Source organism: Peromyscus californicus, unplaced genomic scaffold (assembly GCF_007827085.1).
Source record: "Peromyscus californicus insignis strain IS unplaced genomic scaffold, ASM782708v3 Scaffold_11__1_contigs__length_118956290, whole genome shotgun sequence".
In the NCBI taxonomy this organism is placed as follows: Eukaryota; Metazoa; Chordata; class Mammalia; order Rodentia; family Cricetidae; genus Peromyscus; species Peromyscus californicus.
In genome coordinates, this window is record NW_026294402.1 from 26331442 (window position 1) to 26403530 (window position 72089).

At 46.2% G+C, this 72089-nt stretch overlaps 1 protein-coding gene across 1 annotated transcript; it reads left to right on the forward strand.

Moving 5' to 3' along the window:
* The first annotated feature begins 8300 nt into the window (after window positions 1-8300).
* Window positions 8301-30443, forward strand: Adamts8 (ADAM metallopeptidase with thrombospondin type 1 motif 8). Its single transcript, XM_052755619.1, has 9 exons — window positions 8301-11712; window positions 19050-19289; window positions 20294-20429; window positions 21072-21239; window positions 22150-22454; window positions 24358-24541; window positions 26746-26918; window positions 27091-27266; window positions 29252-30443. The coding sequence occupies exons 1-9, from the start codon at window positions 10945-10947 to the stop codon at window positions 29820-29822; spliced, it is 2721 nt and encodes a 906-aa protein (XP_052611579.1). The 5' UTR covers window positions 8301-10944; the 3' UTR covers window positions 29823-30443.
* Window positions 30444-72089: the final 41646 nt, after the last annotated feature.

Sequence of the window (72089 nt, forward strand, 5' to 3'; positions counted from 1 at the left end):
CCTCCACTCCTGTCCCCTCAGAGAATGCCTGCCTCCCCTCTGTACACACATTCCCTGACTGGCCCCTCCACCACTGTGCTTTCTGTGGCTCTCCCATACTTCCCACACATCTTCACTCCTTTTTCTCAAAATTGTGTTGCCAGCATTTCATTCACACTGATGTGAAAGTCATGATAACAGCTTGAAGATGGTTCCCGTTAGTGTACGTTTATTTACAGCTTAAAAGAATCCAATTGTTTTTCCAAGCCAAGTTCTGACAGTGGGACTTCAGACTGTACCCAGTAAGGACGGAGTCTTTAGGAGGGGAGGAAGAAGAAAGGCCCTCAGGAAGAGCTGCTGTCAGCAGATCCACAGACTGTACACAACGCTAGGGGGCACGATTCACATCAACAAAGGCCATCAGAAGCAAACGCAGCAGCTGAGCCCACTTGCTAAGCACGTTCCTTCCCTCCAGCATTTTCCTGAGACCAGCAGGGTTGTAATAGGGAGGCCTCCAGTAAGTAAGTTACTGCCCTCAAGTTGTTGTGGGTTTTTTTTTTAATGGTATAATTTTTTTCTATTAATTAATTTTTTTCATTTATTTTACATCCCTATCACAGTTTCCCCTCTCTCCTCTCCTCTAGTCCCCTCCCCCATCCTCCCCCCCACCTCCCCTCTATCCCACCCCCATCTACTCCTCCTCTGTTTGTCCATCTCCACCTCTGGTCTCTGTTCAGAAAGGGGCAGGCCTCCCATGGGCATCAAGAAAGCATGGCACACCAAGTTGAGGCAGGACCAAGCTCCTCCCCCTGCATCAAGGCGGGGTGAGGCAACTCAGCATGGGGAATAGGCTCCCAAAAGCCAGCTTAAGTGCGGGGGATAGGTCCTGATCCCACTGCTAGGAGCCCCACAAACAGATCAAGCTCCACAGCTGTCACACACATGCAGGCCCTCAAGTCTTTTGTCTGGCAGCTCATTTAGAACTGTGTGGTAGGATGCTTATCTCTCAGGCATCTCTTTTTGGTACTAACCTAATTGATGTATGTTGCTTTCCTCTAGGCTCCACACCTCTCCATTTCACTCAGGAAGTGGAAAAGTGAGTGAACCATGGGAACAAGCCTCATGCATGGCCAAGGTGAAATCATAGCCCAAAGTGGAGATAAAATTTACTACTGAGCACCCACAACTCAATATGGATGAGCCCTGTAGGTATCAATTCTCTCATCTTCAAAGACACTGGAAATCAAGGGGCTGAAAACTGGGACTGAGAGATGGGTCGGCAGTTAAGAGCACTGGCTGCCCTTCCAGAGAACCCAGATTTGATTTTCAGCATCCACACAGCTCACAACCATCTGTAACTCCAGTTCCAAGAGATCAGATGCCCTCTTCTGGCCTCCACAAGCACCGGGTATACAAACTGGGCACAGACATACATGCAGGCAAACATCCATGCTGACCTCCCTCTCCATGCTGGGATTTGGTCTGGCTTGAGCTTGTATGGGACTTGTACATTGTTTTACAATTGCCAAGGGTTCGTGTGTTCATATTGTACTGTGTTGAGGACACTTTTCTTGCAGTCACCCAGAACCTCTGATTCTTACAGTCTTTCCATCCATTTTTCCACCACAATTATGGAGCCTCGGGAGGAGGTGATGGGATACAGATGCCTCGTTTAGGGCTGAGAATTCTGTCGTCTCCTATTCTCTGTGCCTTGGCCAGTTGAGGTCTTCCTGTTAGTCACCAGCTCCTGCAATGTCATCATGGCCTTTCTCTGCTCAGAAGCCCCTAGTACATCTATGTTGCCATCTGGAAGAGAGTACACAGTACCCAGAGCAAGAAATACATCTTTTCCCACACTGCCCCCGCCCCCACCAGCTCCTCCAGCAGTGTTCCTCAGCAGTCCCTGTCCTGCAGGCCTGTGAGGCTGCTTTCTTTTTCTAGTGCTGAAGGTTTAACTAGGGGCTTTGAGCGCGACAGGCAAGTGCCTAACACAATACTACATTTCTAGCCCTTAGTTTATAATCGGGATCTTCCTACGCAGTTCAGCCTAACCTCAAACTTGCAACCCTCCTGCCTCTGACTCCTCAGCACTGGGATTACAGGCTTGCTATACTACATTCAGCTAGTTCCTTATTTTATCAGACACACCAGACACTTTAATGTCCTTGGTGTGAGAGAGCATGTACATGCATGCATGCATCTACACCTTCCTAAGAGAGGTTTCTCCTGCTAGTGCCCAGTAAACTCCTATTGGTTCACTGAAGTTAAGAAGAAGGAAAAAACCATTCGGATGAATCTTTCACAACCTTCTCTCTGCCTACCAAAGCACAGCTATCTCTGTGATCAAATAACTTATTGATTAAGTCTACCTGCAAGTGTTTCCTGGCCTCCCATTCTCTGCACCGGGCCTTTCATTCGGCTTTCGTATTGCACCTGTAATATCATGACAGTTACTTGACTATTTCAAGTCTCAATGAAATAGATATTCAGAACACCAGAAATGTCGTTTGCATTTCTTTGTCCCAGTGTCTAGGACCAGTTCTGGCACACAGTCGATTTGTGAAAGTACTGAAAGTAAAAATGATGAGCAGCTGGGTGAGGAAAGGCAGAGAGGAAGAAAACTTAGAAAGAAGGAAAAAAGTGAGCCAAGTTAAGGAGAAGAGAGAAGATTAGGGTAGATGCCAGGGGTGGAGCAAGAGAAGAAAAGCAAGAAAGGAGGAATAGAAGAGTGAGCTTTGTCTCCTATCACCACTCAAATGTGTGTGTGTGTCCACCTGTGCATGTGCGTGCAAGTGTGTGCACATGTGTGTGTAGATGGGTGCCTATGTGGGTTGAGTGTAAGTGAGCATCTATACACCCACATAATGTAATATTCCAAGAAAAACCTTCAACATTTGAAGCTTCAATACTATTTAAATATTTGTATTGATTACACCAGAAGCCACATCTGTCCCTACCTCCCCTGCTTCACCGAGACGGTAAACCCTCTTCTCTTCCTGTGTCTTCAGGCCTGGCTTCTTTCCCAATCACCTTTAAGGCAAGCAAAAGGTAGTTTCACAGTCTCGATGAGTTCATGCAAACTGAAGCACTGCTTGTAGGTCACGAAACATGACTAAAATCAGAAGATCTCAGATTGTTCCATTTGGAAGATTCTTTTAATGAGACAAACACAAAGGCCTAGAGAGATGGCTCCGCAGTTAAAAACACAGCTCTCATAGAAGAGCCAGGTTCGTTTACCAGCACAGTATCAAAAGGTTCACAGCTACCCACAACTCCAGTTCCAGGGGATCCAACACCCTATGACCTCCACAAGAACCTACATGCATGTGATGCACATAAATGCATGGAGGCACACACACATACAAGCAAAATTAGAAAATAAGTCTCTCCTTTAAAAGAAGGCCATCATAAAAGAAAGAGGTCAGAATGAAGGCGTGCAATCACTGTGACAGGGAGGATGCAGAAATACATCAGATGTGGAAATACTGCACTCTGATGAGCCAGTTCTGCTAGTGGCCCCATTGACAGACAGACATGGGCTCTGGGTTACACTATGCCCAGATGTGACATGGAAACAACCTGCATTGAGAACCCGAGGTTCAGCCCTTAATCTCCTGTCAATCACCGTGTGATTCTGTTCAGATAAATGCCTCATAAGTCTCATTCCCTATCTGTCAGAAAAGGGATCTCTTAGGTCCTGTCTCCCTAGACTGACTATGCCTCTCTTTGAAATTCTTTAATGACAACAAACAGGATGAGACCCAAACAGACTAAGCTCTCTGGAAGAACATTTGGGGGAAAAATAATCCTTGTAATGTAAGGAAGTAAGACTGGTGGACAAGTGAAGAATTTCCCATAAACACAGATGTCTTAAGACACAACAAACAATAGAAACTAGATTTTCTTATCCAGAATCAAAGAATGTTGCACTATTCAATAATACTTGACAATTCCAACAGGTGCGTCTTACAATATTGTCTCCCATCCTCTTCCGAAGTCCTGTTTTTTTGAAAACTCTTACATGTGTCTCTTGTGATTGCTTGACTACTTCCACTGACCTATTAAAATGACAGTTCCGCCTAGATGCAGGCTGCAGTAGGCCACACAGCTGCTGGGGACACGGCATGTGGCCCCGGCCTCTCCCAAGCTGCGGGGACGGTGCCTGCAAGCCTGTCGGATGTTTGTTTCTCTTGGCTCTCTTTCCTCGGCTCTCTCACAATGTGAATATTCCTGGTAGTGGTTACTCTTGAGCCGAAGTGTTCCCAACTTACTGGATTCTCTGCTGGTCCTCAAAGCAGAAGGTCAGATGAGAGCTCCAGGCAACTCTGGAGTTGACAGCTGGGTGGAAAGATGGTGAGAGCTATTCCAGATGTTTTACAGCTGCTCCCCCAGGCCAGATGGGAGAACAGATGATGACCATGGTGATGACGGTGGTGGTGGTAATGGTGGTGGGGGTGTGATGACGGTAGTGATGGTGGTGGTGGTGGTGGTAGGGATGTTGCTGGTAATTTATACATGCTTACATGTGCCATGGCACTTCACATTCTAACTTACTGTAAATATATTCACTTATGAATATATATATATATATATATATATTCATAATCTTGACTAAGCACCTTGCCATACCTGAAAAAAATTATTCTCTATCCTGAAGTGCCTAGCTCCTTTCACTCATCTCCCTTTTCCTTTTAAAACAAAGCTAAATGGGTGCAAAGTGTGTGTGTGTGTGTGTGTGTGTGTGTGTGTGTGTGTGTGTGTGTGTGTGTCTGTGTCTGTGTCTGTGTCTGTGTGTGTGTGTCTGTGTCTGTGTGTGTGTGTAAAAATGGTTACATGGAGATGAGACCATTGTTGAAGGAGGTTTCAGACCCTCTTACAGCAGCTACAAAAGGTAAATGTAACAAGACTCCCATCTGGTGGTTGTAATAAATAGTGACAATTTGGGGAAATGTTTTGCTTGCATTAGTGACTAACTGGGTATACAGGAGCCACGGCATTCTTGAGATCCAGGTGGTCTCTGACCCTGAGAACACCTCAGCTTTTTCTGCCCTCCTAGACTCTCTTTTGAATTGAGAGACACTGGTCTTAATGATGACCATAGATGGAGGTGAAGAAAGACTAATAAGAAAGAGAGCACATCGGTTACATTAACTGAGACAGACAACTTACCTCCCTCAATGAATGACTGTAAGGAATCCGGTGAGCACTCAGCTCCCCTTCTGTAGAAGTGGAAAGGACTGCTCCTTCTACTCATTTGCGACATGATAATTACTTCTAGAAACACCAAATTCCAGCACTGCCACCTTCTGGCCATATGCAGTCCCAAGACTATTCTCATTGTGGCCATAGTTATTACCTATATTGCTCAAATGTCCAAGTTACTCTTTTAAGTCATTTACATAGTAATCACAGATTGTAACCATGGATGTATTCTTTCTGGAATCCTGGGTATCTTTTGTGTGTGTATGTTGCCCAAACACTCCTTCATTCGGCTAACTTGGAGGGCAGGGGCCACCTCTTAAGCAATTTGATGCACACATTAGCAGACACTGAGAACATAAATAGCAAAGTTATTGGTCTTTGTTTCTTGGTGTATTTAAATCAATAAAACTCTTGTTAGGAAGAGAATGTCAATACCACCATAAGGTTGTTTATGCTAGTCTGCTTCTCGCGATGCTGATAACACGGTTGGCTGCATGCCCATGGACACTGTCTGAGAGTACCACAGCAGCCAGCTGAAAGCAGAAATTGATTGGAATAACTGCTTCTTTGCCAGGGTAGCCTTGAGAATATGAATGACTGGTTTTGTAAATACTGAACTCTATTCCAGAGGTTTCACTTAGCCACGAAGAAAGAAGTGAGCAGAAAGAGGTTTGCATGGAGCCCCTCTTACACATGAGTGACAGCACCAAAGCCTGTGTGATGAAGAAAACAGGTGTGAATCAACATAAAATTGGTGTCGGAAATGGAATATGGCATGCCTGGGATGTGTGTTCAATGGCAGGACCGAGAGGGACTGGGAAGTCCTTTCTCTGGTAACTGTTAGGTGACATTGTGGCCATCATCTGATAGCTAAAATGACAGAAAATGGACGTAACTTGCAGCACAGAAAGGTTTGGAAGGAATGAACTTTGCTTATGTTTAAGAGCTATAGCTGGACTTTGAGAGAAGCCATTTTATTTCTTTCTTTGAAACCTTGAAGGAACCAGGGTCCAGAAAGAGAGACTAAGCATCCTCCCAAAGAAGGACACTGGCCCAACACTCCTCTCTAGCCCCCTAATACCCTGGTTAACACTGTGTGAGATGTTCTTCCCCCAAAATTTTCTATTTCATTAGTGTTTGACTTTGGTGAGGAAGCCTGTGTCTATCACCTGCCAGCCAAGTAACCCCAGGCACATCACTTAAGTGCTCCAAACCTGCTTCTTCTCCTGTGTGATTCCCTCTTCAGCGGAGTGCTTAGCACAAAGCAAGCATTCACAGGACAACAGCCATCACTACTGTGGAGCAAACGTGACCAAGGCAAGGAAAATGAGCAAAAAGACAATGCCTCACCCACGTTTTGCAGGCAGTGTTGATGAAACAATACAAATTGCAAATGAAACTCTGGAGCAAAGCAGCCTTTACCTCCCTGCAGAAGGCGCCAGAGCACTTACGGTGGCAAAGCCGTCATCATTGACACAACTCTGAGTCCATCACCGAAACCTGCATTTGCCCTCCTCCGCAAAATGCTAACAGAAGTGGATTAGTTGACCACTAATGTTTCTTCCAGTTCTGAAAGAATCTGGAAGCCTAGAGACTACCAGAATTCAGCAGTACACACTACAAAGTTATGAGGCAATCAGTGTATAAAACTCTAGTGATTAACTGAGAAATAGTATGAATTAATCGAAAACCTAAAGGTCAGGACTACAAAGATGGCTCCCTTACTAAGCGAGCTTGCTGCATAGTCATGAGCACCCACACAAGCCTAACATCCCTCACAACCAGTCCCAAGGGAAATGGAGACAGGGAAATCTCGGGGGCGTGCTGGCTTCCAACCTAGCCAAGGAAAGATAAGTCCCAGGCCGAGGAAGGGACCCTGCCTCAAAAGAGTAGGCAGAGAGTGGTAAGGTAGGATACCCAGTGGCCTCTTCTGGACTCCACACACGTGCAGAATATGCACACCTGCACATACACTCACGCAAACGTACACATAAATAAATGAATATTTTTTGAAAACTAAAGAGGCCAGAGAGAGAGATGTGGATCTCTAGCTGCTCTTCCAGAGAACCTCAGTGTGGTTCCTAGCACCCACACGGCAGCTGTAACTCCAGTCCCAGGGGATTTGATGCCTTCTTCTTACTTCCATGGGCACACATGTGGTCCATATACATATAAGTGGGCAGAACATTCACACATATAAAATAAATAAATCTAAGCAGATCTTAAGAAAACCAAAAACAACTTAAAATTTACAATGGGTCTATAATATGTGCCAGTATAAACTAATTAATTATGTAAATGCTAATTAAATACTGAATGACTGCTGAATATAGATTTAAAGACAAAACAAAGACATCTTAACTTTTCATAGTTCCCATTCATATTCAGAGCAAAAAATTATTTTGAGTCTTCTTATTTTCTAAGAATCACATATATGGCACCTACATTTCACACTTCAAATTTAATGAATTCATACTAACACCTTTTTACATTCAGTCAATGACCTTTTGTAGAAAGAGACAGATAACACACACACACACACACACACACACACACACACACATTGGTATTTTGAGAAAGGATTTCTCTGTGTAGTCCTGACTGTCCTGGAACTCACTCTGTAAACCAGACTGGCCTCGAACTCACAGAGATCAGCCAGCCTCCGCCTCCCTAGTGCTGGGACTAAAGGCATGTGGCACCACTGCCCGGCTCAAGTAGTAAATATTTCAAGGTCATCCATACCCTTTACAGCTCAAATGCAGCCAAAGTATCCATGAATGTCTGTTACCAGTAAACTTTCTTACAAATACTGAAATTTGAATTTCATGGCATTTTCAAGTGTTGTGAAATATTAAGTCAATTTTTTAAATTTACCACTGAAGATATGTAAAACATTTTTATTTAGCTTGTGGGATGTACAAAAACAGTCTTAGGGTTGGAGAGATGGCCCAGGTGTTAAGAGCACTAGGTGCTCTTCCAGAGGTCCTGAGTTCAATTCCCAGAAACCACAGGGTGACTCGCAATCCTCTGTAATGAGATCTGGCGCCCTCTTCTGGCCCAAAGGCATATATGCAGGCAGGACACTATACATAATAAATAAATAAATCTAAAAAAAAAGCCTTAGCACATGCACCACAGTTTGCCGACCCTTTCAGTAGTTATGTTCTTTGAGGGGACAAAAATTATCATATAGGAACTCATAATTGGCCCATTTGGGATTTTCGGTGGTGGGATGTGATAGTGTTTGTTTTTGTTGTGCGGATTTCTTCCACCTTGCTTTAAAGGCTTCCTCCCCAGTCATCCACCATCCCTGCAAGCTGTGGATTAAGCATAGCTAAGGTTCGGGTGACACCTTGTGGTCGCACTGCAAACGGCAGTCACTTCCCTGGAAGTTCCCATGAAAGTACAAGCAACCTCCTAGAAGGATGAACCAAGCAGCCCGGCTGGCTCCTGGGATAGTTTGCCAGCCCACAATTGTCGTGTAATTATAGTTATAGTTGTTGATGAAATGGGGCGAGATAAAGCCCAAAGTTCAGCAGCTGTCTCCCAAGGGGACATCCAAAGGTGGTTCTTCTCCCTATTTTAAAACAGTAGCAGCTGCAGTTTCCAAAGCCTTCCCGATTGAAAGCGCCAGCAACATTTAGTTCCCCTAGCTTGGTTATAGCCATTAATGTCTAAGGAGAAAAGGGGAGCTGGGTACTCTTCTCATATAGTCACAAAGGAGAAAGAAGGCATGGGTGAAGAAGGACCTAACTATTATTGAAAGCCAAAAGTTGAAAGCCAGGCATGAGGACCCAGCACATCCCTGTGACTTCAGGGCTGAGGAGGCTAAGGCAGGAGACTAAGAAGTCTGAGGCCAGCCTGGGCTATGTAGTTGAGACCTTGTCTCAGGAAGGGAGGGAGAAGGAGCTCCACACTGGAAAATGGCGAACAAGGGACTTAATGGCAAAGCCCAGTAATTGAAATGTCACCATAGCCCTGAGGCAAATGGAATTACTCATTTATCCGTACAGGTCACACTGTCCCAGGGGTATTAAACAGTTGTGGGATAAGTATTTTGTTCATCTTTGGTAAAGGGTTGAAGCCATGATGCTTTCTGTTCCCCTGCCTCTAGGAATGTTTCACCCAAACTTCCAATTCTCTGTGCAGGAAACGAAGGAGATTCTGTACCTTGAAGGTTCTCAACCACCTGTTTGAATTGCTGTAAAAGCACAGAGAACTTAAGGTGGGCACCCTCAGCATGAGCAAAAAGCTGCATCTGTTGGGGGTAGGTGAGCTGGCAAATGGTATGTCCTCCATGCTGGCCGTTCAGGAAGGATGTGGGGCTAAGTCTTGGACTGGTACTGAGAGAACAGGATTCCGAATGCAATCGCGACCTGAACCCTTAAGACTGGAGCAGATACAAAGGTTGGGTTTTGTGGTCTTAATACTGTCATCACTCTTCCCGGGTCCCACTCTTCTACGGGAAGATGGGGTGTATGGCAGGGTGAATTAGCTTCCCACATATTTATATGTATTTGGAGCTGTGGACGATGCAGCAAAAAGGGACCTGACCACCTTCCCTCGTGTCACCAAGGCAACTGGCAGAACTGTACGACAGAAAACAGACTAGAGAAGTGCTTCCTCCCAGGTGAAGTGGGGACTTCATGGTATTGAATCCGCGTTGCCTGGCTGACGGTTACCTCTTACTGACCCCACTGTCCTCCAAGCAATTAAGAGTCCTTGCTAGTGCTGGGCGGTGGTGGCGCACGCCTTTAATCCCAGCACTTGGGAGGCAGAGCCAGGCGGATCTCTCTGAGTTTGAGGCAGGTCTGGTCTACAGAGAGAGAGCAAAAAAAAAATCAAGAACCAAAGAGTCCCTGCTAGCCTTGACCGGGTGGTGGTGGTGGTTGTTGTTGTTGTTGTTGTTTTAAGTTCTGCAATGGTCTTCACGATCAGCGTGATTTCAGTGTGACTTTCTACCTCTCGTGTGTTTTACCATTAAAGGCTCTGGAATCGTCTCCAAAAACCTCTTTTAACACTGCCAGGTCTGTTCAGGAATCTGAATACTGTCACTGAGACGGATGCAGGGGCCTCTTCCAGAAAGTGTGTCTGTCCCCAGCACCTGACTCTAGCACAGGAAGAGGCTAGCGTCTCCTCCCTCCCGCCGCCCCCCTCCACCTCGAGGACTTGTCTTCAGGGGCTGTCCAGCATTAGAGGAATTGACTTGGGTCTTCACGTAGAAACCAAGAAAAAACGCTGAAGTGGACACGACACTTAAATACTTAACTATGGGGAGGGGCTCACTGACTCCTGATTGGTTTTACATTTCAACCTTTTTTTTTTCCCCTCCTCTCCCTCTTTTCTGTTTCTGTCTCTGACCCCAGGGGAGGGGAAACGGGAATAGTGAGAGATCAAAAATAAACCTCTTATGTCAAAGCCGGGAAGGAAGTATAAATACGAAAGGCTCGGCAGCCCACTCGGTGCTTCCCGAGGAAGGAGGCGGCTGCCCGGGAGAGCGCGGAGGAGAGCGCTCGCTCGCAGTCCGGGGCGCCAGCTGCTCGAGCTCTGCTAAAGTTGGCTGGCGGGCGCAGGAGGAGCGGGCTGCGCGAACCAGAGGGGCCGCCAGGGGACCGCCGCGCCTGCTGCCGCTCACCGAGTCGGCCTCCCCATCCGACTGATCACTTTTCCTGGAGAGAGCGGCCCGGCCGCCTTGGGCCACCAGCACCTGCCTGCGCGCGGCGGCCTTCTTCCCTCTCCCGCGCTCCGCAGCCCTCTGCCCCCATGCTCCGCGACCCCACCGCCGCCCGGTGGCCGCCCCTCCTGCTGCTGCTCTTGCAGCTGCCGCCGCCGCCGCTCGTCCGCGGCGCCCCGGCAGAGCCGAGAACCACCGGGTCGCAGGCCTCGGAGCTCCTGGTGCCCACGCGGTTGCCGGGCAGCACGAGCGAGCTCGCCTTCCACCTGTCCGCCTTCGGCCAGGGCTTCGTGCTGCGCCTGGCGCCCGACGCCAGCTTTCTGGCGCCCGAGTTCAAGATCGAGCGTCTCGGGGGCTCGAGCGCTGCGGCCGGGGGCGAGCCGGGGCTGCGCGGTTGCTTCTTCTCGGGCACGGTGAATGGGGAGCGAGAGTCGCTGGCGGCGGTGAGCCTGTGTCGCGGGCTGAGCGGCTCATTCTTGCTGGCAGGCGAGGAGTTCACCATCCAGCCGCAAGGCGCTGGGGACTCCCTGGACCAGCCTCACCGCCTGCAGCGCTGGGGGCCCGGGCAGCGCCGGGAGGACCCCGGGCTCGCCGCCGCCGAAGTCTTCCCCGTCCCTCAAGGACTCGAGTGGGAGGTGGAGATGGGTGAGGGGCAGGGACCGGAGAGAAGTGACGACGAAGAGGGCAGGGAGCAGGACAAAGGGGGGCTGCGCAAAGAGACAGAAGACTCCAGAGAACTGCCACCACCCTTAAGATCCAAAACAAGGAGCAAACGGTTTGTGTCCGAGGCTCGCTTCGTGGAAACACTACTGGTGGCTGATGCGTCCATGGCTGCCTTCTATGGGACCGACCTGCAGGTAGGACTCAAGAGCCTTCCGCGGACCCTAACAATCCATAACATCCATCTCTTCCCAAATGACTTTCAATTCCCTTCCCACTGGGGGCGGTGGGGGGGGGGGATCTTGGAACTCCCAAGCCCAATCCCAAAGGAGACTTTCTCCTTTCTGAGAAAGAGTAATAATTCCATTAACTTCTGCTATCCTGGCTTCCTACTTCCCAGCCCCTAAGTCCCTTCCAATTGACAGTAGGCTTGCTGGCTCTGACTCTTCCAAGCCGGCATCCTGAGTCTCCCGCAGTCCCCAGGCACCTGCTTCTCCCAAAGGAGATGAAAACTGCACTTTTTTTTTTAAGAGCCCTGCTCCTCCTGGGCCTGCTTTCCGCAACTCTCTACTGTCGGTCACTCTCTGGGGCTCCCTAGGACAGGAAGCTGGGCTGGGACGAGGTGGCTGGGACTGTCTTTGGGTACAGAACTGAGGTTCCTGTAAGTAAAAGACGTTAGCGAAACCTGGAGGGAAGCTGTCCAACTTCTGTAAGCCCAGCTGGTTCTGATCAAGGGGCATGCACTACCTTGCCAACCTGGCGCTCAGCCCCGGCAGAACTTGGCAATGCCAGCATCCAGCACAAGAAGGGAGGAGAACAGAATTTCTGCCCTGGGGGCTCAGCCCGGAAAACTGAAGTTTCAGTGAAAGGGGAGCAAGCTGGGCTAAAGGATGAACTTTTTCAGTTACTGTGTCTAAAGGAACCAGAGCCAAGCTCAGCCCAGAATCAGCTTTCAAATGACCTGGGCAGAAAAACTGAGTCCAAGACATTGCTAGTAGCTGAGCATTCCTAACGACTTGCAGTTAGTGCTGACTCAGCAAGAAATGCCCCCCCCCCCCCCCAATACCTCCCTCTCGAGACAGGACAAAGATTTTACTAGAAGGAGAAGAGATAAGAGTCCTGTCTTGTGGAACATATAGAACCAGAAATGTTAGCTCAGCTACAGGAAACTGACCTGCCCAGAGGTCATAGTTCCCCGAGTCTGGGATCCCAGCACCAAAGCAGCCCTGTTAGCACTTTGGCAGTGGTGATGTCCTTGATTAGGGTCCCCGTCCTAGACTCAGCCTGTCCCTGACTGTTGTGGGTGCTAAGGACATAGGCATTACCTTTGTAGAATGGCCAGACAAGGACGCAGTCAGCCTTCTGCTTCTCATCTGGTCTTTCCCACCTTTCTGTGATGAAGATGTGCTTGGTAAGAAAGTTCCAGTGAAAACCAGGTAGAGAGGACAGAAAAGGCTGTGGGTGAGAAGTCTGCATGATTGCCGTTCTATTACTGCACAGACCGGTTAAACCTGGGGCAGCCTCCCTGCATGCTCTTGTGGTATTGGCTCTGCTCAGAGCACTGCAAGACAACTCTGAGTCATCGGACCCTTGAGGTTTAATCTGTACTGATGTCATATTTGATTCTCTGCCTCCCCTAAGAGGAGGTCCCAGCCACTTCTTCTGACTCCTTTCCCCCAGGAAGTATTGGAGATGTCGAAAAGGGTGAAGAGAGGCTCCCCAGTTCACTAAGACCACTACACCTGGCTCCAGGCTCCTCCAGGAACATTCCAGAGCTAAAACTTACATCCATCCCCAAATTAGACCAGTCTCTGACATCTGCTTGACAGCCAAAATATAGAAAGACTAAGAAGAACATGGAGAAACTGCAGGGAAGTCAGTTTTTCAGAACTCAGAGCCAACATGTCCTCCCTAGAACCTCTCTCAGCTCCTCGTTTAAACACTGAGATATTAAACATTTCCCTCAAGGATGTACTTGGCATCTCCAAAACTCATAGTTGCCTGGATTCTTGAGCTACTGAAACAGGACATCTGGTTCTGCCCCAGGTTATACTAACTTCTGCTTGAGGCCCAGGTATGTTGCTCATACAAGTTGACTTTCTCTGTGAAAACCACCAAGTCCTGCTATTTTAAGACCCGGCTTATTCAAACCGCCCCCCTCCATACAGAAACCAGTCCTTAACATGGGACCTGCAGGGAGGCTCTGAGCAATTCATTCACACAGATAGAAGGCACTTGGGGTGTCTTTGGGTAATGGGGTGGGCGATGGTGATGACCAGAGCCCCTGATCCTCTAAGGAACAAGATATTTGGACAAGGTAGTGGATTCTGGTCTATGCATCTGTGAGACTGCTTCACTATGAGCCCTTACCTCTGAAGCCAGATAAGAAGGTGGGAAGCAGGGGCCCTTCTTGTGAAGGGATCGAGTGAACTCACTTACAGAGTTCTGGCAAATGCCGTTGTTGCTGGCAGTGACACCAATCTGGATCATAGCCGATTCTTTCTTGCACCTTTGAAGACAAAGGTGGTTTCTTCTCAGAATGGGGCTTGGCGCTTTGGTGGGGCATCTTGAGACTGCTGGATTTAAGGAGCCATGCCACAAAGTAGACAACTGTGAGAGTGTGGATAGAACCACAGATCTTCCTCAGGAGAAGAGGTAGTATGGTACAACCACAAAGAATGCTAGACTTAGGTTCAGGCAATCTGGGGGGTGTGGCAAGCTAGATTTGTCACACTTACCAGTGTGACCTTAGGAAAGCCACACGTCCTCTTTGAGCTGTCTGGTCTTCCTCTGCCTCTCTCACAGCATTTCCGCTGAGGTCACACATGTAAAACCATTCTGGAAATGGAACATGTTCAGGGAATGGCTGAACCTCCCAGAAGTTGGGTCATCTTGAAGCAGTCTCACAGATGCATAGACCAGAATCCACTACCTTGTCCAAGTGTCTTGTTGTTCCTAGAGGATCAGGGGCTCTGGTCATCACCATCGCCCACCCCATTACCCAAAGACACCCCAAGTGCCTTCTATCTGTGTGAATGAATTGCTCAGAGCCTCCCTGCAGGTCCCATGTTAAGGACTGGCTTCTGTATGGAGGGGGTGGGTTTGAATAAGCCGGTCTTAAAGTATCAAGACTTGGTTTTCTCAGGAAAAGTCAACTTGTATGAGCAACACACCTGGGCCTCAAGCAGAAGTCAGCATAACCTGGGGCAGAACCAGATGTCCTGCTTCACTAGTTCAGGAATTCTGGAGTCTGGACAGCTGTGATTTCTGTCAGAGTTGGGACAAAGAGAACTTTCTGGAAAGAGGGACCACCTCAGGAGTGTCCATGAACTTTGTCTACATCTCAGATACTACTAAGTGTCCCCTGGGTGACCTTGGAGCAGAACAAAGTCTCAGCACTAAGCAGACCTCTTGAGCCTTCTTCTCAGCAGGGAGGGTCTAGGAGAGGTGCTCTTCTTCCCCAAAGCAGACTGGAGCATTCCCAGATGTTAGGATCCTGGGAGATGATTCCAGAAAGAGGCTGTCACAGCCATCTCATTTACATCTACGTTCTGGAGTGAGTGCTTCCTACAAGCCCTAGTACTATAGTTATTCTATACACTGGTTTGCCCAGAGGAATCTCTGCCTGGTAGCATAAATAAAAAATAGTGTCATCTCTTGACATCAGTCCTGTGATAGTTTGAGTGATACATGGGTATAGCTCCATCAGCTCTGTAGCTGTGCCAGTCTTCATGGGTGAAAGACTGTTATGTTACATTAATTATGTTCAGCCCACCTTCGCAACAAGGAGTCCTTTCCATCTCTTGCCTCTGCTGCAGTCAGAATGACCAAAGATACTATTTCCCGAAGAAAATGTCCAAATATGAAATGGGGGGGAGTGTAGATCACAGCAGGATAGCCTGCCTGGCTTATTTGCTTGCAAACTTCAGGTCTGGTTTCCCATGTGGCAGCCAAGATTGATGCGAGTGTGGTGGCCAGGTATATAGATTTAGGAGAACAGAAGCAACTGGGGGTTTCTAGGCAAGCATCTATCTCTCTGTACCTTGATTTCTTCACTAGGGAAATGGGAGCAGTCATACCCAAGCCCTCAGATTGTCTCAAGAATGTAACAAAGCATCTGAGCCAGGACCTGGTAGATAGTTGGTATTCACCAAGGCACAGCTATTCCTAGAGTTGCCTTTGGTAATAAAAAGCATTTGTCAGAGTCGGTCTAATGGTTTGGCTACACATCACTGGAACGCTCGCCATCGCTTTCCAGCTTTGCTGTCCCACATGACAGAGAGACCATATTTGCAGATGATTGCCCCAGCTGAGTGTTTAAGGTTGGTTTCAGGCAGTTCTGAATAAGGGTAACTTTTGCAACAACACCTTTTACAGTTTGGGGAACAAGGTGAGGTGAAGGATGGCTCTGTGAGGCTCACTCTTTCCTCCCCCTTTGCCTCTCCCTTTCCTCCTTACAACACTATCCTAGGGCCTAGAGTCACACGTGGACATTAGAGTAAGGATGCCACATGTGGGCATACATTGCCACTCTTCCTGCATCCCCAGACATGCCACACAGGATTTCGTTCAGTACCCACCATGTGAGAGCAAATAAACAAACTACCTCAGGTGACGTCGTAGCCAGGATGAGGAGCCGTTAGGAGTGCACTTTGCCGAGGCTCAGCCTCTACAAGGATCCCAAAGGCAGGCTTTGATTGCCATCGGAGCATCCAAGAACCTGGGGAAGGAATGTTCTTACTTGTAGCTCAAAGAATTCTGGGGGTACTGACAGAGAAGACCCCCACAAAAATGCCACCTTTACCTAAGGAAAATGAAGTTGTTTGACTCACCTTGACTGTGGTCATCATGGGTTTCCATCACTCTGGGATGGTTCTAGAGGTTGCCTGCCAAAGAGCAGGAGCCTCAGTCAGTAGGAGGAAGAATCTCATTCCCACCCCTTAGCTCACAGTTCATACTTGTGTGGTAAGCAGGGAGGTATAAATAGACACCAGGTGGCAGAGCTAGCAAGCCATTTGACCTTTGCCCGGACTGGCACCTGGGCCAGCTCCCCGTATCCGTAAGTCAGGTCTGTCCTTCAAGACCTGGAGAACGGGTGGAGAATCGGAAGCTTGCAGATGCCAGGTAACATGCCTAGCCTCAGCTACGTAGTCCTTGTCCCTGGAGTCACTATGACATGAACTATGATTCAAAGCTCCTGCCACTGTATCTAGAAGATCCAACTGGATGTGGGAGATAGTGGCGATGACCTGCTTCTCAGTGAGACAAGGCCTGAAGGTTCTCAAAGGAGCATTGGACCACGGAATCTTTGTGGCCCTCCACTATGCAGTTTATCTTCTGAGATAGTCAGGGACAAGGAAGAACTTCAGATGTCTTCATAGCCAGCTGTTGTCTGGAGGCAGTGATTCCCCAGCCATCTCAGGCTGACAGATGTTCAGTAACTGGAGAAAAGGATCTCATGAATGTCCTATACTATACTCCCTCCACATAGCCATTTGCCTTTTCCCTGAGGGACTAGTACATCGTCTGTCATTCTAAGTCTGGTTTGGTCCGGTCAGCTTTCATATACAGACCATTCTTGAACCCCCAAATCTTCCAATTCCTCATATTAGACCTCCTTGGTTGAATACCTAGAAACCAGCATCCTGGCCTCACACTGTTTTGAAGAAAAGACCTCACCCTCCCTAGCTTTTAGATTTGGAACTGGGATTCCACAGGAAGAGATCCTGGAAGGATAGTCGCAAACTGCTCTAGAAGAGATTCCCAGGGGTTGGTCCATTCAGATCCTAGCCTCGCTAGGCAGACCAGGAGACTGTCCTCTCTCAAGAAGCAGTGGAGATCTGGCCAGGAACTTGTCTCACAAGCTACCATTCCTCAGGAGTCACCCCCAGTTGCATAATGATGTGATTGCATTTTTCCCCTCAGCAATCCAACCTAGGGAACAAAGGCCAAGTTACAGCTTTGCTGATAAGATGTTTACATCAGCCTAAACAAGCCAGAGTGTGTGGCATGCCGAGTAACCTGAGCTCAGAAACCCGTCAACCTGTTGTGGGACTCATGAAACATCTGGTCTATTCCCTGCAGGATGAACAGACAGCTCCTATTCACAAATAATGGAATGCATCTGAAACTCCCACGCATGGCCTTCCTCGATGGAATGTCCCCTCCACAGCCCTTTCTCTCCTACTCCCACCTTTTAGACCACAGGAGAACAGAGAGAGGGGAGCTGAGGGAGGTGAAGCTCCAGGGAGCAAAAAAAGAAAAAGAAAAAAGGCAAAACACGCAAGCAACTGCTCAGCTGGTCACACCAGGGGTTCAAGGCATGCCAGCTTGTCACCCTTTGTCTCTGCCTCCGAAAAATAATCCACGAGGTCCCCTAGGCAGGACAATAAGCTCCCATCTGGCCTCCCCTCAAAGCCTCGGAATCCAACAAGGAAGCAGTTGGCAGCTCAAGGATAGGCCAGAGGCCAACTAATGACATAGGACCACAGGCCCTTCAGTTGGCCTGGGTGGGACTGAAAGCAGGTGGGATCCTCAGCATGTGGGTCTCATTAGGTCCTCTAGCTTCTTCTCTCAAGCCCCAAATAGAAATGAATAAATACTGAAGCCGGGCGGGGGAGGGGGGAGCTCTCCAGGCAGAAACCAGAAATCTGAACTCCAGGGACCTCTAGGGAGGAGTGTGGACCTCAGACACACACCCAGGCTGGTCTCTTGACTTTAAGAGTAGTGTGATCTGCAAGAACTTTTTGAACTAGAATGGCTCCCTCATTCACAAGCAGAATGGCAATGCCTGGTCTGTAGGCACTGTGAGAAGTTAAGGAGGTGGTGTGTCAGCCGTGGCCAGTGACTACGGCAGAGTAGATGTTGCTAAGGGTAACTGTTAGAGCAAAGTTTTCAGAGCTAACAGTTCCCATGCTAAAAAGTCGACGTTATCCCAGTGAACACCAGGAAAATGCTCAGACAGATGCTAAGAGGGAAATTCCACTGACAGTGAGTTTTTAGACTTTTGCTTCTGGAGTGAAGCCAGGGAAGATGGGGGTGCTTGGCAAGGAACGAGCTGGTGTCCCGGACAGTCAGAGTAAACCATCTAACCCAAGAGAACTTTTTATTTACAGTTCCAATGCAACATCCGTGCTCCATGTACAGCTGCGGATGTACTCGAAATGCTGCTGGTGCGATGGAAGAACTGGCTGCATTGAATTTTAATTAATTACTAGGAAGTAGGTCACCTCAGGAGCTGGTCTGGATGTTAAATGCTTAAGTCTTGTGATCAAACAGATCTGGGTTCGGATGATGGTTCATCAGCTTTGTGATCTTGGACTAGCCACTGAGGTTTGTTCTTCTTCTCTGGGGAGATAGCACCGAGTTCTGGAATGTCTTCCTAATCCTCAGGAGATGCTGCATGTCTAAGGCTCAGCCCAGAGTCTGACGGGGTGTGAGTGAGATAAGTGTCTCCCAATCAGAGGCGGTAGCACCGAGCAGTCAAGGACATGAAAGTGATTAGCGTTCTCCCACTCTTCCCCCTTCCTGGTAGAACCACATCCTCACAGTGATGGCAATGGCAGCCCGAATCTACAAGCACCCAAGCATCAGGAACTCCATCAACCTTGTGGTGGTCAAGGTGCTGATCGTGGAAGAGGAGGGCTGGGGCCCAGAGGTGTCGGACAATGGCGGGCTCACGCTGCGCAGCTTCTGCACCTGGCAGCGGCGCTTCAACAAGCCCAGCGACCGCCACCCAGAGCATTACGACACTGCCATTTTGTTCACCAGACAGGTGTGTGGGCGGGCTCTGAAAGCCCAGGAAGATGGGAGGTGGGCTGGGCAGATCAAAGGGAGAGCTTTGAGGCCTGCCCAAACATGGGAACTGCCTCCCTGCTGGCCCCAGCTGGACTTGGGAGGCCTCTTGCTGGAACGATGAGAAGGAGGTCATGAGGACAAGTGTGAGGCCATTGCAAGGGGAGAAGAATCTTAGAGGGGCTCTTTTCCAAAAGTTTATGACCAGCTGTCTGCTGAGGTCATACCAAGAGGAAACAGACTCAAGCTGCCCTGGGAGAGGTCTGGCAATGGAAATGGGAAAGGGGTTCTGTCTTCAGTCTGGTGAGGCGTTGGGATGATAACCTAGGGATCCCAGGGTTTTCATACAGGATGGCTGTGGTGACTTGATTAAACAGCTTTCCTGAAGGCCACAGTCATGTACGCCAGGCCTTCCTACTTCATCAGTCCTCACGAGAGTGACAGATAGAAGTGAAGCAGTGTTATACCCATTTTGCAACTGAAGTAACTGAGGCACCAAGAGGTCATACATCAGCAGTACCCAGAGTTAAGCCCAAGCAGTCTTACTGCGGGGGCAGACTCAGAGTAAGTGTGCAGCTCTACCTCCGAAAGCAAGTCTTTAAAGTCCCAGACAAGCCAGTTGTCACCCCCTCCTGCTGCTGCGTGTGTGTGTGTGTGTGTGTGTGTGTGTGTGTGTGTGTGTGTGTGTGTGTTGTTCGTATTGATGTTGGTGTTGTTTTAGCGATAATGTGTTTCTTAGGTCCCTCTTCAGGTTAGAAAAACAAGGGTAGGTGAACTAGCTGTCACAACCAAGACAGAAAAATCAAGAATGCAGGACAACTAGGTGGGATGTCCAGAAGCTGAGCTCTACAGATTATCCTGTTGTTTTTAAAGAGCTTTAGAAGGCTCAGTAATGTTTACACCATCAGGTGGTGTCTCTTGGAAAGCTGAGTGGGACACTGGGCACTTACCTCTGGTCTCCAAGCCTATCTCTTCACCAAACAGAACTTCTGTGGGAAGGGGGAGCAATGTGACACCCTGGGGATGGCGGACGTCGGCACCATCTGTGACCCCAACAAGAGCTGCTCGGTGATCAAGGATGAGGGCCTGCAGGCAGCCTACACTCTGGCCCACGAGCTAGGTAAGACTTGTCAGACCAGAGCTTGCTTTGCACATCCGAGGAAGCTGCCTCTTTCAGGTCCGCAGGGGCCTGGATTCGGAGAAGGAAGCAGCAGCCTCACATTGTAGCCATTGACAAAGTGGTTCTCTGTAGATAGATGTTGTGCTTGATATCAATGATTCCACTCCTACCCTGAGCATAAGACCAAAGCGCCGAAGTGGTGTCCTGGGCCATCAGCAGCATTATCCAGAGAAGGCCAGAACGTGGAAGAAGCGTTCGGTTACCGTGACGACCTAAGGAAGCTAAGTAGTTAGGCTTCACTGGGAGATGGGTTATGAAGAGAGAGCCGTGTAAGCCAACAGCAGAAGCGAACGTGAGATCCAGAGAGATCTGCCAAAAAAATAAAAGGGTCTCAATGGTTCTCCGTCATCTGAAAAGGCTTCTTGGAAGAAGGACCTGAGAGTAAGACCCAAAACAGAAGTGTTCAGGAAGTCCGGGTGGTCATGCCAGTGGGGAGAGGGTAACAAGAAAGGACTGTTGAGACCATCAACACTGCTGGCCACGTAGGGAACATCCAGGCAGGACAGGGCACCTGGAGGTGTGGGCAGCTGGAATGGACCACGGTTCTCTGCTCTTTGCCCGCCTCTCCCCCTCCCCAACCAGGACACGTTCTCAGCATGCCCCATGATGATTCTAAGCCCTGTGCCAGGCTGTTTGGGCCCATGGGCAAGTACCACATGATGGCGCCATTCTTCATCCACGTGAACAAGACGCTGCCCTGGTCCCCGTGCAGTGCTGTATACCTCACAGAGCTCCTGGATGACGGTCACGGTACGCCCCACTTGGCTCCCCTCGGCTTCTCCCCACCCATCTGCTGTAGAACCTTGCGTGACTGCTGGCACCTGCTCTTCCCTGGGGACTCCCTGCAGCTGTGCTTTCTCACAGAGCCCATCGGGTGGGGAGAGACTTCAGAGGCATGTCATTCTAGAAAGGCATGCTAAGCATCCTCTCAGAATGCTCTTCCTTGCCCCCATCTTCCCAGAGCCCGAGCTCTGGGCTAACTCAGCTTGATTCATTCCAAAGCAGAAGGAATTAGTCTGGGGAGGCTGTCTGGAAGCGGTGAGTTTAAGCAGAACGGAAAGGAATGGAAGACTGTTTGTAGTTTGAAAGAGCAGAGAAGACAATGTTCCAGGCTGGAGTGGTAGACTGTATGGCAGCTGAGGAATGGCAGAAAGACTGTGGGCGTGTCATCCGGGAGCAAGGGTCTAGGGCAGGGGCACCTAGTTAAAGAAGTTTGGGTTGTCGAGCAAAGCAGTGAAGCAAGCATTCTGGATTCTTCTGAAGGAGGTCGGGGATAGAGCTGATGTAAAAATAGTAGATTGAGCAAATACCAATACTCGGGCTTTATTTGCATGTCAGTGTCCTTAAGTGGATGTGGTTTAATAGTGCAAGTGGCTGGCAGTCAGTAGGCACATGAGCGTCACAGGGAATGTACCTGGAATTTCTGGACAGTAAAAGAAAACTCGTCCTACAGAAACCTTTGCTACAGTTGCCCAGGGTTAAATGAGCTCTATGTACATGGTTGGATGTTGGTGATGTTTAGATCAAGGATGAAGAACCTAGGATGCGTAGACACTGAAGAAGTACATCGTTCAGAATTGGAGCTTCGTGCAGGAGTGCATGGGGAGCTGAGAGCAAGGCCCTGCCCTTGTTCTGACTCATCTCTTTCCTCTGTTCTCAGGAGATTGTCTCCTGGATGCCCCCACCTCGGTCCTGCCCCTCCCCACAGGCCTCCCAGGCCACAGCACCCTCTATGAGCTGGACCAGCAGTGCAAGCAGATCTTCGGGCCTGATTTCCGCCACTGCCCCAACACCTCTGTAGAGGACATCTGTGTCCAGCTCTGGTGCCGCCATCAGGATAGTGACGAGCCCATTTGCCACACAAAGAACGGCAGCCTGCTCTGGGCTGATGGTACGCCCTGTGGCCCTGAGCACCTATGCCTGTACGGCAGCTGTGTGCTCAGAGAGGAAGTGGAGAATCCCAAGGTGAGGAAGGCGGAGAGATAAAGGGCAGAGAGGAAAGCCTGAGTAGGGGGGCGGGGGGGAGGCAAAGGCACCATATTTGAGAGTTAGTCTAAGACACTTCAGCCCAAGCTGCTTATCAGAAAAATCACTCATCTTGGAACAAAACAAACTGTAATTGTCCCCACGTGTGAGGAGCTTTGAAGCTTGCTCACAGTCAATGGGGTATTGCCATCACTACCCACGCTTTAGCATCTCCTCCTTGGTACTGTTTTATAGCTAATGTGAAAGCCTATAAAGATTGGTGATGGTGTGAAGACCAGAAAGTGGGCACTAAGCAAATGAGAGCCTGGAGGAATCCACTATAAATAGAGAGTGACATGGGATAGGAACATTTCATCAAGGTCTGAGTACTCAGAGCCTGCCATGTTTAAGCTGAGTTCCTTAGTAGAAATCAGAGAATAAATGTAATAGTAAGAATGTCATACTCGCAGAGGAGGAGAGAAGGGATCCGAGTGGCCTGTGTCCAGAAAGAGAAAACTTGGCCCAGTACAGAGGAAACTTGCATGAAAAACCAAGGCAATGCCAGTGAGGGTTTTAAGTGGTTCACTTCTTCGCCCTGCTCTTAATACATCCAAACAGCAAGGCTGATCACATTTCTCCTACTGCAAGTCATGGAGCCTTCATGATGAAATACCATCCGATGAGTTTCACAGCCTGGGCCCTGCCCAGCGCTGAATCGCCACGGTGGCCCCAGCACGTTCCAAGGGCTGTCCTCGGTGACATGCTCTTGTGCTGAGCTTGGGAGCCTTCCTGGGCTGTGGAAGCCACATACTCTCATCCAAAGCCTGGGCTGGCGCCACATTCATGGATTCCAACTCAGCCACCTCCCGTTCTCCCCATTCATTCTCTTCTCATGGTGTTGAGAGACGAGGAGGAGAGTCCAACCACCCATCTCAGAGGCAGGGTGACATTAAACAGTCACAGGATCGTCTATCCTGAAAGCGAAAAGGCAGGATTGGAAACTAACTTTTGTATGTAGTGTCATGTCTATCACATGAAAACTCCACGGCTGTAGGATTTTATATCTAGGGCATAAGAATGGGAGGATACTATGAAAGTCATGGTAGTGGTTTCTTTTGGGGGCAGTGGTGCATTGTGAAAGCTTGTTTGCTTTCTCTCTCTTCCTTTATTTGTTTATTTTTTAAGTCTTCTGTTTTCATTTTTATATGAGCAAAGCATTGATTTAGTAATAGAAAAAAAACTGATTTAAAACTCTCTATGGCGCTAAGTCAGTTGTAAACTTGGAAGTGATTCTCTGTGTTGCCCAGCACTGTCCCAGCCCTGGAACCAGTAGCTGATAGAATAATGGCAAGACCTCTCGGTGGTCCTTTCTTTACACCAAGGGTTCTCAGCCTTGCCACCAGTGACATGTGGAGCTGGGAAAGGCTTGGGGGGGATTGTGCACTGTTGGCTATATAGAAGAATCACTGTCTGAATCCACCAGGTGCTAGTGGCATATTACCCTCCCTAGGTGAGGCAACCACAGTGACTCCATACTCCTCCTATGAAGAACAGCACGGGCCCCAATGGAAACGTATCATACCAGACCCAAACTTATCCATAAAAGACTTTCCCTCATACTCATTCAGCAGCTACTGTGTTGAGCACTTGGCTAGCGTAAGGTGCTAGATTTATGTACACTGGGCAGTCACAGCAAACAAACCCAGCCCAGCTTCTGTGCTCACTAAGTTACATCCAATCCAGCCACACTATCATTAAATAAGCAATTGAGATCATTTACAGAACTCCATACACTCAGATGAAAGTAACTAGATGAGGAGGTCAGGTCCACAGCCACCAAGTGACCTAGATGATTGAAGTCAGCTCCCCTTTGGTCCTGATTCAGTGGCATTGTGTGTTGCAGGCTGTGGTAGATGGAGACTGGGGTCCATGGGGACCCTGGGGAGAATGTTCTCGCACCTGTGGAGGAGGAATACAGTTTTCCAACCGTGAGTGTGATAATCCAGTGCCTCAGAATGGAGGAAGATTTTGCCTGGGTGAGAGAGTCAAGTACCAATCATGCAACACAGAGGAATGTCCGCCAAATGGTAATTACCTGCCAGAATAGCCAATGGTGTAAGTGTAACAGATCCCGAGAGGAGGGGAAGGGAAGTCTTCCCGGGTGTAGAGTTGAGTCCTGATCCACATTTACATGGACTCTGCAAGACACCAAGCTTGGGACCAGTCCTCAAGCACCCAGGGTAGCTCTAACTTTAGGGAAAGGCTGGGAATGTTGAAGAAGGGAGGTTACTCTTGGCCTGGTCTCTGAGCTGTAGAGAGACAAAGCATGTCACTCCCAACCAAATCTGCCTGGAAGGGACCTTTGAAGAGAGGTTGTGTGGAGGAGAATAATCATCTTGGAGGCATCTGAGCCCTTCTCTATGTGCAGATGGAAGCCTTTTCCAAAGCTAATGTCTGAGCCAAACCTCTAAGGTCTCTCCAGCCAACTTTCAGCTCAGGCAGGAGAGAGGATCTCTGAGTGTGATGCCTGGGCACATTCCTTCTGAGAAGAGCTGCCCATCTTCCCTTGGGGCCATGGCAACCACCTGACAGAGCCTTCCCAACAAGGAGCACCACCTCTGCCTCCCCTTGCCCATTCCTACCCCCTAGGTCATGCTAGAAAGCACATACATGAACTCAGAGGTGGAAAGGGGCAGTCGGCAACTCAGCAAAGGGAGTCAGATATTGTTTCTCCACCAACCCTTCCAGCACCAGTTTGGGCAGCTCCAGGAAGTGTTGACAGTGTGAAAAGACAAGGGGTACTTTAGGATACATTCTCCCAAGTGCCAGGATGCTCTGGCATTGCGCTGGGTGTCTAATAGGGAAATGGTGTAAGCTCTGTAGTTTTGCTAAACAAGGAGGATCAGCAATGACATGAGGCTTCAGAAGTTTCTCTCCGGTATTGAGACTTTGCAAGGTAGGCATGGATGATAGGTGACAGTACCACTGTGATTTCACAGGCACTGAGATCAGCCAGTGCCTCTGTGTCCACAATTATAATAGATAGAGAAGCCAGACATATACAGGGCATGGTCTCTGCCCTCAAGGACTTTGCAATGTGATTAGTGGTAAAATCTTTTACAGAGTAATTATGGTTTCCTCTGTGAGGCAGCAACCCTGGGCTTATGAGGAATTCAGGGAAAGAAGCTCAGAGAGTTTAGGCCAAGGAAGGCCCCGGAGATGATATATTGGTGAGACAGGAGGGATGTGCCAGGATGAGGCAGGTATGACATGCACTGTCATTTACTCACGTGGAGCCAAGCAGGAGGTAGCAGCATGGAGTCAGACCACAAAGGGCCTTAAAACCTGAAACAGCATATGTGGATTGTTCATGACAACTGTCCTATCAGGCCACTCTGAAAGTTTTGTGATTACAGCCAGGACCCCTTCAGCAGTATGGACTCACACACTCAGCACTGTGCATCTGTGTTTAGAAGTCTCCATGGGCCATTTGGATGCACAGCCAGGGTGGAGATGCATGGTAGGAAGAGCAGGCTTGTTTCAGGACTGAGCAAGGGAGTGCACATGAGTACCTCTGAAGGTAGTACACATATGTCTTCATGTATGAGTGCCGAGGAGGCTCGCTGGAGGCTGAGCACTGGGTCCCCAGAGAATGGCGGGAGGCCTAGGTCTGGTATTATCAAAGTCATATGCATGCATTTAAAATCACAAATTTTCCTGAATTTGGCAGAGGATGTCATGGTAGATTAGAAATAGCACAGAGAGATGCTTGCATGTTCAGAATGCTGGGGTGCCAGTCTCATCCTGGAGCATAATAGTGCCAAACCAAACCAATAATCAGAAGAATAAGACAATGGTGATTGGGGGGTAATTATAGTACCTGCAGATGGAGCTCTCCCATAGATATTCAGAATTATAGAAAATGAGATGTAGAGGCAAGACCAGAAATGTCAGTGAGCCTCTGCCACATATCCGTTGTTACTAGGGAAATCAACACAAAGTATAATTAGCAGAGTCCTGGAAATATAGCTCTGTACCAATCATACATGCCCAGATGGGAAGGATATTTGTACCAGGGAGCCCAGTGTGAGGCTGGATGGCTCCTCCCCTTGGATCTTTGAGGAAGGGTCACGCACCAGCACGCAGGTGTGTCTAGAAATAATAGGTTCTGCCTGTGTCCTTGGGTTGAGTCCAAAGCCTAGAGAAAGAAAGGGTCCCTGGATCCAGATCTTTCTCTGCCAGGGTCCTCCAGCAGGTATGCTACTTCCATGCCATTCCTTGCTCTTCTCAGGCAAAAGCTTCAGGGAGCAGCAGTGTGAGAAATACAATGCCTACAACCATACTGATCTGGATGGGAATCTCCTGCAGTGGGTCCCCAAGTATTCAGGAGTGTCCCCCCGAGACCGATGCAAGCTGTTCTGCAGAGCCCGGGGGAGGAGTGAGTTTAAAGTGTTTGAACCCAAGGTAAGAATCTCCTGGATTCAGACAGGGTGGGAGGACAGGCACCCCCACCACCCCTACCACCCCTGCTACCCCCGCCACCCCCACCACCTCCACCACCCCCGCCACCCCCATGACCCCCACCTACAGACTGCTTCTGTGTGCTCCATGTCCTCTCTTACCTTTCCTTTCCCAGGTGATCGATGGCACTCTGTGTGGGCCGGATACTCTGTCCATCTGCGTCCGGGGGCAATGTGTTAAGGCTGGCTGTGACCATGTGGTGAACTCACCTAAGAAGCTGGACAAATGTGGGGTGTGTGGGGGCAAAGGCACTACCTGTAGAAAGGTCTCCGGTTCTTTCACCCCCTTCAGGTAGGTCTCCTAGTGGTTGAACCTAGACAGAGTTCTTGCCTCTACATCCCATAAAGGGCTTTGGACACTGGTGGCCTCAAGTATAAATTACAGCTGCTAGTTAATAGTTGTGTAGATGGAGTGGGGGGCGGGGGGTCTTATAAGTACTTCAAATCTCCATTTCTCTACAGTGGTCATCTCTTTTTACAGTCACTGTCAGGACTTCCTGAGGTAGGAAGTGTAGAGCACATGGCATGGGATCTGGCTGTGGAGAGGATGGGACCAGGGCTGCCGTTATTTTATTAGTGCTGGAGACCACACGGACAGAAATGTGTCAGCTCTGAGTCAGTCAGCAGGAGAGCAACACTGAGTAACACAGGACTCAGGCGCAAAAGAGCTCCCCTGGGCCAGTTATGGAAAGGACATCTAACCCTCAGGCCGGTGAGCCCTGCCCTGCTATGACTAGATCTTCATCAGAGAAGAGAGCACAAACCAGTGCTCAGCATCCTTGGGAGTCTAAGCACTCAGAGGGCGTCTCACATCCAAGCACCCCACGTGCATTAGCGTTCCTGCCGTGTTCCAAAGTGCTTTCATTCTACTGGGCAAGGCCAACCCTGTCATTCCCTACCTTAGGGCTGAGGAACTGAAACATGAAAAGATCAGTTGACTTTTCTAAGGTCACACTGAGCTGGTGAGAGACAGAAAGAAAGGTTTCTTCTTTTCTTCCTCCTGCTGTGCTAGAGATTAAACCTAGGGCATCTCTGCATGCCAGGCCAGGTTCCTTAAGTAACTAGTGATTGTTGTCTGCTGTCCCTTGCACTTCCTGGAGAGTCCCGGAAAGTAGGGTCAAGGTCAAGTGTTTCCTTTGTCACTCTGGTATCAAGTACATTCATGACTTTGTAGCATTCAAGCCTCCGGTCCAGCCCCAGTACCTCGGAGTTTTTGTCTCTTTACTAACTAGTTTTCTGCCTAGTGAAGCCTGCTCCATCCTTCTCTATACCCACTTCTCTCCTTTCCCTCCTTTCTCCTCCACCCCTCCCTCCCTCCTCTTCTCTCTTCTCCTTCCTATGTACATATGTTATAGTAGTGCAGATCTCAAAAAATAGAACCAGTTCCCAGCAGCCAACTTGGAAGTATTTTCAAATTTAAGCTTAAAATAAGTAGGGGGGGAGCATGAGCTATTCAGATCGTGGATCGCTTTCGCCACTTCCTCCTAGGTCCTAGACATATGGCCTTGGACACTTTCCCTAGCCTTTGACTGGCCCCAGCTGGACATAAAGAAAGAATAGCAAAGAATCCACCGGATGGCCCTCCTCAATGGTTTATCTCAACCCTGTGTAACCCACATTCCTACAGGAGGACAAGGAACTAAGTTCTGACGTCCTACATAAAGTCCCATGTCTACAATGGACTGGAAGCATTTTTCCCAACAGTATCCCATCACCAAAAACCATGGTGCTCACAGTGTCTGGGCACACTCAAGAGGTGGTAAAGAAGCAAGCTTTATCCTCCATCCTTGCCAAGTCCAGAGTCATCAAATATTATATGAGGGCTGACTCAAAGAGGCAGTGTTAATCCTCTATCCTGGTTGGGTTCTGGCATGAGTGAAGGGCTCATATTTTTCCACATGAGTTTGAGCTCTGGATCTGGAGGTAGCCATGCCTACTTTTACTGCTGCAATGTAGCAAATGTATTTGAATTCTCACTTGAACCAAGGAGAGGCCAGGTTGCTGGCACTTTCCTGCTAGGCTCTCCCGTGCTGCGCGTCTAACTGCCTCAATAGCCACAGTAGATTTGCCAGATGAAGCAAAAACCCATGGAGAGCCCAATATCCAAGACAATTCTATCTGCCTTAGCAACTAATTTATTTAGAACTTTAAGGCAATCACTTTATGATTTGCGAACTGTTTGTTTTGTCTGTTCACCCCCAGGCACCTGGGGGAATCCACTTTAATTTCCAGGCTAGGGAGCCACCAGCCCTAACAGTTTTTCTATCTCTATCATAGTTATGGCTACAATGATATTGTCACCATACCAGCCGGTGCCACGAACATTGATGTGAAACAACGGAGCCACCCAGGTATCCGGAATGATGGCAGCTACCTGGCACTGAAGACAGCCAGTGGGCAGTACCTACTCAATGGCAACCTGGCCATCTCTGCCATAGAGCAGGACATCTTGATGAAGGGGACCGTCCTAAAGTACAGTGGTTCCATGGCTACCCTGGAGAGGCTGCAGAGCTTCCAGGCCCTACCTGAGCCTCTCACAGTACAGCTCCTGACTGTGTCTGGTGAGGTCTTTCCCCCAAAACTCAGGTACACCTTCTTTGTTCCCAATGACATGGACTTCAACATGCAGAATAGCAAAGAAAGAGCAACCACCAACATCATCCAGTCATTGCCCCATGCAGAGTGGGTGTTGGGGGACTGGTCTGAGTGTCCTAGCACTTGTGGAGGGAGCTGGCTTCGGCGGACTGTGGAATGCAGAGACCCCTCGGGTCAGGCCTCTGACACCTGTGATGAGGCTCTGAAACCGGAAGATGTCAAGCCCTGTGGAAGCCAACCATGTCCCCTATGATCCCCTTGGTGGAAATGTCTTAGGCTCATGGACGTGGGCTACTGGGGTATATAGACAAGGGTCCCCTCTGAGGTGATACTATCAAGATGGCTTGGCCCTTCCAGGCCTCCTGTTACTACAGCCCTTTGGGTACTGCCTAATTCATAAGGAAGAGGAGAAGAGGTTATGAGGGTAACAGATCCTGAAGTTGACTGTCCAGTGGACTGGACCTTGCTTAGGTTCAAGTAGAGGGTATAAGGTAAAAGGTAAAAGTGCACTTATCGATCCAAATGGGAGACTTCAGAGCCAGCCTTTTTGCAAAGGACTTGGCAAAGTTAAGTGAAAAAGAAGAATTTTTTTTTCTATTTGGTTTCCCCAATAATCAATCTACCTCACAGTGAGGGGGAGTCAGTATATGAGAGGTATGAGGCCAGGCGTTATTGGTGATGTCAAAGCAAGCTCCGAGTTATCTTCAGAAATGAATATCTTCAGTGTTAAAAGCCAGTGTCTAAAGGGTGGTGGTGTCCATACCGGGTTCTAGGGGGCCACTTGTTCTCAGGCTGCTGCCTGCTGAGGTGGACCCCATTTCAACTATTTATGCAAATATGTCTCTAAACTAAACTAAAGTGTGATCTTATGCCAGTGAAACTGTCTAGTCTGGTTCATTCCTTCTTTGGAAAGGGCAGCATCCAAAAACAAAGGCTAGAACAAGCTTACTCAGAGCACACATAGGGCAACTGCCATCTTCCCTGGGTATCTTTGGCTTTCGGTAAGAAGGCGACCGCCCTAGGGTCTCACAAGCCTACTAAGTCCAACTCAGGCAAGCACCTGCTCCTCTGTGTGAGCTCCACCAATGACTCTCAAACCCCAGTGCCTTTCGAGGGCTCAGCCCAGCATGCTAGCGTCTGCGGTTCTACAACCACCCAGGTAATATGAAGGCTGCTGTTTTAGAGAGCGCATTTCAAGAACCCTGCATTAGAGAAAATTCCTACCTATAGGTTATGGTAGTTTTCAGTACTTTGGGGATCTCTTTTTTTTTTTTTCATTGTTGTTCATTTTGGTTTTTATTTTGAGAAAAGGTCTCATGTAGTGCTGACTGACCTCAAACTCTCTATGTAGTCAAAGGTGGTCTTGAACTTCTGATCCGATCTTCACCTCCCCAGTGCTGAAATTGCAGGGGTGGGCCACTGTGCCTGTCTTTAAATTTTTTATTTATTTTGAGTCAGGGCCTTGTTATTCTTGAGAAGGGGTATCATTCTCCTCAGCAAGCTGCTCCATCAGCCTTCTTATGTGCTGGCCTGCCTCATTTAAACAACAACAACAACAACACAAGAGCCTCTCCCACCTTCTGCCTAGAGAACATCACTCCAGTGACAAGAGCACCTGCTCAGCACCTGACCCCACCACATTTCATCCATAGCTCACACTCTTTTAGTCCAACTCCCCGTAAGCACTATTAACCTGGAGTAACAGTCCCTATCTGTTACCCGCGGGAAACCCCGAGAACCCCTAAAATCCTGTCTGCAGAGCTCATCTCTCTCAAGGCTCAGAGGAGCTCTCTGGCTCAATCTTCCATATAAGGAACTCAGTCCTTGGTCATAAATGGGTGAGAAGAAATGGACATTTAAAAAATGGCATCCTACGCCGGGCGGTGGTGGCGCACGCCTTTAATCCCAGCACTCGGGAGGCAGAGCCAGGCGGATCTCTGTGAGTTCGAGGCCAGCCTGGGCTACCAAGTGAGTCCCAGGAAAGGTGCAAAGCTACACAGAGAAACCCTGTCTCGAAAAACCAAAAAAAAAAAAAAAATGGCATCCTAGGAGTCAAAGAGCTGGTCCAGTGGACAAAGTGCTTGATGTCCAGGCGTGAAGCCAGGGGTCCAGATCTCTTGTACCCATGAAACAAGCCAAGTGGCACTGGCAGCCACCTGTAATTCCAAAGCTTAGGAGGCAGTGACAGAGGAACTACAGGCCAATTGAGTAGAGTAAGTAGAGAGGCTAGATTACCTTAGATTAGTAGGAGATTAGCTAGAGTAAACCAACCATCAAGGTCCAGGTACAGCAAGACATCTTACCTCAATAAAGAAAGTGGAAGGCAATCAAGAAAGACAACTGATATCAACCTCTGACCTCCACATGCACCCACACACATGAACACACACACACACACACACACACACACACACACACACACACCACAAAGACATATACATGCAAAAAAAGGAACAAAGAAAGAAAGAGAGAAAAAAAGAAGAAATAAATGCATTCTAGCAATAGAGGGGATATACCTCAATTTACATCTTCCTGTTTTTCATTACCCTTTTTTCTTGCTTCCAAGTTTCTCTCAAGACATGAGACATGAGCAGACAGACACACTGCTAAATGGAGCCTTGGACCCCAGCCTTGGTGGTTGGGGGCCGGGGGTTAGTGGCACATGCCTTTAATCCCAGCACTTGGGAGGGATTAAATCTCTGTGAGTTTGAGGCCAGCCTGGGCTGCAGAGTAAGTTCCAGGACAGCCAGGGCTGCACAGAGAAACCCTGTCTTAAAAAACAAACAAGCATAGCTGGATGGTGGTGGCACATGCTTTTAATCCCAGCACTTGGGAGGCAGAGGCAGGTGGATCTCTGTGAGTTTGAGGCCAGCCTGGGCTACAGAGTAAGTTCCAGGAAAGGTGCCAAAGCTATACAGAGAAATCTTGTCTCGAAAAACCAACCAAACAAACAAACAAACAAAAGTGGATTCCTGGTATAAATAAGGACTTAGACCTTTTGGGGTACAAAGTAAGGCCAGTAGAATTGCAGCCACTACTGTCCTCCTTAACTGGTCTTTAGACGGTGGCAATTGACATCTACTTCATGTCTGTCTAGTTTTTCAGTGAGTAGGAGGCCGGGCTTACCTAAATATAAACAAGCGTACACACACAGGCATGTTGTTGATGGGTGATCAACACTGTTTCTCCCCACTTTGCTGTGCCCCACTTTGCTGAGACTGGTGTGTGTTTCTGCAAGTCTTCACGCCCTTCCGTTTCTCATTGTCCCCCAAATAATCAAAGCCGAGTGTGCCGTCCTCACCAGCTCCCCTGTGGGGCCAGCTGTGCCATCCCGACTGCCTGTGTCATTACCAGACGCAGCTTTTGCCCTGGAGTTCAGCTGGCAGCAGAGCTGCTGATGTGCAAAGCAGAATGGAATCCGGCTTGGCTCTCCCTTGCTGTGTGGGCTCAGCAAGGCTCACAGAATACATACTTGTTTGTGTCTGAAAATTCAACAGCTGCAGCTCAGTACTCAGCAAACAGAGCTGCAGAGGGGGACCACACCATGGTCAGCTCTGGCCAGCTGTGGCCACCCCTTTAGCTCAGAGAGGGAAAGATGGTATTTCCTCTGCTGAGAGTTTGCATTTTCTAGCCATTGCCCCTGGAAACGGGTACCAGTGCTTTCTCGTTGGAGGCCCTAAGGCCCTAACTCAGCAGGTAACTCGGCCAGTAATCTGGATAGTCCAAGCAGCTGCCCCAAATATCCCAAAGGTAATGCATTAGCATCAAGTTGGTTTTTTCCCCCAACTTTCATCCTTAAGATAAGTGAATCCAAAATTGGGCATAGTGGCACACCTATGCAATCCCAGCACTCAGGAAGCTGAGGCTAGAAGCTCTTAAGTTCAATGCCAGTCTAGGCTACTTAATGAGACCCTGTCCCAAAAATAAAAGATAAGTGAATCCTTGCCTAGGGTTTCTTCTCTGCCCTTTATTCCCAAATAGCCAACCAGAGACTGCAAATTTGGGGAGGGAATTCCCCAAGTGAGAAGGAGTGTGTCCCTGCCAGCCATCCACACCCCTAGCACCATCCTCATTCAGATCATTAGGCACCTCAAGGTCATTCAAAATGAGGGGACAAAAGGGAATGGAAGTAGGAACCAGCTTTGCTGTGATTGAGGAAGATAAACTGGGGTTTACTGTCCTTTGGTGGCCTATGGCAGGAGGACAACATGTCTTTATGAGGAAATCTCTGTGCACAGAACATAAAAGAGAAGAAGTCACCTATGGAAGCCGACATTTTTGCTAGCTCATTGTGGGCGTGCAGGGGGGGGGGGTATGTAGGCTGGATAAAACATTCTAAACAGTATCAGCTAACACACCGAGGGAACGAACAGTTGGATTTCCATGTAAGCTGTGAGTGAGCTGAGACTCCCAGTCTTCCTCGGGAGGATCGGGACCCCTCCCAGGCACCTGTCTGTTTTCTAGACCAACAAAAACAATAACGGCCTTGTCAGACTTAGCAAGATAGGTGTGCCCCGTTATAACCTGTGACATGTTTCCCTGGTTTGTTCTTCAAATGGCAAGGTTCTCTGACGCCTCACTAAAGAAGTAACCATATTTGCTTAACATTGCCGACCAACCCAGAAACCCCATGGAAAAGAGAAAGGGGTTCCTCTGGGAAAACTATTGGGAAGAGAGAGAAAATACCAATATGGGAATGCATTCTGAAACTCCAAGCTAAGGCAGAGACGGGGAAAGACACCTGTCCCGTTTGGAACATTTTCCTTCCGGGCTTGGGCTCAGTAAAGGGAGATCAAAACATTCTAGTATTCCCTGGCAGGTGATGTCCAATTGTCCCAGCAAAGAAGAAAGTAAAGAAGCCTTCCCCAGACCTCACCGTTCCTCATTCCAAACATCTTCTAAGTCTCAGGAGCACTGAAAAGAGTTGTCTCAGCCAAACACAACTTCCTGTTTCTAAGAAAGAGAAGGGAAAAAATAGTTGAAAGGGTATTTGGACACTAGAGATTTCAAGTTTCTGTAAACGCAAGTGAATCAGACACATGTGGAATGAATTTCCCCGGAAATAAGAAAAGATGCTGTGAGTTCCTCTTGCTGGACCAGAAAGAGGAGAAAGGGAAGTTGGGAAGGGACGTACATCAGATGCCGAAAGGAGCGAGAAAAGCCATGTGAGTGTCAGATCAAAGAGGTGGTCCCAGTGATGACAAGGGTCAGCAGTGCCCCTCCCAAGACCACTTCCTGACTTATGGATTACTCAGAGCTTCTCCACCTCTGAAGTCATAAATCCAAATATCCTGCTCCCTGACCACAACTTGCCATCTTTCCAGATCTTTCACTAGCCCCACCACACATCCTTCATCCTCAGGGTTCCCACGTCCTTGATCACTCCCATGTATGTACTTTCTTCATCTGCCTTTACTTCTGCGATGTTGCTGCATCCTTTCCTGGGTCATTTAAACTCCATGTTCGAGCACCTCAAGGACACTGACCATCTCGACATACTTGCCCCATTGACTTTCTTCCCAGTACCCCGGGCCCAAATTGGTGGATCCTGCCCCTCCCAAAGTTGCCAACTTCCTTTCCCTACACTCTTCTAATATGCAGGAGGCTTTTCACTTTGGAGACCTGCCACAGATAGGTGGACAACCCAGGGTGAGATCTATACCTACTCCAGATCATCAAACGCCAACAAGAGCATGCCAGATCTGACTGGAAGCCCAGTGCTTTCCAAGGTACAGGTCCCTCTCTCAGGGTACCTGCTTCATTGACTTTCCCTTGTCCTCCACAGCAGAGGCCCACTCTGGTCTCATCCAGTTCTCTTCTCACTCTCATTATAGAGTTTAGCAGAACTCACACAACTGAGGAATTACATGAAGGAGCACTTATGTGCCAATATAAAGCTACGGGGTCCACTGGAAACTGTCCAGCAACCCAAGCACATGGCTCTAGCTCTAGGTCTGCAGGGAAATCATTCAGGCCTTCTCTATCCTCCTGGAGTTCATGATGCTGCCACATTTCACTGTGAAAAGAAGCATTAGACTCCACTACTCAGGAGAACCCAAGAGTGCGTCTTTTTTCACAGTAGACAGGGAAGGAACAGCCACTGTCAACAGATCTGTCAGGGACAAATCTAGAAGAACATTACAATTCTACATTATTTTGGAATAAAGAAGCATATTACAATTTCTGTCGATCCTTGTAAACAAACGTCAGATCTGAAAATCTTGTCAGATCTAAAAATCTTTCTTTCTTTTTTTCTTTTTTTTTTTTTTTTTGCCTCTGTTCTTGTTATATAGAAGGTTAGCGTATATTTTCCTCCTGTCAAAACTTGTCCCATCTTGTCCCATCTGGATACCCAGCTCTCAACCTCCTCAAGGTCCTCAGCCCATCTACCCATCCTTCCCTCCCCCGATCACTCCAGCCATCTCTTCCCACCCTGCTCCCCACATTGCTCTGTAGCACATACTCAGTCTCCTTCCGGACATTTACATGTGTTCTTCCCTCTTCCAGAAGGCTGCTTTTCTACACTCCTGTGCATTCCTGCTCATTATCCAAGTCCCAAAATAAAGGTCCGTGCCACCCTCAGGGTGGACTGAACACTCCACAGCATGTGCACATGGCTTTCCAGATACCCAGCACACTGGATTCCTCCCTGCCCTTGGTGCTGGACCACGTACTCTGTGAGCCACCCAGTGCACTCCACATTCATCTGTATTACTAAATCTAGCTCCGTACCTGTCCCTTTTTCTTCCATCTGTCAAAATATGTGTCCACTTCCCTCACATGCCTCTGCCCCTCTTATACTTGAGAGGATGGCTTCCTCTCACGACCCCTAATGAGCTAATTCTCCCTACAACTGCCCACAGGGACTGTCTGGCCAAAGTCGTTAATGATCTTGGGCTACATCCAGCCGACATTCCTCAGTGAGATGCCTGAGTTCTGGCCCCCTTGTGTATGTTGTCTCCTGTTTATCCCTCGGTTGTGGAATTCCTCAGGCTTCTACCTCACCCTGCCTGGCTGACGTCATCTGTTCCTCTGGGTTTTGGTTTCTTCTGTGTTGTGATTCACTTGTAAATGTAAATCCTGAAGTTTTGTGTCAAGGGCCCCCCAGCTCTTGGAGGTTCTCCAGGACTCAGGCCCAGCCTGTAGCTGAACTCTGAGTAAGGTTTGCTACAGTAGTGCAGCAAGGATGCCCAGCTGGATCATAAGGGCAAGTCACACACATACAGGCAGACTCTGGAGAACTCCACATGCAGCCTAGGCCAATCCCCTTCCAAGAAGGCTAGATTTCATCCACTCTCCCCTGGCCTCAAAATCCCAGCAGCACAGGGGCGATGTTTCTAGCAGACAGTAGAGAGTCCGTTAGAGACTTGATGATATAGGGTTTGACTGAGGTTGACCATTCATGTTGGCCCCTTCTGCTTTATACTGTCAAAATTCTAGCGGACCTTCAGTGTAAAGGTCCTGTTGCTTGTACAGTCCAATCATCTTACCAGTTAACTACTTGGGAGCCACTCTGAGAGCCAAGTTCCCAAATGTTGGCCTAAGAACGCCCTTGCAGCCAGGTGATGCAGAGGACAGCAGGCAGGCCCGCTCCATTCAATGCCCTTCTGCAATGACTAGGCATGTCTCCTTGCCCAGACTCAACGCTCTCTTCTGGCCAGCTCTTGCACCTATGGCCTCTCTTCTATTTCCCCCTCCTTTCTCAGCCACCCAGTCCACTGGTCCTCAAGTACCAATACCTCTACATTTCTCATCACTGCCACCTTCTTGGAAGCTCTGGATCCCTCCCCCCATCATGACTGTCTTACCCTCTCCTGGTTCACGTGACCGCCCTCTAACCCTATCTTCGCTTTATTCACAGTGATTTTCTAGACATGAAGAGCAGGCCATTTCACATCTCTGCTGAAACCCTACAATCGCTTCCCAGTACACTAAGAATAAAATTCCAGCTCCTTGGCAGATACCGTGGACCTCTATGCCTGCTAGCTGCCAGTCTCAGTTTCCATCACTCTCCGCCTCTGGTGACAGTTTCACCTGTCTGCTTCTTTCCAAAACCTGTCTCACCTCAGAGCTTTATGCATGCTATTTGAAGCCTAAGAGCCTCTCTCAACCTGCTCAGGAACTATCTCACCTCAGATTACCAATTTGGTGTAAGGCTGATGGTTACGCCCTTGGGGGATGTCCTCGGAGGACTTCTCCCAAGCCCTATGAGGCACCTGTTAATCTCTTTCATAATTTATCACTTTACCTCTTGCCTCAACTGTTATTTAGTGCCCCCCTTCCTTCACAGACTACAAGCTCTGTGAGGGTGGACACTTAGTTCACCCCTGGATGGTTTAAAACCAACCTAATGATGGTCATATGACCATGCACTCTACTAGAGCTCTGGCTAATAAGCATGACAATCAGCCTAAACAACAGAAACTCATTTCTCACTGCTCTGAAGGCTGGAAGTTCAAGATCAAAATGCCTACAGGGGTTTTGTTGTTGTTGTTGTTGTTGATGTTTTCCTTTTCCTTTTCTTTTCTTTTTTTTTTTTTCGAGACAGGGTTTCTCTGTGTAGTTTTGGTGCCTGTCCTGGATCTCGCTCTGTAGACCAGGCTGGCCTTGAAGTCACAGAGATCCTCCTGGTTCTGCCTCCCGAGTGCTAGGATTAAAGGCATGTGCCACCACTGCCCAGCTGGTTTTCTTTTTCTCCTTCAACATTTTCACTCTCTTCATTTTAAAATTAAACCTTTCTTTTTTACTTTAGCATACTTTTATCTTATTATTTTGTTAGCATACAAAGTAGTAGTTTTCATTGTGATATTTTCATACATATCAATCCTTATACTTTGCTCTTATTTGCTTCCCCACACTCCTCTCCTTCATGCCTCCTCCCCATCTCTTACTGGGATAATTCCCCCTCTGCAGGGAACCATGGAGTTGGCCTGGTCTAGCTGCCTTGAGAGGCAGGCATCACAGGTTTTTCAGGTTAGAGTCCATGGCTCCTGGGGCATGATGTACCTTCCTGTTCCTGAGAGATCTACACACTCCCTCAGGCAGTGGCACATTCAGGCCATTTTGCATTTCTCTGTATATTCCCTCAGAAGTCAAGGAAATATGGAAGCATGACAGGACAATTGGTCTTAGACACTAATCTTGAGAACCCTGTAAAGTTTGCAAACATCGTTGTATCCTGGTGACTAGGACTGTACTGATCCTGGCAACTGACACTATATTCTATTTCTTTTTTTTTTTTTAAGATTTATTTATTTATTTATTATGTATACAGCAAGTGTTCAGCCTTCAGGCCAGAAGAGGGCACCAGATCTCATTGTAGATGGTTGTGAGCCACCATGTGGTTTCTGGGAATTGAACTCAGGACCTCTGGAAGAACAGCCAAGTGCTCTTAACCTCTGAGTCATCTCTCTAGCCCCTATATTGTATTTCTGATAAGAGTATGGAAAGTCTGGTTGTCCTCAATAAAATTTCCACAGCTTAGTTTTGCAGTGGACCCTCCAACCAGCCTGGTTTAACTCCTCTCAGCTGTATCGGGTGATCTTGGCCCGGTGAGAAAGCCCAGGCGCTTACACCCATCCCCTCAAACAATCCCTTCACTCCCTTCATGTCACACATATTCCATTAGGGCCACTGCCTCACCTGCTCAGACGGGACGGGAGAGAGAACGCTCTGGTGGCTTCTTATAATGGTACTGATCTAGTCATCACCAGCCCGACCTTACCATCTCACCAGTCCCAACCTGTGCCATGTTATGGGAGGAGTTTGAACATCAGATTTCACTCTCTGTGGGAGAAGGTAGAGGGGGTCCTGGAACCAACCACCTTGCGAATACCAAGGATCAAGTCTGCCATTCCACTGGGATCTAATGATTCACCATTGAACTGGGGCGGGGGCACAGTTCTGTTCTTCAGATGTGTTACCAGTGTTCAGAGAACACGTGTATTAACTACAGATAAGGGACAAGGGGGCTGGAGAGATGACATCAGTTAAGAGCACGGGCTGCCCTTGCAGAGGACCCAGGTTCAGTTCTTCATATGGTGACTCACAATTGTCTGTAACTCCAGTCCCAAGGGGATCAAACACCCTCTTCTGGCCTCCTCAGTCACCAGGCATAAAAGTGGTATACAGATATGCATGCAGGCAAAACATCCATACGCATAAAATAAAAAAACCTTGAAAACCCCACCAAATCCAATAAGTAAACAAAAGAGGAAATGATGCAAGATTTTGTCACGCCTTCCCTCAAAGTTCCCCCATCGATCCCACTTCCTCCTAAAGTCTTCGGCTCAGTTGTGAAGCCCATAATCACCAGCCACTGCCTCTTCTCTTCAGGGTCCCTCAGCAGTACCCCCTAAAAAAATGCAACTTTCTTCTGCAAGCACGTGCCCTCTGGTCTCCTGAGCAGCACATGCGGTGGAGCAGTGCTTCTGAGCATGCGCATCAAACACAAGTGGCAACGCTGCCGGAAACTTGTGCTCCAGTAGCTTTGAAGCTGCCTGAAGAGGAACCCCATCCTTAGGGAATGAAGAGTCACACACACCGAGCTTGGCTTAAGTCCTTGGAGAGACAGGGTCATTCTGAGATGAGCACGCTGTCCTGGCGCCGTCACTTTTGAGGCCTCTGCCTGCCTTTGGGATTTGCCCCACCTGTTGGGTAGAGCATCCCACGATCTGGTGTGAACTAGTTCTGCGAAAGTCCTTTCCAAGTTCTGCAAGTGTTGGCAAGCATGTGCAATGTGTGTCCTACACACATGCATGCTCTTTCCTTCTGTCCTTGTTCCCAACTTACAGGCCCACTTCCCGGCTCCCGCGTTAGACACAAGCTTCCAGTTAGAGGCTGGAATTGGGCCTCCTCTCCAGACAAACAGCATTGTCCACTGTCCTAGGAGATTAATGTGATTGATTAATAAATTGATCCATAATTCCTCTGTTTGAATACTTCACTCTAATTGTTGATGGAAGTAAATCTTGGGAAGAATTTGCTAACGTTTCAGTCTCTACCATATTCTAAATAATATGACTTTGATTTCCCAGACATGAAAAAAAAAGAGAAGGGGGAGAAAGATAAAATGAGTTGGCTAGTTTCAAGTTTTATCTCTGCCACTATCAAGTGGATGACTTTGGAAAAGCTACAAACTCAGACTCTAAGAACCTTAGTTTCTTCACCTAGATAATAACCCATTGATAAAAAAAAAGTGTAATAAACAAAATGATAGGTTGTGAAAGTGTTTTGCAAATCACAGCATGAGTGTCTCCAATTCAGCACTGCATGACCTTAGGTAACTTGTCGGAACAGCATTGCAGCTACGACAAAATCCCTTCATGCAGGCAGAAAGAGGAGAAATAATACATAGAGTTACTTAACCCAGGGAACAGCAGAATCTGTAGCATGAATGTGGAGTATCACAACCTGTTAGAGAAAAGACAGGAGGAAGAGGAAGATGATTATGAATAATGCCTACGATATACATGTGTGAAAATGTTATAATGAGATCCATTATTAATGATATCCACAATTAATATGTGTTAATAAGGTTTTTGGCAAAAGAAAGAAAAGTCTGGAAAAACAAAAAGTAAAGCTGCACATGTCTGACTATGTGGTGTGGCACTGTAATTCTAGTGCTGGGGTTGGCAGGGATGCGGTACCCTACCACTATCTTCCTTCCTAGGAGAGCTGGGCCTTTAGAGAATAAGCAGGAGTTAGGGGGATATTAGACCAATGATATTTGTTATAACATAGGCTAGAAACAACTTGATGTCCTTCTGAATATGACTAATGCCATTATAAACTTACAGACATACATTCAATGAAACACTACCCAATCATTTCAAAGAGTGAAAACAAGGTCATGATCAAAATAAACAGTTTGCCATGAACTCACAGTGGCTGGGACTGCCTGCACAAGGCCTGTACAATATCAAGCCGGACAAATCCCACCATGGTTAAGGAAGAGCTTATGAAGTCCCACCACTAGCCAAAGAGCTTCTGATAATTGATAGCTGCTGTGGTGATTTGAGTGAGAACAGCCCCCATAGGCTCATAGGTTTGAATGCTTGGTTCCCAGTTAGTGGAACTATTTGGGAAGCATTAGGTGGTGTGGCCTTGCTGGAGGAGGTATGTCACTGGGAGTGGGCTTTGGGGGTTCAAAAGCCCATGCTAGGCACAGCCTCATTCTCTCTCTGCCTCCTGTCTGAGGATCAGATGCGAGCTCTCTGTTATTGCTGTAGTGCCACGCCTGTGTGCCTGCCTGCCTCCCCACCATGATGGAAATGGACTAACCCTCTGAAACTATAAGTAATACTGATTAAATGCTTTTCTCTCTAAGTTGCCTTGATTATGGTGTCTTTTCATGGAATAGAACAGAAACTCAGATAGCTGCTGAGGGAGCGTTTCCATTTTCTTCAAGGTTTTGACACCTAAGAGGATGTTCACACTTCCAATGGATGACCCCATGCATCTACTGGCAGCCCTGAGAGGACTCGGTGGACATAAAAAGGAGCTCATTAAGTCGAGAGAGAAAAGTTGTCTTCGTTATGGTTTCTACCACTGAAATAAAACACCATAACCAAAAAGCAAGTTGGGGAGGAAAGGGTGTATTTGGCTTACATTTCCAGACCACAGTTCATCATTGAAGGAAACCAGGACAGGAACTCAAACAGAGCAGGAACCTGGAGACAGGAGCTAATGCAGAGACCATGGAGGGGTGAGGCTTATTGGCTTGCTCATCATGGCTTGTTCAGCCCCCTTTCTTATAGAACCCAGGACCACCAACAATGGGCTGGGCCCTCTCATATCAATCACTAATTAAGAAAATGCCCTACAGGCTTGTTCACAGCCAGATCATATAAAGGCATTTTTCTTAATTAATGTCCCCTCCTCTCAGATGACTTTAGCTTATGGCGAGTTGACATAAAACTATCCAACACAAAAGTGGTTGGGGGATAATGACAGAAGTTGGAGGGGAGGGATTGTAGTGTAAATTTGATCCAAACATACTGTATGCATGTATGAAATTCTCAAACAATGTTTTTAGAAGAAAAAAATTAATTGAAAAAAATAACACATTTGTTATTGTCTTAGTTAGGTTACTATTGTTGTGATGAAACACCAGGACCAAAAACAAGTGAGGGAGGAAAGGGTTATTTGGCTTATGGTGCCACATCACTGTTCTCTGTTAAAGGAACTAAGGACAGGAACTCAGGCAGGGCAGGAACCTGGAGACAGGAGCTGATGCAGAGGGCATGGAGGGGTGCTGCTTACAGCTTGCTCCCCATGGCTTTCTTAACCTACTTTTTTACAGAACCCGGGACCACCAACCCAGGGGTGGCACTACCCACAATGGGCTGGGCCCTCCCATATCAACCACTAATTAATAAAATGCTCTACAGGCTTGCCTCCAGCCCCATCTTATGGAGGCATTTTCTCAATCCAGGTTCCCTCCTCTCAGATGACTATAAATGTCAAGTTGACGTAAAGCTAGCCAGCGTAGTTACCTAAGACCATGTGGTCAAACGCCAGGTGCTCGGCCTTGAAATCATATACATACAAGTAAATCACATTGCATGGACTGAGCAGGTTGTATTTATACATTTGAGAATATGTACACACACATGTGTTGTGTGTGTGTGTGTGTGTGTGTGTGCGTGTAGCAACACTTAAAGAAATAGTCTGTGAACTTGAACGAGAACAAGTGGCGGCTGCATGGGAGGGATCAGAGAGAGAAAGCAATGTAATTATACGCTGATTTCAAAAGTGAAAAATGTTTTAGAACACAATAAAGCAAATACATATATAATAAAGTAGTGGTAGAAACGAGCATATATATGTATGTGTATATATACATATATATGATATTTTTTTCCTTTGTGCATGTGTGTTGGGAAGAATGGTAGATTTGTTTAAACATGGACTGCCTCTCAAAAGAAAAAAACTAGAAAGACAGGAGATAAAAGCATGTCATTTTGTATCTTTTGGATCATGAACTATGTTACTATAAAACTGAATGGAATGCATGTGACTGTGTGTGTGTGTGTGTGTGTGTGTGAGTGTGTGTGTGTGTGTGTGTGTGTGTGTGTGTGTGTGTGTCTTTATTGGACTGCACATGGAGCAATAAAATAAGCCCCATGCTGCAAGGTGCAGGATCTGAGCGACAAGACACATACTGTCTGTCTTGGAGAAACACCAAGAATGGGGCGTGGTGGCAGTGGCTTCTTTCCAGCCTAACAGGAGGAGGAGGAGGAGGAAAAATTGCCATGTCTCCAGCCAGACACCCTCTACCTGCAGCAGCAGCACTGTGAAGGGAGGGGGGGGGGGTGTGGACAGTAGAGCCTCCAGGGGAGGAGCAAAAGCTGGGGCACACATGGGAAACAGTGGGGCTGGAAGGTTATGGAGGGAGCAAGAGGCAGCCAAGAGCGCTGCAGGGTAGAGCTGGAGACTTACAAGGAGCGGTGGGTGGTGTCAGAGTCTCACGAATGGTACGCCATCATGAGGACCAGGACACGAGAAGATAGCCCCGGGTAGGACCCAGACATCTTATCGAGTGCCCACTAGTGGACCACGGCATAAAGGAGACAGGACCTTTCGTCTTGCATAATTAGCAAGAGCGCTGACGAGGCAGTTTACAAGGGCAAACCTTCACCAGAGCATGATTCCATAGGGTTCTGAGGAAACCCCTCACTTTCCTATGTCCTGCACTCCCTTCCCCCACACTTAGAAAACTCCCTGGCTTTGGCTCTCCAGTGTTCTGTTTTACATTTGGCTTTGTTCCGCAGCGGCCTCCACTTAGCCAATTTCTGCTGCGCAGCCCAAGTGCCAAGAAACTACACAAGGAGACAAGGCCTGGACAGGATCAGAAAGTGCCAGAGATTTGCCACCAAGCCTCATCCACGGAGACTGCCAGGAGAGCTTTGCAAATGGAATCAATCTGAATGCGGCTGATGAGAACCATCTGAATGAAAAAAGCCAGGACAAACAGGAATCATGGAGTTTCCTACTGCCCTGGGCTGCTCTGGCTTCCCCAGTTTCTGATCCTGTGCATTGGCCTTTCCATCCCGAGGAAGTCATACTCCTTGCTGGAAGCCTGTCCGGATCATGCCGATGAACCCTGACCTCACAAACCCTGTTTTCCCTCCACTTCCTCCTGCGTGTCTGTGCCAGTCTTCCCACGGCCATTGGCTCCTACTGCTGTGTTTGATACTGTTTGATGGAAGTAAACATTTGGTCAGAATGTGGTTCCTTCTTTTCCCTGGAATTTGAAAAGGTCAAAAGTCTCCTGCACTAACCAGATATGTCCTTGCTGTCATAATAAAAGACAATAAAGAACCAAGGTATCTACACTCTTCAATGTGGTCAAGAAATTTGGGAGACTTTTCTCACGATTTTCTTAGGCAAACATACCTGATATCAAACAAGAAGGGACTTGATTCACGGTAACATCTCAGATAATGTCATAACAAACGACTGTTATTATCATCAGCCTCAAGTTGATGGGAGAGAGATGGAGTAGAGGGAGACTTAGACAGGAAAACCTGGCCCTCTACAGTCTAGCAAATTCCAAGGAATTAGAACCAAATTGGATCTTGGGCTGGTATAGACTTCAGAGGGGAAACTCAGAATATCCCCCAAGAGACTACCTTTAGATAGATGTTGTTTCATCTGTATCCAATTTCTTTCCCCCACCTGTATTTTTACTACGTAGGCTCTCAATTTTCATTTAGGGCAGTTGGCCCTCTGTACTCATCCAGTAGAGAACAGGCATTAGAACACACTGACAGGAGCCTTATCCATCAGGTGCTCAACAATTAGCTGGGTGAATCTGAGCAGATACCAATGAGAGGTCTGGCATCCACAGAGCTTTGGTCCAGATCTGGGACAGTGATTGATGGCTCTTTGATTTGATAATTAGGAGCTGCCAAATGCCCATCCAGAAACATTTAAATGGTTGGTCAAGGAGTTGCCCTGCTTCTTAGTTTCTTTGAAGGATAACTTAGCTGTGTATTACACTGAGCATAAACATTGATCCAGGAATTTAAACAGTGTCATTTAATGTAAACACTAACAAATATCTTCTTGCTGAAGTGCTCTGTTTTCAGGATGGATTAGGGCTCCTTCTCTATAAAAGTACTTTGGATTTTTTTAATTGACATAATAATTGTACATCTTTAGGGAATATAATGTCATTTTTGGTACTTTATACTTTGTATAATGGATAACTCAGGATATTTAAGTTATCCATCGTTTCAACCATTTGTCATTTCTTTGTGGTAATAACATTTAAAATTCTCTCGTATAGCTACTTTGAATTACATGACACAATATTGTTGACTACAGGGCTGGAGAGATGGCTCAGCGTTTAAGAGCACTGGCTGCTCTTCCAGAGGTCCTGAGTTCAATTCCCAGCAACCACATAGTGGCTCACAACCACTTGTAATGAGATCTGGTGCCCTCTTCTGACCTGCAAGCATATATATAGGCAGAATACTGTATACATAATAAATAAATAAAATATTTAAAAATATATATTGTTGACTACAATTGCCATTCTGTGTAACGCAATTCCAAAATGTGTTCTTCCTAACGGGCCACAACTGGTACCTTTAACCACTATCTCTCATTTCCCCCATCTTCAGCCTCTGGTAACCACTGTTCTCCTCTATACTTCTATGAGGTCGGCTTCTTTAGATTCCACATATGAGTGAAACCACGTGGTATTTGTCTTTGTATGCCAGGCTTCTTTCACTTAGTTATTATGATCTCCAAGACCAGGAACAGACAAGGATATCCTCTTTTACCACATCTATTCAGCAGCATACTGGAAGTTCTAGCCTGAGCAATTAAACAAGAGGAAGAATCAAAAAGCATCCAATGGAGAACATCAAATGGTCCTTGTTTATAGATGACTTGACCAGATAGAAGGAGCATCCTAGCAACTCTAGAAAAAGAGCTGTTACAATTAATAAACATAAAGTTACAGGATACAAAGCTAATATTCAAAATCAAGAAGTGTGCCCATATTTCAAACTACCTTAAGAAAGAAAGAAAGGATGGAAGGGAGGAAGAAGGAGAAAGAACCTAAAGGGACTGGAATGACGTCTCAATGGTGAAGAGCACTTGCTGCTCTTCGGGAGGACTCAAGTTCAATTCCCAGCACCCAAAATCCCTCCACATATATGCCATGACATTCATGTACACACATTGTAAATAAATAAACTTAGCAAAAAAAAATTTAAGACACTTATTTCTAATCATTCTTATTCTAGAAATACATACTTTATTTAACCAAGGAGGTGAAGATCTCTCCAATGAAAACCATTAAATACTGACAAAAGACATTAAAGAGGACACAAACAAATGAAAAGAATATTTTATATTCATGTGTTGGGAGAATTAACAGTGATCTGCAAGTTTAATGCAACCTCTCTCAAAATATCCATGTTGCATTTCACAGAAGCAGAAAGAACACTCCTAAGATGTATAAGGGACATGAAGTGTAAAATTCCCAGCCAGATCTTCTCCCACTTGTATTGGCTAGCCCTCCATGCTGTCCTACCAGCTTCAATGGTTGAGGGAGCCCTCTGCTGATGGCTTGACTGTAACTTCATAGCACGGAGCAGGAAAACGGGATGAACTTGAAAGATCTCCTGACTCGGGACCTAGAGCAGACTTTTACTGTGAAAAGCTAGCTCTAGAAATGCTTTGATTTGTCCAAATTATTTTAGACTTTATTCTCTCAAGTAGTAGAAGAAAGTAGGTCCACAAAGAGACATGCAAGCTTGTAAACTCTCTCTCTCTCTCTCTCTCTCTCTCTCTCTCTCTCTCTCTCTCTCTCTCTCTCACACACACACACACACACACACACACACACACACACACACACACACACACGCACTCTGCAGTTATGGCATGATTACTCACTACCAAAGAAAGAAAAAGAATCTACTTGCTTGTGTTCTCTCTCTCTCTCTCTCTCTCTCTCTCTCTCTCTCTCTCTCTCTCTCTCTCTCTCTCTTGTGTGGTGTGTGTGTGTGTGTGTGTGTGTGTGTGTGTGTGTGTGTGTGTGTCCCTGGTATAAATGAGTAGCAGTTCCCAAAGTATTTATAGAAGCCCAGAATCATGGGATTAGAGGAACACTTACCCTTTGTGGCACGTCTGGATGAAAGATTCTGACAAAGCCACAGCTTGAAAGAGAGGAATTCTCTCCCATGGCTATGGCCTTGATTCTGGAGGTTAACAGCTTAACACCAGGGTATGGTGCCTGATATGAACTCTGGAAATTAATAACGATAAGGGTGGGCTGCCTGCCAAGACGACAGTGTGAATCCCAAGAGAAGCACCTTCTATTTTGAGATCTCAATCCATTGTGTACTGATCTATGCTTTGACCCATATCACACCTCCGTCTGCATGCTTCTTTTTCCAGTTCTTATTCCTACACTCACCTGGGTTTTCAGCCCATAAACAATGACAACTAGCCTGTGAACCTTCTGCTTCACCAGAAAGAACAGTCACTTGATAATGGCTGCTAAAGCAAATACTTGACTTAAACCTCAACAGAAAGAACAAATAATAGAACACCTTTCTTCTCTTGCCAAAGATGTCTAAGGGAAGACGTGGGGAATGGCAGAGTACCAAACAGAAGTTGTGACCAAAAGAAGTAACAGCATACGTTCGTTTTCCTTGAGAGAGCTGCTTTGCAAAGGAAGGAATAGACATGCAATCTCCCACCATGTCACAACGTCAAGACTGCATATTCAAAGGGAGTCACCTCCAGGAAAACACCACCAGAACATGCAATCCCCCTGCTCAAAGGCCTTCAGCGGTGCCCGTTGCCCCTAATCAATCCAAACGATTGGGCTAAAGGGATGGTTCGGTCAGTAAAGTGTTTGTCTTGCAAGCATGGGGACTTGAGTTTGATCCCCCAAGACCCACGTTTTTAAAAGTTGGGTGTGGTGTGCTTGTAATCCCAGAGCTTGGGAGGCAGAAACATGGATCTCTCAAGCTCACTGGCCAGCCAGCCTAGCCTGTTTGGTGAACTCCAGATCAGCTACAGACCCTTTCTCAAAAAAAGAATGTTGGTGGTATCTGAGGAGAGATATCAGAGATGGTTCTCTTGCCTTAACACACACCTGTAGAGCACTCACACATCATCATCAACAACTACAATATCATTTTTAAATTTATTTATGTGTATCCTATGTCTGTGTACCACATGCATGTCTGGTACCCTTGGAGGCCAGAAGAGGGTGTTGAATCCCCTGAAACTGGAGTTACAGATGATCACTATGTGGGTGCTAAGAATTGAACCAGGGTTCCCTGGAAGAGTGGCCAGTGCTCTTAACTAATGAGCCATCTCTCTAGCCCAAGTCTTTTTCTTTTCTCTTTTCTTGTGTGTGTGTGTGTGTGTGTGTGTGTGTGTGTGTGTGTGTGTGTGTGTGTGTGTTAAAGATCAGACCAGCCTCAAACTCCATATGATGATGATGATGACCTTGAATTTCTGATCCCTCTTGCCTCCCCCTAAGATTAGAGTTGTACTACACCACACCCCGGTTTTAGGTGGTGCTGGGGACAGAAGCCAGGGCTTCATGTGTGTTAGGCAAGCACTCTATGAACTGAGCCACAGCCCCAGCCAAAGTCTGAAGTCTTTAAGAGGGCATTCAAAGTTCTTTCCCTCTCCTGCCACAATCCATCCTCTGTTCCTTGTCCTAACCCTTGCGTTCACACTGCACTTTCCTCTTGACCACTGGTCCACTTTTCCTGGTGTTTTCCCACAACTCTTCCTTCTTTCTCATTTGGCAGGGTCTTGCCCATACTTCAAGCATTAGTTCAGGTGCCATCTCTTCCCTGAAGTTCTCTCTAGCTCTGTCAGAATGAATTCTTCTCATTCCCACATACCCAAAACTTTTTTGGTCTATCTCCCAGATGCCACCATTATAATGCAAATAATCGGTGTAATTCAGTCTTCTCCAGCTTGTAAAGTGAAATCCCCTGTTGCATCCTTCCTTGAAGTCCATGGCTTATGTGGCTCTCCATCTTCCACCCTCTGTATACACGATCATTCTTCCTGTTGAGGCCTGCCGAGGCATCTCCTGTACACGCGATTCATTGTTCACTCCATTACACTAAATTAGCACTGAAAATTAGGGGCAAATACAGTCACTCCCAAGAGACAGGGCACCAGTATCATAAGTACAAGTAAGACAGGGCATCCACTGGGAATGATGGCACGTACCTTTAATTCCAGCACTTAGGAGGCAGAGGTAGATGGGTACCTGTGAGTTGCAGGTCAGCCAAAGTTACACAGTGAGACTCTGTCTCAAGAAAAAAAAAATACATCCCATCCTAAGTAATATGAATTCTGATTTGTCTGTTCCTACAAAGTTCATCTAGAAGTTTCTCAGTGTTTAATGCTTCCAGTTCAGGGACATTCCCTGTGCATATAACCCAGGAGTGCTGAAACCAACCTTTGAGCACACTGTGAACTTAGGACCCCTTTCCTTCCTAAAAAACTATCTTCTCCCAATTCTGAGAATCCATCATAAAACTCACCAGATGTTACTGAGGAGACAGGTGGCACCCCCCAGAGTTGTACGGTGAGCAGCCCTGGGCCACCTTGCACTTGTATCAAGCTCTGTATCCAGTCAGTGTCTTCTGTCCTTCATGATAGGGACTTCGGAGTCTGAGAAGTTCAAACTCCTGTCCTGGATAAATGTTATAAGTTTCAGCTTTATTACCTCTAAAATGGAGCTCAGAACCTCATTTTTTTAAAAGAGTCTCTTCACAGAAATTTTTTTAGCTTCAAGCGAGATTTTATTTTTTAAGATGGAGTACTTAATGACCCACAAAAAAATAGTCAGTGAATGGGAGTTTTTATGACCAGAATGATTTTCAAATATAGTACATTTCTGATGGTTCTCTTTTGGGTTTATGTTTAAAAGTCATTTTATATGTGTATACAAAATTCATGGTGGGTTGTTGTTGTTTGCATCCATTGCTCCTTTTTTTGTATTGTGTGTGGGAGTGTGTGTGTGTGTGTGTGTGTGTGTGTGTGCAGGTGCTAAATAGAAATACCATATGTGAATCTCCATCTAAGTTTAGTCAAAATAACTTTAAACATTAAACATTTAAACATTAAAATGTTTACAAAGATCAAATCCAGGGGCTGGAGAAAATGGCTCAGGAGTTATGTGCACTTATTTCTCTCAAAGGGGACTCCAGGTTGGTTTCCAGCACCCATGTCAGGCATCTCCAAACTGCCTGTAACTCCAGGAGATCCAATGCTTCTGGCCTCCATGGGTGTCTACACTCATGTAAACATATCCACACACATATATACAAACATATACACATACTTAAAAATAATAAAAATAAAGTCAAATAAACTCTTTCACAATCAGGGATGGCATATTTTAGGTACTTAAGGAATCCCAAAGGCATTACTCAAAGGCTAAATTTGAGGATTTGGGAGTTTGGCTCAGTGATAGAGCATTTATCTAGCATGTATGAGACCCTATTTTCAACCCTTAGCATCACACACACACAAATCCCTAAATCTGCAATAAAAAGAATTTACATCTTATACAAATATCCCAAACATTCTCTTTCATATCTAATAAAATGTTATCCCATGGCCTTTTAATTCTAATGGAGCTGTATTAATTATTAGGGCTATTAAAGGATAACAATTATAAAAATTAATTCTTCTAAGCTCATAAATTGCAATCCCAAGAAAGGTAGAACACTGGAAGGCAGCCAGTCTGGAAGTGCAGGTCTATGCTGGCATTCTGGATGGCTCTGGGGCTGCATGGGTGGGATGGTCTCTGTGCTCCCTTCAACACCTGAGAATAACTTTAATTACTATTTCATATCCCAGTTTCCCAGAATTTAGGCAGTGAATGTCCTTGAAAGCTCACTGGATTCACTAGTAAGTACTGGGAATTCTATTTTTCCCAAGAGTAGACCTGTTATCCAATCAACAAACATACCACTTGTCACTGTACTTCTTACAAAGATATACAGACCCCCCTTTCCTTGAGAAGTTTCTAGTCTAGAAGATACCTATATTACAATCTAAAATCTGTCCATTGCAATCAGTGGACAAGGGGTTAAAAGAAAACACTGTATGTAGTAAATCAGTCATCGAGCAAATACTAGGAAACAATTAATACTATCATGAAGAAAGACACCCATGAATGGGAATAGTCATGAAGGCCGAAGATTAATCTCAGTCTTAGTGGACAGAAATGCTTTCACTAGCAGAGAACATGGAATTAAGCTAGGGGAAGTGGCCACTACAATAATAACATATGATCTTAGGAAACAGACCCAATCTTTACACAGAAACTAGAGGTGTAGTGATTATAAACATAAGAAAGGTAGTTTGGGACCAGGTGATAAAGAATCTGATTGGCAGAAATAAAAATTCCTGCTTTATGCTGGATACACTAGGAAGTGATAGTCTTGTGTGGAAACTGGGAATAGACTTTTTCAACGGGCCCTTTTGAAATTGTTCTGTAGTCCAAGAGACCACTGGGAAGTGAGTCTAACTCTTCAAGACTAAAAAGATGAGAACAATAAAAGAAGGCAATGGTTTGGGATTCGATGTACAGTTCAGTCTTCCATGTTCACCTGGCCTCTTTGACCACGCTCAGAGAGAGTGACAAGCTGAAGCAGAAAAGGAAAACTAGCTCAGAGTTACTAGTCGCTGGAGAGAGGCTGTTCCTGGCAGGGAACCGTGCCCGTCTGTGCCTGTACTAAAGCAGTGGGATTAGGTGGTTTTCTGGGCCCCACGGTATGGTCTGCGGAGCTGTCAGCAGCCTTTAATCAAAACATGACGGTGTAGCTCGCCGGGTGGCTGGTTTATGTTCTGGATATTAAATGCAGGCTTACGTGTCCCTCTATTTATACATGCTCCCAGGCCTGCTGGATGACTGCCATTCCATTCAAAGGAGGTAAAATAAAACCCTCCCGTGTAGCACACACATTCCTGGAAGCGGCAGGCAAGAAAATGTTTGCCCTCCGACCACAAAAGAGGATCCGGCAGGGGAAACCACACAGTGGCCTAACTGACCACAGAGAGACATCCATCTTGAGAGTGTCGAGAGCTGGGCTTGGGGAAGCAGTGGGTGGGATTTGGAGTAAGCCGTCTCAGTCTTGAGAGATGGGATGGCCACATGAAAGGCTGTGGGAACCACCTGCCTGCCTTCACATCAAGTGCGTTGTCAGACTTGTCAAAATCTCACCCTTGGGGGACCATCAGACAGACACCAACTTCATTGCCAATTCACCAGGCACATCCTGCAACAGTCCCTCCCCAGAGTGTAGTACGGTTTCAACCCGAAGGAAGGCAGTCTGCAGGAATCAATACCGTAGGTTGTATGGGAGCTTGCTAGGCAGAATCGGAGAATCTGTGCAGAGACAACTGGTAGACTGTTTCCACAGGCAACATGGACGACTTCCCCAGACCCTGCGTTCCACACCACAACCTCCCTCCTGTTGCTGCTATCCCGGCCTTGAGCATCTCTAGACATGTGCATATTTTAATTGTACTTATTTTTTTTCATTTTTTATGTGTTTTACCTGTGTGTACAGTACCCAAGAAAGCCAGAAGAGGTCGTCAGAGCCCCTGAAACTGAAGTTACAAATGATTATCAGCCATCTTGTGGGTATTGGGAACCAACTTGGGTCCTCTGCCACAGCAGTAAGTGCACTTAAGCACTGAGCCATCTCTCCAGCCCCCCTCAACCATATTTTATTTTCCCGGCTACCCCCCATCCTAACACTTCCTAAGGTTACAGGTGCTAAATGCATTTCTTTTAACTTTCCCTAGTCTCGTAGCACTTTCACATGTCCCATTTTTCTTAATTATTCACGTTTTACAGCTTCCTTCCTCCCTTCCCGACTGACTATATCCCCTCACATCACCTGCACATCAGAGATATTCCAACAAACTTTACAAATTACAAAGACTTCACGGATTCTCAGTATATGTTGCTGGCTCACTCACTGACTTTCTGAATAAGGTGGCACACTTCAGCAAGACACAGTATCATCCAAGGTGTGGATTGTGGTTTAGATATAATGGTCCCCCATTATCCATAGGTGTTATTATTCCAAGACCCCAATAGCTACCTGAAACTTCAAATATGACCAGACCTAACACATATTTTTCCTATACATGTTTATCTATGACAAAGTTTAATTTATAAATTAATCACAATAGGAAATTAGCAAAAATAAATAATAAATTAGATGGACTCTGTGAAATATCTTTTTTATTTACCTTTTTATTTATTTATTTTGCCTCACACAAACTTATTTTTTTTTTTATTGAAAAATATATTTTGGCCTGGCAGTGGTGTTGTAAGCCTTTAATCCTAGCACTTGGGAGGCAGAGGCAGGAGGATCTCTGTGAGTTTGAGGGCCAGCCTGGTCTACAGAATGAGTTCCAGGACAGGCTCCAAAGCTACAGAGAAACCCTGTCTCGAAAAACCAAAAAAAAAAGAAAGAAAGAAAGAAAGAAAAAGAAAACTAATAGTCAACTTAAGCAATTTCTTAAAAGTCAGAATAAGACAAAACAAATGAATAGGGGGAAAAGCACCAAAGAAAAAGCATTAAAAAATACAGATGCAGAAGCACATACACTTGAACACACAGTAAACCCATAAAACACAAAATATGCAAAAGACCTGTCCAGTTAAAAAAATTGCCCATACAAAGCATTATGAGATAAAAACCCTCAAAAAAAAAAAAAACCACTATTGAGTTCATTCTGTGTTGGCCGTTTGTTGTTGGGTGGAGGGCCTACTCTTAAGCATGGCTTGTGTGCCTAGTGGGACTCTGTTGCAGAAAACTGAATTTTCCTTTGTGAGCAGTTCTCAGTTGGAGATAACTTCTGGATTGGGAATGGGGTCTCGTGTCCACTCCCCCTCCCAGTGCTGGGACCCCATCCGGCTTAGACCTGTGCAGGTCCAGTGCATGCTGTCACAGTCTCTGTGAGTTCATACGTACATCAGTATAGCTGTCTTAGTCAGGGTTTTATTGATGAAAAGACGCCATGACCACAGTAACTCTTATAAAGGAAGATAATATTTAACTGGACTGGCTTACAGTTCAGAGGTTTAGTCCGTTATTACCATGGCAGGAGACATGGCGGCTCACAGGCAGACATGGTGCTGGAGAAGGAGCCAAGAGTTCTACATCTGGATCAGCAGGCAGCAGGAAGAGAGAGACACTGGACCTGGCTTGAGCATTTGAAACCTAAAAGCCCACACACAGTAATACAACTTCTGCCAACAGTGCCATACCTACTCCAACAAGGTCACATCTCCTAATAGTGCCACTCCCTGGTGGCATATGGAGGCCATTCCTATTCAAACCACCATAATAGCAGAATGTCATTAAGATTCGTTTTATTACTATAATTCTTTTGTTGTTGTTGTTTTTGTTTTTGTTTTTCAAGACAGAGTTTCTCTGTGTAACCAGCCCTGGCTATCCTGGAACTCATTTTGTAGACCAGGCTAGCCTCAAACTTACAGAGATCCCACCTGCCTTATTACTGCAATTCTTTAGCAGAACAATAATATTTGTTTTTCCTCAGTATGGTAGTTTGAATGTATTTATACCCCATAATCTCACAGGGAGTGGCACTATTAGGAGGTATGGCTTTGTTGGAGTGGGTGTGGCCTTGTTGGAGGGAGTATGTCACTGTTGGGGCAGGTTTTGAGGTTTCCTATGCTCAGGATACCACCCAGTGTCTCAATAGACTTCCTGCTCCCTGCAAGCCAAGATGTAGGCCAGTACCAGCATCTGCCTGCATGCAGCCATGCTCCCTGCCATGTTGGTAATGAACTGAACCTCTGAAATGGTAAATGAGCCACCTCAATTCTTTATAGCAGTTGCTGTGGTCCGTGGTGTCTTTTCACAGCAATAGAAACCTTAACTAAGACACCCAGGTCCCTGGACTATCTAGTCCCAGGTCACCAGAACAGTGTCAGACATGGATTCCTTCTCATGGAGTGGGCCTTAAGTGAACCAGATATTAATTTGTGACTCCCATAACTTTTATGCCACTGTTTCTCCAGCATATCCTGCAAGCAGGACACCAATAGAAGAGTTTGTAGCCGGGTTGGTGTTTGCCTTTCTCCTTTTCTAGCACGCAGAGTACCCTCCTAGTGCATGAACACTAGTTAGTAGGAGTAAAGGCCCTAGGGAGACACCAGCTCAACTTCTCCATGTCCAATGGGTTGTGTTGTCTTCACCAAAAGGACTTTACCATCAGTTTATGGAGAACAGCCAACAGCCTCAGCAATAGCCTGGTTATGTAGGGATTTCCATGGGACCCTTTGGCCAACAACTCCATTGTAACCTGTTCCTAGCACTAGAGGTTTCACTTGGTGGTGTGAGATGTGTAATCGCAGTTTTGTCTCCCCCGTTATTTGGTGAGTCTATTAGGATTTCTTTTATATATGTATATAGTTTAAGAAGCTTCTACTATAGTGGGTTTCCACATGTTCCTTCAAATAACCCTCAGCTGTGTATCCCAACCTGATATTCACAATCTACTGCCTCAGCCACTCAAATGATGGAATTACAGGTGTGTGCCACCAGGCCAGACTTATCTTATAATATAATAAGATATTGAAGCCGGGCGTGGTGGCGCATGGTAGGCAGGTGGATTTCTGTGAGTTCGAGGCTAGCCTGGTCTACAGAGCAAGTTCCAGGATAGGCTCCAAAAGCTACACAAAGAAACCCTGTCTCAAAAAAACCAAAAAACAAAAAAACAAAAAAAAAAGGATATTGACAGCTGTCAATATCTTATTATACTCACCCTTCTTCTCATGATGATGTGAGGTTCTACAATGCTACCGGGTGAGATGAAGAGAGATGAGTGGTGTAGACACTGTGACGTAGCATTACGATACAGCATTGTGAGCTGATAACTGAGCTAGCTACTAGGTGTAAAGGGATGATTGGTATATACAGTGTAGATTTCCTGGGCAAATGGAATGTACCTGTCCCGAGCAGAACAGAGCAAGAGAACAGAGATTTTATCACACTACTCATATGGTACATGTGCAGGACAGTTTTATGTCAACTTGACACAAGCTAAAGTCATTTAAGAGGAGGGAACTTCAGTTGAAAAAATGCCTACCTAAGACTGAACTGTACACAAGCCTGTAGGGCATTGTCTTAATGAGTGATTGATGGAGGAGGGCCCAGGCCACTGTGGGTGGGGCCACCCCTAGGATAGTGGTCCTGGCTTCTACAAAAAACAGGCTAAGAAAGTCATGATGAGCAAGCCAGTGAGCAGCATTCCCCCATGGCCTCTATATCAGCTCCTGCCTCCAGGGTCCTGCTCTGTTTAAGTTCCTGTCCTGACTTCCTCTGATTATGAGCAGGGATATGGAAGCCTAAGCCAAATAAACCCTCTTCTCCCCAAGTTGCTTTTGATTATGTGTTTCGTCCCAGCAATGGTACCCCAAAATATGACAGTACACTATCCAAAACTTACGAATTCTTTATTTTTGAAATTTTCCACTTAATATTTTAGGACCATAGTCGCCATGGGTAACTGAAATTGAAGAAAATGAAACTGGATTTGAGGGGTAGGGCAGGTCACCATACTCTGTTGGGGTACCGTTTAATCAACCTGCCTTGCTCTGGAAAGATGATTGGTTGTGAAAACAAGTGCTACTCACATAAAGAGTAGAGTGGCCATTCAGCCTGTAGAGCATCCACCAGCAGGAGTCATCTTCCCCCGGTGGTCCTCATCTCACCGCTTCCTGTTCACCCCCACAGTCCTGCTTCCTCATCAGTCTCATAGTCCCCCCTGTCCCCACCCCTCAGCTTCCGATATTCACCCACTGTCCCTGGAACTGTGGCTATGTCTCCTCATTGCTCTTCCACTTGAATTTTATCTTCATGGTTACTATCTTTTGTTTAGATGATTTGTGGTTTTCCAGACAGTCCCTCATTCCCACCTCCAGGTCTCTTGCTCACCCACTTAGCATGCCAGCAGGGGATTTACCCACATCTGCTTGTCTAAACTACATTTGATTCTTTAAAACTGGGTTCAACTATTTCATCCTTTATGAGTCTCCCCCTCCCCCTACATCCCCTCTAGAGCCAAGGTCTCCCTTTCTGAACTCCCGTAACACTTGATATTTTCCTTACTGTACCTGGCATACCCTATATGACAGTTTCTAGTTGGGGTGTCTTTCTCGTCTCCAATTAAAAGGGAATTCTAAAGGACAAAAAAAATTATCCTTTTAATGTATTTTTTAGATTTATTTTTATTATTATTTTTACATGTGTGTGTTTATTTGCAGGTGCCCTGGGAGACCAAAGGCATTGAGTATCCTTGGAGCTGGAGTTACAGACAGTTGTGAACCACGCAGTAGAGGTGCTGGGAACTGAACTCAGGTCCTCTGCAAGAGTGGTACATGGTGTCAACTGAGCCATCTCTAGCCCCAGAAACTTTTATCTTATTCCTCATATTATCAGGCATTGTTCATTTCATGGACTGTGACTTCAGCAGGAATTTGTTGAGTGGAAGCGTGCATGCATGAATGAATGCGGGCAGCAACAATGAATGGTTGAGGGCATTTCTGGTTCGCAGGTGTTGCCCAGATTTTAAAAAAGTGAAACCATCCCAGAGGGTTGTGTGGCCAGAGAGTGTGGCTTCACTTTGATTCTTCAGTCATAGCTTTGTCTTACAGGAGGGACAACTGTTTGAAGGAAGACTAAATTCCACCTAAGAGTCACACTGCCCACTCCCAATGGAAAGCTCTGAATTCTAACCCATTCTGCTCAGTATTGGTCTCTTACTCTTCAGTGTCTGCACATATAATGGAATTAACTTCAGGAAACCCCCCAAAAATACCCATCTTCTTTTTGTACCCTTCTCATTGCATTTTCTTAGTTCTATGCCTTCTTGGAAGTCACAAATGAACGTTTGCTACAAAGGGAAGATGTCCCGCTCCTGATAAACAAGGCAGATGTGGTCCAAACCAGTCCAAAAAGCATGCTTCTCAAGATCCAAAGAAATCCCCCTAATAGAGTCTATGGGCACGGCAGAGAGGTCACTAATATCAGAAGAATCAGAACCAGGCCTGGTGGCACATACATGCCTGTACTCTCAGCATTTGGTAGACTGAGGCAAAGGATTACAAGTTTGAGGCCAGTTTGGATTAAACAGAAACACCCTGTCAGAAAAAAAGAGAGAGGGAGAGGAGAGGAAAGAAAGAACCACACAGTGGGAGGACCGAGCAGAGGTCATAGCTGCCTCCAGATACGGCTTCGTAAACAAAGCCTGCATAATGACAACATCAGCTGACATGCGACTCAATCAGGGGAAATGTTGTAGAATATTATTCTAAGCTGTGTTACTTTGTTCAGGTTGCATTTGTTTAACTCTGTGAAGCTGTGTTACTGTGCCTGTCTAAAACACCTGATGGTCTAATAAAGAGCTGAACAGCCAATAGTGAGGCAGGAGAAAGGATAGGCGGAGCTGGCAGGCAGAGAGAATACATAGAAGGAGAAATCTGGGAAGAAAGAAAAAGTAAAGAAGAGCCAGAGAAGAAGGAGGACATCAGGGCCCAGCCACCCAGCTACACAACCAGCCAGAGTAAGAGTGAAAGTAAGATTACAGAAGAGAAAGATAAAAGCCTGGAGTTAAAAGATAGATGGGCTAATTTAAGTTAAGGAAAGCTGGTAAGAAACAAGCCAAACTAAGGCCAGGCATTTATAAGTAATAATAAGCCTCCATGTGTGATTTATTTGGGAGCTGGGTGGCAGGCCCTCAAAAGAAAGAAACAGTAAAAACAAAATCAAACAAAACAGAACAAAAAAACATAACAGCCCCACTTCCAGATGGAAAGGTGATCAATGGCTGTTGAGAGACAGAGAACCAATCTTCTCCAAGGTCTTCACTGACAGATTATCCAATTCCAAGTGTGTGTGCAACACCAAAGAGCTCATGAGCTTAGGGAGGGAGGGGGAAAGGGGACATTAGACAGTTGGAAGTGGGAGAGAGAGGGGTGAGATTTATGCAAATACAATATTCATATATGAAATTCTTTTTTTAAAAGTATTTTAAATTCTCTTAAAATGATTTTAGAGAAGCAGAAGGAAAATAACCTGTGAAAGAGCCCCCCCTCCCTTCTGGACACAGTGCCAGGATGTCTTTGGTAAACAGCTGCCTAGACTTGGTTCAGACCCTATCAAAGGACATTCTGAGGCCAGGCTTCCACCTTTTCCCTCTGACAAAGGACCAGAGAAAATATACAACCCTCAAGGCCCTCTCATAAAGCAGCCCTCATATCTAAAAGATCAGAGGCCAGCCTCAGGGAGAGAGTGGACCTGGGCTCGGGAGTGTCCCTAGGCCACAAGCATTGTGATGACCGATGACCTCTGCTAAACAGGCTGATGAAGCCTGGTCCAAGGAAACTTCTGGCAAATGTTCTCACGTTTGTGCGAACAGCGGTTCCTGATAAGGACTCAGGAAGCAGATGTGAGCTATTAGCACCTCTGGGCCAAGCTCGGCAGCTCCTTTGGCAGTCTTTCTGCATGGTAGGGAAAGAAAACGTGGGGGGAGGCCTGTGTCAGAGGTCAGCCTAGAATACCAAGTATTTCCTGCCCCGTCTTTCCAAGAGATAACAAGTTAAGTGGCTTTGCGCCTTTGTTTCCCAGAGGCTTCAGAGTTGGGCAATCCAAAATTCCCCCAGCCACATCAACCTGATGGGGCACTCCGACAAAAAAAAAAAAAAAAAAAAAAAAGAGAGAAAAAGGCCTGTGGTTCCCTCGTGAATAGGAAGCTTCCTCCAGGAGCCTCTGGCATCTAAGGAGTAGTACCGCCACATCAGGCCCCAGAACACTGGGTTCCTGGCTGTGCCTTCTCCACTGGTGTCTCCACTCTGGATTCCCTACCCACACTCTGTAGTGATCTAATGCTCTGCCCAGCACTCTCCGTACTGACAAGCAGGTAAAGCAACTCCTCTCAATCATTTGTTGGTAGTGAATGAATTCCAGAATCCCTCCCAGAAACCAAAACCCGCCAAGGCTTCAGACTCTTATGTAAAATGACATAATGTTTGCATATAGCCTACATAGGTCCTCCCATGCGATTTAGGTCATCTCTAGATTAGCTTTATCACCCAGTGCAAGGTCATGACTACACAAAGTTGTTACATGCATTGCTCACAGGACAGTCACAAAGGAAGAATTCTTACCTACTTAGTACAGACAACTTTTTTTTATAAATATTTATTTATTTTTATTATGGATATGGGTATTTTGCCTGCACGTATGTCTGTACACAACAAGCATGCCTGGTGCCTATAGAGGCCAGTAGAAGGCTTTGAGATCCCCTGGAACTGGAGTTACAGACAGTTTGGAGCCACCCTGTGGGTGCTGGGAATAGAACTCAGGTCCTCCAGAAGAATAACCAGTGCTTCTAACTGCTGAACCATCTCTCCTGTCCTAGTGAAGACAATTCTTTAGAACATATTTCCAGTCCTCAGTTGAATCCAGAGATACAGAGGCCACAGACAATGACAGCCCACATTCACTTTTCAGGTCACTGAGCAACACCAACTGGGCACTCATGAATTCGTTTTACATGGACCACCGGGTGAATTATCTGAACGAAAGACTATGGGAAGGTGTTGTACAGTAGACACTATAGAACTAGGGAAGTGGAGGAATCAGTCTAAAGGAGCAGGAAGAACAGTGGGATGGCTCTGCAGGTAACAGCCCTGGCTGCACAGGTCTGAAGATCTGAATTTAATCCCTAGAACTCCTAAAAACCTAAACCAACCCCAGCTCACCCACATGGCAAGATGAGAGATGGAGAGAGAACCACCCAGAAGCTCATGGGCCAGCCAGCCTGGACCCTACCTCAACAAGATGGAGAACAAAAATGAATTCCCCAAAACAGTCCTCTGACACACACACACACACACACACACACACACACACACACACACACACACACACACGATAAATACATAAATAGATAGATAGATAGATAGATAGATAGATAGATAGATAGATAGATAGGAGAAGGGCAACAAGAGAAAGTCATGGAACATGCATGTCATGAAAGCCAAGGAAAGAAGAAAGGGACTAGTAAGAGAGAGAGAGAGGGAAAGGGGAGAGAGAGAGAAAAGAGAGAGGAGAGAGAGTGGAGAGAGAGAGAGGAGAGAGAGCAGAGAAAGAGGAGAGAGAGAGGAGAGCGAGGGGAGAGAGGAGAGAGGGAGAGAGAGGAGAAAGAGAGGAGAGAGAGAGGGGAGAGAGAGGAGAGAGAGGGGGGAGAGAGAGAGGGGGAGAGAGAGAGGGGAGAGAGAGGAGAGAGAGAGAGAGAGGGAGGGAGAGAGAGGAGAGAGAGCGAGAGAGAGAGGAGAGAGAGAGAGGGAGGGAGAGAGAGAGAGAGGAGAGAGAGAGAAGCTGGAGAGATGGCTTAGCAGTTAAGAGCACTGGCTGTTCTTCCAGAGGTCTTGAGTTCAATTCCCAGCAACCACATGGTGGCTCACAACCATCTGTAATGAGATCTGGTGCCCTCTTCTGGACTGCAGGCATGCATGCAGACAGAACACTGTATACATAATAAATAAATAAATCTTTAAAAATTTTAGAGAGAGAGAAGACACAAGAAGCAAATAAGAACAAAACATAATGCTATTATATATGTATGAAAACGAAGCCCATTCCTTTGTGTGCTAATTTTTTTTAAAGTTTTAAGTCATTTCGCATTACACTCTACTGTGTCCTGAGCTTGATGGTGAAGGACACTTTTAAGTAGATGCCACACATGCTTAACAAAAATGACATTAACTTCCTTCAACACCAATCCCTTTGTACATTTCCTTGATTTCCCTAAATATGACTTTTCACTGTTGATTTACTCAAATCAGGATCTAAACAAGGTTCTCACCCAGCTTTTAGTTGTTGCCTTTTTTCCTGTCCATTTTGTACTGTACTTAGCCCTCATTTTCTCCAGTGTCATTGTGATTGGTGTATAATAGATGCAGAGTAAAGACACCGGCTCATTTTTCCTAGAGAATGCCTCATATTTGGATTTAGATGATTGTATTTTTGCTATCTAGTTCATTCTTTTAGCCCTCAAATTTCATGTAAGATAACTGCAAGTCCAAAAGACTTTAAACAATCAAGTGCAATTGTTTAGCCAAGAAAACACCACAAGAGACAATTCCTGTTACCCTGTTACGTCACACCAAGAGGCACGTGATATTTGGGATGTGCCACTTTTAAGGAGGCTAACACGGGGTGTACGTGAGAGCAGAGACCCTTTCATTATGATGTTCTCCACTGCCGCTACAGCTAATAGCTTTAGACTCTTTCGTGAACATTGCCTGCCAATTATCATCAATCAATTGTTTCATTACAAGTTGAAACTTAGGAATTTAAAGCATTTCATCATTTCTTCTAATCTATCAATTGCAATTCTTCTGTAGAGACAGGACCTATACATCAGCTATTTAATTATTCTGAAACATATGTGACAAAGAAAAATAAAATTGTGTTTCCCCATTTATTATTTACTTCCAGAATAAAAAAAAAAATGTATCATCCTATCAACCTCCAGCAACAAGCTGTTAGCTGTATGGAGTTGGGTATTTGGGCTGGTGGTCTTTTTGTATAGATACGAGCTTACTCTTTCAAGTATGTGATAGGGTATGATACATTGCATTGCTGTTCTTTTGAGGCACAGATTGTCTCACGCTGACTCATGGGAGCTCCTCCAAAGTGACTCCTGTGTCAGCTGACAAGACTCTAAGAAGTCGTAGAGAGCTTCTAGCCAAAGCAGTTGTGGAAAGCTCATTTATTTTGTTTGTATTTGAATTGTGCCCCCAAAAGCCCATGTATTGGGCCTGTGGAGAGGGCTTAGCAGTTAAGAGCCCTTGTTGTTCTTTACAGAGAACCCAAGTTCCATCTCCAGCACTCATATGGCAGTTCACAACCATCTGTTCACAACTCCAGAGGATCTGATGCCCTCTTCTGGTCTCTCTGGACACGAAGCACACATGTGGTGCACAGACATACATACAAGCCAAACACTCAGACACAGAAAATTAAAATTAATGTTAAGTCTGTGCATTAATGGCTTGGTCCACAGCCCATTACACTATTGGGTATTTTAAGGGTCCAAACGTCATGGAGGAAGTTAGGTCTTCACTGGCATGGCCTTGAAGGGATATTAGAACCGTGTCCTTCTTTCTGCCTCTCCTGCTTCCTGACAGCTCTGAGATAAACAGGTCTCTTCTGCTGTGCCTCCCCACCAGATATACTGTGCTGACAGAAGCACAGAGCAACAGGGACAGACGATTGTGAAGGGAAATCATGAGCCAAAACAGACCTTTTTACTAAATAAGCTTATTGTCTCAGGTATTTTGTAACAGTGACTCTCATTATGTGCATTGATGGCCCAGAAACAGAATCAGCCATTTCACCAAGACAAATGGTATGTAGAGATTTTCTTCAAGGTTTATTTTCAATTAAACATTGCAAATGTAATTGAGACTTCTTGTGCAGTCATCTCCCTGATCTCATTGCTCTTCCCTTTGATTGATGGCATTTTCATACTTCATGTGTTTCTGCTGGGCCTTCTATCCCATTCTTTCCACCTTGCATCCTCCTACCCCGGGTTTTGCTCATGTCACGTATGTTCTATTTACATTCTTGGGGATATATTTTCTTTGGACACTTAGCTTTTCTCTTTCATTTGTAGGATTTTTGTCCATCTGTGATATAAGGATATAATTTTTTTTTTAAGAAAAATCAATTTTTGCCCAGACTAACCAATGCAGTTACCACCCAAGCATACATCCATAGCTTTGATTGGTACACTCCCAACATCTACCCCATCTATGACCTGCTGGAGTGTGTGAAGGAACTGGTCCTGCGGAACCATAGCCTCAGGATCTCCATAACTCAGGGCAACAGCAGGATATCTGAGAAGAGTTTTGGCAAGGTCCAGTATTGAGAGTACCAGAAGCCAGAGGCCTTGAACCAAACCAACAACACGTTACACAGTGAACATTTGCAAGTAAAGCTGTTTAGGTAGACTGTACATACAGTATATAAAAGGGTATACCGCATGATACGGAGCAGTTCCCATGCCACTAAGATGAATGAAGGGGTGTCAGAGAGGCTGGAAAGATGGAGAAGCAAAGTCGATTTTTGTTTGTTCGTTTGTTTTTGTTTTGCTTTTTTAATTAATATTTTGTTTTGTTTTGTTTTGAGGGGGATGATACAAGGGTGAAGGGAAATTATGGGGGAACTGGGAAGTGAGTGGAATTGGAGTACATGATATGAAATTCCCAAAGAATCAATTAAAAAAATATTCAAAAAAAGAAAATAACCAGTTTTCCTAGCACGACGTTTTAATAGTTTGTTACTTTCCCACTGATATATAATTCTAACTTTATAACACATTGAGTGCCCAAATACGTATGAGTTTGGTTCTGGGCTTCATCTCTGTTCCATTGATTTATTTTTCCAATCCTTGCACTATCCCACTATGTCCTAATTTCTGTAGCTTTAAAATAAGTCTGAGTGTCTCCTTGTGATAGGTAGTGTTAGGCAATTTGACAGGATCTAGAAAGAGCTGGAAGATGGGCCTTTGAGCATAACTGGAAGGATTATCTTGATTAAGTTAATTGATGTGGGAATACCCATCTTAACTGTGGGATTCACTATTTCCTGGTTAGAAACTTGGGGAAGAAACACTTTATTAGGCTCACACTTCCACAATACTGTTCATCAGTGAAGGAAGTTGGGACAGGAATTCAAACAAGGCAGGAACCTGGAAATAGGAGCTGATGCAGAGGCCATGGAGGGGTGCTGCTTGCCAGCTTGCTCCTCATGTCTTGCTCAGCTTGCTTGCTTCTAGAACCCAGGACCACCATCCCAGGGATGGCATCACCCGCAATGGAGTGGGCCCTCCTCCATCAATCACTAATTAAGAAAATGTCCTACAGCTGGATCTTATGGAGGCATCTTTTTCAATTAGATTTCCTTCTTTCAGATAATTCTAGCTTGTGTCAAGTTGACATTAGACTAGCCAGCACAGTGAGGTTGGAAGTTTTGACTATTACTTGGAACTAGATATCTTTTTTTTTAACTAGATATTTTAATTCATAAGTTAGAATGGCTTTTCATGGTCACTGTAGTCAGAAAAATCAATGACATCTGCCAGAGATTTCATTAAGGGGCAACAAAGAGTTAACCTTACAATTTAGTTTCCCAGATCAATAGCAAGAGAAAAGTATGGTAACTCATGATCAATCACATCTCAAGAATTCTATTCATTTCAATATAGTATTTATAATTTTTAGTACAAAGCTTAATTAACAAATCATATCTATTTAGAAAAATAATATAAGTTGTTTCTCCACTGGGCCTATAACACCCCCCTCCCCAGCTACAGGTTTTTGTTCTGGCTTACAGTACCTAGTATTTTACTTAGGAGTGTCTAAGTGGGATTTTTTTTTAATGTATTCAGTATTCTTTCTGCATGTTTGCCTGCATGCCAGAAGAGGGCATCAGATCCAACTATAGATGGTTGTGAGGCACCATGTGGTTGCTGGGAATTGAACTCAGGACCTCTGGCAGAGCAGTCAGTACTCTTAATCTCTGAGCCATCTCTCCTGCCCCTTAAGTGGTATGTATACATTATATTTTATTTTTTCCTTATCAGCTTCAGAATCAAAGTTATACTAATTTCATAAAAAAGATTCAGGTAGCTTTCCTCCTTTGCTTTTATATAAACAAGCTGTATAATATAAGGAGCTCATGCTTGTTGATGGTGGTCTCTAAGACCACCCACTAGTGACATCCAAGGCAGCAGGCTGATAATATGATTCATACTTGTACTTTGGTACAAATGAGGTCTCACTGCCAGAAGCTGGTGAAGAGATGGGATAATCACTGGCCGTCTCTTATGTGGGACACTTCTCTCAAGACATCTCATGTGCCAGCTACGGTACCGGGCACAAGGCTGAATAAGAATGCTAGTATTGATTTGAATATCAAATTGTTAGCAAAGTTACATTTCTTTCATTTCAAAAGTATGCTATTCATTTGTGCATTTTTACATGTCTGTGTGAGTATACGTGCAATAGTGTGCATGGGTGCACACAGCTGTGCACAGATGTGGAGGCAGGAGAGGGTGTTGGATGTCCTCCTCTATCACTGTCCACCTATTCTTTGGAGTGGGGTCTCTCCCGGAACCTGGTGCTCTCGTTCTCTCAAACGGGCTGAAAGCCAGCGGGCCCAGCGATCCTCCGGACTCCTCTCTCAGGAACAGGTTACAGGTGTGCTTGGGATGCCCCACTTGTTACATAGGTGTTGGGATTCAAACTCTGGTCCTCATGGTCATGCTGCAAGCTCTCTTAACCACAGAGCCAACTCCTCTGCCCATTCCATTCCTCTTTTTAGGAACAAGGTTGAAGCAGTGTCCTGGAGACTAGACCTAGCATAGTTTGAGGCTAAAGCCACTTTCTCCATGAAGAAGGGAAGAGGAAACAAGGGTTAGGTGTGGGCAGTGGCCAGTTTTGGAAATTTTAAGCTGGGAGAGGCTGTTGGGTATTGTGCATTTCCATCTTATTCACTAATAAACTCTACTGCGCACACTTACTAACAGAGAAGATTTCCCAGGTTAACCCAGACGACTGAATCAAAGTCTCCTGGGAGGAGTGCCTGAACATCTGTATTTTTAATAAGCTTGGTAAAGAATATTGTGCATGAACAAATTTGGGAAACACACACAAGGAAAATAAACATGGGCTGTGGAGTTAGGCTGGGGCCTCACTTTTAGTTCCTGGGTGGCTTTGGGCATATCACTTCACCTCCCTGTACCTCCTTTCCTTGTTTAGAAAAGGGACTAACCATTCCTCTCAGATAAAGTAATCACCAAGACTCAACAGGAGGGTACAACCCAAGGCTGGCATTCTGTGAATAGTCATCTTTATTATGGGAAAGGTTCTGGGAGAAATCATGAAGCAAAGCGCCAGGCTACAGAAATATTCCCGAAGTTGAGAGGGAAGAACAGTACCTCAGCTTTTTCTTATTAGCTCAGTATTTGCTCCCCAATTTTACAATCACAGTCTCTGGATTTTCTTGGAGAGCCACCAGCAGCTTCCATTCCTAGTTTACATGGTTCTGGCACAAAATTCAATCATGTCTTCCCACTCCAGAGACGAGAACGGCTCAGGCCTAGCCAGTCAGCAAACTGCATTCTCTCTGGCTAGCATGGCCGGTTCAGAATAAGGACCATGACACAAACTGACCCGGTGAGATTCAGCTTTGGGATTCCTACTAAGGCTGTGTTTTCCACTAAGCTGCTACCGAGAGAGAGGGAATGAAGGAGAATAAAGGTCCCACAATCTGAAGCTTCCATAGCCACAGGAGATGAAAGAGCCTCTAGAGATGGAGGATACAGAGCAGCAAATCTTGAAGATTTTTTTGAGCACTGGAATCTAGATATGCTAAAGAGATTCTGTTCCAGGACTCTGCAGCTGTATAAGCTATTAAACATTTTTCCTAAAACAGTTCAAGTTAGACTTTCTGTAACTTGCACTCAGATAGATCTTGACATTCATTTTTACAGCATTTCTTCTCTCTCAGTCTCTAGCCCACTATGGAGTCATATAAGCTAATTCTTTTTTGGTCTGATATATTCCTCAAGTTTATTAGGAAGAAACAGACCCATGGCCTAACATTTGGCCGATGGACAGTGGAAATAGCTGAAGCGTCATTAGTCTCTGGGGAGCAAAAACTCAAATCTGTTCCATCTAAATGGGTCCTTTTCTCTCAGAATGGGAAGCTGTTGATATTGAGGGAAGTCTCTGCACTGTTCTTCAAGCTGTGAGGAGAAAGGTTGCCACGCAAGGGCAACACAACAATTGAAAGCTGTTGGGTATGGGAATGACGAGCTTGGCTGGTATGCAGTCCTGTGTCACTGAGATTATTCTCAATTAATGAGCAGACATTACACAATTGTCTCTTTCACGTTCAGAGAGCTAATACATAATACACAATCAGAGGGCATTGTACATTGGAATAGAACTCATCAGCCAGTGTCAGTTCTTCACCCCTTGAAATAAAATTGCCCATTGCCTATCACAGCTTTATTTTGAGTCTTTCAAATTTGCAGCTATAGGCCAGGTGAGGATTCCAATTTGGGAAGAAGTCAAATGGGGTTAGGAACGGGGCTTCCAGTCGAAACCCATCAAGTCAAAACCAGTGACTAGCAGAAGGAGAGGCCGGGTGGTGTGAGAGATGCAAAGTGGAGTTTGACCTCCAGTGCCTCCCACTTGGAGTACCAATCAAGGGCCTTAGGTAAATCTAGCTGAGGCAGCATCTGGCCCTTGTGAGGGACATCCCAGAATGGACATGTCCCTGTGTGACTTCCCAGTGAATACCAAATAGATTGGGTCATTTTACTCAAACCTGGAGGACTTGGCCGCCCAAGCAGATGCTCTGGGGATGAACTCACTTTTGCTTTAGTCCCACATGGCTGCGGAAGTCTGAGTAGCTCAGACAGCAAGGGACAGAGGAGAGGAGAACATAGGGCAGATGATCAGAGAAATCCAAGGAAGGGGATTAAGTTACTGTCGGATCAGAGTGTGTGTGAGAGAGACTCTGGGTCAGACGTGTGGAAGAGTCTAAGACCTGCCACGCCCACTCTACTGAGCCAGCTGCCCTTTGTATACAGAGTCCAGGCTAACTGCGCAAGAGGGGGACTTAACAGTTACCCAAACACCCAGCAGCACACCAGCTCTACAGACTGGAAAACAAAGCATGCCATTTGGACTCCAAATCCTTCAAACCCAAGAGATAACTGTGTTATCCAGTTTCCTACTCCATGAGGACATGTCTCTACTAGTCTCCCCACAAATACTAAGAGCCTTCCAAATGTCATCCGCTGTGCGAGGTACTGGAGTTATGGAGAAAGTATGCCCAGTATTTCATCTAGTTAACAATTTCAAAAGTGGGGGGGCGGGGAGTGGGTAGCAGGTACAGGGTTGAAGGAAAACACAAGATTGAACAAAACAGATGAAAGTCCTAGAAAGTTTACGTCCTAGTGGTGTCAGGGAGACGTTTTCTGGAAAGAAGAAACAAGTATAACCATGAAAGATGGGAGTGGGGGGCACATTGCACAAATGTGGGATTACGCTTGTAGCTCACTAGCAAGGGCGTCTGGACATTCTAAAACATTACATGTATGCACACTACCCCATACCAGCCTCTAGTTTTAAGTAGAACACTACCACTGAGCAGTTTAGGTAATGGTAATGGGTTTGAATGGAGTGAACTATCTACAGTTTCTTGATCTGACCTCTGACGACCACAAACAGAGCAGACATTTGCTAAGCCTCTGGCTCAGATGGGTGAGGAAAGAAGTCATGGGGGCCTTTATTCTCCTTCCAAATGAAGCTAAACAATTCACGACATTGAAGTCCAGACCTTTCGCTCGTCTCCTACCAACTAGCTTAAACAACACTGTCAGAGAAGAACAAGCGGGGTGTGAAAATATAACCAGAGCTCAGACATGAAGTTGTTACTAGGCCTGAATGGCTGCAGGGAATATTGCTAGCATGTGAGGTCATGTCCAGGAGACTAGATGAGATGAGAGAAAGCTGTTGAGTGGGCTCAATGGAAAATGCCGTGTTAGAAGGGGGGTTTAGGTGCTTAACAATGTAACTCCTTAGTTTCAGATCATGACTTATGTGATTTGGGGCCTATTTCAGGGCATAGTCCCCAGAACAGTGTCTGCTACTACTCAGTGACTGGGTAGGAATTAGACATGTGACCTGGACAAAGCAACATACTCTCCTCATAGAGGGATCTTTGAATGAAAGAGACAAGGCACTTTCTGTCGGGATTGATTGTTAAACTGAAAGATAAGGCTTTGGTGAGTCCTCCTAACTCCCACATGACTTAAAGCCGTATGAGAATAAAGCAAAAAAATTTAAAAATTAAAAAAAAAAAACCATGCGGTGTCAGGAAATGAAGAGGTAGAGGTACAGAGTTCTTGTAGAGTCCTCTGAGTCTCTGAATTCATCCTTGCTCACAAGACGACATGAAAAGCTTATAAATGTCATTTCTGTTTGATTGCATTGCATACATATGCAAAATAATCTACGCACACACATATATATATATAGTGTTTTTTGAAACATGGTTTGGGCTGTCCTGGAACTCACTCTATAGACCAGGCTAGCCTCAACTCAGAGATCTGCCTGCCTCTGCCTCCTGAGTGTTGGGATTAAAGGTATATGCCACCACTGCCTGGCCAAATTTTTATTATTTAGTCAACAATAATGAAAAAATCCAAGCGAGCTCATCATTACCCTCCTCCTTTCCCTCTCTCTCGTGTTCATGTCTACTCCTCTTGTTTTGTGACCCACCAGGGCTGTCTGTGTGACCACGGATCTGGAGCTATCAGCTGGATCCAAGTGGGCTCAGCACTGGGTACACAACCAAAGTCAGTTATTTCACCTTTCCCAGAAACTGCCCACGGCTAATAGTTCAGAAGTAAAGAGTAAGGCCCCCAAATCCCTCCCTGTTTCATAACCGATTGTTGGTAGGACAGGTCTTGTGAGAGCCCAGTTGCTGGTCACTATAGTTGTTGGGAGTTGTGCTGGACAGTTTTATGTCACAAGCTAATGTCATCTGAGAGGAGGGAACCTCAATTAAGAAAATGCCCCCATAAGGCCAGTCTGTAGGCAAGCCTGTAGGGCATTTTCTTAATTAGTGATGGATGGGGGAGGGCTCAACCCATTGTGGGCGGTGCTATCCCAGGGCTGGTAGTCCTGGGATCTATAAGCAAGCAGTCTGAGCAAGCCATCGGGAGCAAGACAGTAAGCAGCTCTACTCCATGACTTCTGCATCAGCTCCTGCTTCCAGGTTCCTGCCCTGCCTGAGTTTCCGTCCTGACTTCCTTTGATGAGGAACAGCAATGCTGAAGTGTAAGCCAAATAAACCCTTTCCTCCCCAACTTGATTTTTGGTCATGGTGTTTCATCACAGCAATAGAAACCCTAACTAAGACAGGAGTTAAAGACTGCAATACTTGCATGAGTTCAGAGAGCAGCATTTCTAAGCCTTTCACCCAATGGGTTTAAAAAAAAAAAAAAAAAAAACTTTAGTTTAACGGAACTTCCTTGCTATCTGCAATGAAAGAGTTCTAAGTCTCTTTAATAGTTGCTACGTTCCCGTGTTAATATTAAAGAGATGGGCTGAGGACGTGAGATTCAATCCCAGGTGGCAAGGTACTTACACTCTTGGTTCCTGTCGCTTTTATTTTCTGGAACTCATCCACCTAGCACTGACAACAACCCGCTCTGTGCACTGCGTCCTCAACAAGACTCTCAGAGGATGCCTGCGAAGAAAGGCCACAGAAAGTTAAGAGGCTGGTCGTTACTTTGTAGAAGAGACCAGATGCTAAATTATCTGTCTGATTTCCACTCTTCCTCTTCCTAAAGCAAAGTGGTTGTC

Bases quoted from the DNA above. Each gene is read 5' to 3' on its own strand.
- Adamts8 (XM_052755619.1), top strand. From the start codon at position 10,945: ATGCTCCGCGACCCCACCGCCGCCCGGTGGCCGCCCCTCCTGCTGCTG. The intron at 20,430-21,071 runs GTAAGACTTGTC...CTCCCCAACCAG, and splicing joins CACTCTGGCCCACGAGCTAG to GACACGTTCTCAGCATGCCC. The intron at 24,542-26,745 runs GTAATTACCTGC...TGCTCTTCTCAG, and splicing joins AGAGGAATGTCCGCCAAATG to GCAAAAGCTTCAGGGAGCAG.